Raw genomic sequence first — 52,420 nt, forward strand, 5'->3', positions numbered from 1 at the left:
ATTGATTGATTGTTTCCATATTAGCTTAGTTTCATTGTAAAGTTATGCGATGAATTGGTATGATATTTTGTTTATAGATTCGTTTATTTCGTTCAGATCCCACAGGGAAAAACGTTCCTCTTATGCTCCTAAACTAGGAGTGAGATACGATGGGGAATATAGAATTGAAAAATGTTGGTGCAAAATTGGAAAACAAGTATGTTTTTTCTTTTTAATAATCATTCGTTGCAATTTATTTAACTAAGTAGATTGAGTGAGACCTAACGGAATCTATTTTTATGATAGCGTTATAAGGTTTTGCAGGTATTTGTTTGTGAGGTGTGACAATGAGCCAGCTCCATGGACAAGGTTTTTCATTCAAGTTAATACATTGTTGTCTGTGTTCTTGTTTTTGCAGAGTTTGGTTGCAATATTTGTGGTAAGGACTTGTATCCTTAAAAGTCTTGTCTTTCTATACATAGGTCTTATTTTGATTACTTCTGTTTTTAACAGGTTAATAGAGAAATGATGGGTGTCATAGAATCACTCCAGCTACAGGCTGATTAGATGGAGGATAGTTTTGAAGAATCAAGTGCTAAAGGCAGTGAAAATACCAAGTTGGATGAGAAGACAAAAGTTTCGAAACCCTGCGATTCAAGTGAAGAAGTCTTGAAAGAAGTTAACGAGGTTGATTTGAATCCTCCACTGAAGCGGATGAAAGGTGATGGTGGCGAGGCTGTGGTGAACATGGACGAACATATTCGTAAGGCTGAACTGGAAAGCAAAGAAATGGCTTGCAATTAAGGGTTTGTGATTGCATTAAACATCACTATTAATAGTACTGTTAACATTGCTGATAGAAAGTGAATTTTATTCTATTACGTTCTTAAAGAGAACACATTTTATGTTCTTAAAGATATTTACTGGATATGGAATTGGTATTTATTTGGTATCACCTATCTCTCTCTCTTAAACATGAGAATTGAAAAGTAATGAATGCATTTTATATTTTCATATCTGTGAGAGCTGCATATGAATCCACGCGAATATTTGCATATATACAACCGATTATTTTCATCAGGATATAATGATTTTATAAAAAAGGGATATGATTGAAGTTTTTAAATTGCATCATTGTTATTGCGGGATGTTTGTGTAAAACGATGAAGAAGATAGATTGTCGAATATTGATAAAATTGACAATTCGTACGAAACAAGAAAGCTTCAATTATGAACAAAAATGAAGAAATTCATCAATTTGATGTAGAATCAAACGAGATCGTGATGAAAACACCATCAAAGCAAATGCAAGAAAATAGAAGAAAATCGATGGAAAAGAGAGAAAATCAGAACGAACACAGCGTAAAAGTTCCATCAGTAGTTAAGTCGGCGCTTAGAAGAGAGGAGTAATGTTCGACGTAATGATGCAAACACTGGTATAATTTGAAAGGAAGACAATTGACATGAAGTAAGCAAGAACGACAAGTGGGGATCAACAACCACGCCATGCAAGTAAACTCGACCAACTTTTCACGTATAGGCCAGGGGTGTGACGGCCTAGGGCCCATGTCGTTAGGGAGCCCTAAATTTTTTTATTGAGGGGGTGTATATAGAAATTTTGATTTATTGGGGGTTTATATAGTAAATTTCACGAAAGGCCCCAAATATTTACATGATGAAAGGCTTGGCTCAAGTATGTTAATGTTTTAGACCCTTTTGGTGTGATTTGCTATATATACCCTCGTATAAGACAGATTTCTATATACACCCTCCCTATAAATGTTTTTGGTTATTCTTAATAATGTGCCAAAAAAATTATTATGGGAGAAATTACAATATTTTTTGGGCCCTTTGTTCCTGATAATGTTCCTCACTAATATTAAAAATATTGGTGATATTTATTATCCAAAAAATTGGGATAATTTTCAAAACAAAAAAATATATATTTTAGTTGAAAATGAGCATCCGAAATTAATCTTAATCTTCTCTTTGTAAGGTTTCAAAAAAATAAATTATTTCAATATTGTAATGTCAACTTTCTTGAATTGATTGAAAGGTTGCAAAATTGAATACGATATTGCAAGATCGTGCAAGATGCATTCAAGATCATTAAAACCGATGTGAGACACATTCTTGATCATTTCGCATGTGCTATTTTTCTTTTCTACATTATTTTATTTTGTTTTGGTGTCTATAAATTATTTGATTTATTTTTAGATGTTGTCTAAAAAAAATTATATGGTAGTGAAAAGCGGAAAGAAAAAAAACAAAATAAAGAGATAATAAAATTCTAGGAACGGCCCTGGGCACTGTTATGTGTTTTTTGAGAGGTTGGCACTATTATGTTGTGGAACCAATGATGGAGGTGCAACCAATTTTTCTGGATGGTAAACCACCCCCTTCGAAAACCACTGAACCAAATTTCACTGACACGGTTGTTTACCCTGGATTTTGGTAAACTACTAAACTGGTTTCATGACGAGGGTGAGCGAGATCAGCCAGCAAATCTCAAGACCATTTGTACTTGATTGTTCAATTTCGTTTGGTGACTACTCTAGCGAAATATGAATATAACTGTCGAAATCCATAAACAGGGTGAGACCCGTTGAGATTATCTTCAATGGATCGATGCAAAGGCTTTAAAAATGGATTTAAATGATAAAGGAAAAAGAAAAGAGTCTAGACTAAAGAGTTAAACTAGAAATTGCATTAAAGTAAATGAATGTAAAAAAGGTTGGTACACAGATTCATACGTTATCGCTTGTTTACTCGTTTCGCCTGTGTGTGCGCGGGGATAGTTTGAGTGTGTAAGCTTTGTGACCCGTTTTCCATAGAGGAAAATGCTACTTATACTAAGTAACCGCCTACGGACATGTTTAGGACGTAACCGCTAATAATTACTACGGGCGTATTTGAATTCCAAATAACGCCACTTCGACGAGAAACAACCATTAAGCCCTAATTGTTTTTTCTACTGAAATTGGCATGTGGTAAACACCTGATGTCATAATTCATTCATTATCATATTGCTGGTATGTGTTAAGTTAGACGACATACAATTAGATGATATCAGTTGAAATTGCATAATAATGCACACCATTTTTTTAGCATGTGTTAAAGATATCACATGTTTAGTTACTAGAAGCAAGCGACTAGAATATGAATCTTGTTAAATCGTCAATTTTGATCGTTTATTTAATATTAGATCGAGTCTACATGCTTATAATCGGTTCATATGCAGAACGACGACATGGGCTGTTTGAACCAGATAGCATGCTAATTCCTAATCCGATCACTTAAGTCGGTCGATTTGGTCCAATATTAAGAACATTGAAGAAGGTCGTGGACAAATCTGAGTTTGTTATTCTTTAATGGCAGTACTATGATACATGGTCATGGACGTGTGTTCTGCACTAACGTTGTTGTCTGCAATTAAAATTGCAAAATATTTTTGAACTAAATCAGAGTCCATCTCCATCGCTACTTTGTTATTCCTTCTTGAAGAGGAAGTGTTAATCTATTTTATAAAAACTTAAGGGAGGTTATTGTAAGTTTTAAAAATAGAGGGGATGTCAATGTTATTTTGATAGACCTTGGGGGAGGTGACTGTAATTTGCCCATTTTTTTAAGCAGTGGATATAACAGAGAAGAAATACCAAAGAACAAGCAGAAACAGGTTATGAGCAAGCACCACACATTACATGATCTTCTAAATTATATGCAAAAGCACATTGATCTATATAGTAAAACAATTTTGATATTGGTCAAATAGGAAAAATCAAATACAAACAAGCAACCATTAGTGTGTCTTGGTCATCTCGTCTAAATTGATGGCTGGGATCAGTTAACTATGTTAAATTGACCGTGTACTTTGAATCGTCTAATCTTTAATCAATTGCTGAGATATCTTACAGTGTAAGACTGAGTTCTCTAGTGCAGTAAATCCCGGTCCCGGAAAATGGCTTCCGATGAGTGCAACAAATCTCGGTCCCGGAAAATGCTTCCGATGTTTAAAATAAATTATGATGTGACTAGAAATTTGTTGAAACTAGCTTGTAAATCCAGGTTGAGGATTTTGGAGAATAATTTAGAAATTGTAATATTAATTAACATGTATGTATAGGAATTAAAGTAGCTGAATACTTTTCATTGATAATCTGAGTACATTATATACATCAATTTGCTATCATTCTCTTTTTCTTTTTTTGAAGAGAAGAAGCTTAAAGCATTTCATTAATCAATATGTGTTCAATACAATCAGGTATTATAAATAATAACCGGAAACTAGCTGACAATGTAGCCGCCTTAGCTAAAGCATGAGCTGCTTCATTTGCTTGTCTCCGTACAAACTCTACCTTAGAGCTTTCATAATAATTCCTAAAAAGAGATTGACAATTTTGAATGATATTTCCGAACTCAGTTGCATCATGATTTGTCGATAAGAAATTATCAACAACCTTTTTCGCATCCATCTCAAAATCCATAGGACCAAGATTAAGCTCGTGAACCCATTCTAGAGCAGATAATAAACCAAGAGCTTCTCCTATATGAACTTCACATATCGGACTAAACCATTCAGTTTTAGCTAAGACAAACGTACCTGTGTCATCTCTTATACATATTCCTATACCAACCTTGTTTAAGTGCTTAGAGAAAGAGGCATCGATATTGCATTTATATCGACCTACAGCTGGTTTCTTCCACTTTGAAGTATCAACAGTATTTTGTATCCTTGAAGAATGTTGCTGATAAGATTTAGCTGCTCTCCAGTCTTGTAAAAGTACTTTTGCACGTTCCATAACAGCAACCTGCGCTTCAATCACATCATTCCAGACCTTGTTGTTTCGTTGCTTTCCAAATACTCCAAAGAATGCAGTAGAACAGTGCTGCCTCATCACCATTTAACACCTGCAACAATTGGAAAATAACACTTGCACTATCCTGGCCTTGATTTATCACATTAGTCGCAGCACTAAAGAAATCACACATGCTCCAAATATTGCAGCTAGCAGGGCAACGAAAGAAAAGGTGAAAACTGTCTTCCTCCATCAGATTGCATAAAGCACAAGTCGGATCACAATTAAACCCTTTGTCTTTAAGGCGTAAACGTGTTGGTAAAGTGTTGCGACAAACACGCCATATGAAGTTCTTCGCTTTGGGAGGAATTTTAAGTTTCCATATCAGATCCCAGTGGCCTTGTGCCTTAAAATGATTGACATCAAGTAATTCTTGCATACACATTTTATATGCACTTCTAACAGAATACTCACCATTATTTTCCTTCGTCCAAACAAGTCTATCATCATGAACTGAGGGATACAAAGGCGTATTCATCACCTGATTCACTATATGTTGATCAAAAATAGAAAGTAAGAAAGGAACATTTCAAGCTTTAGCTTCCGGAATAATACAATCTGAAACTTTGAGATTATCAAAAGGTGTTGAACCGTGATTTTGAAGTGTAAGGTATCCATTACCAACAAGCCAGTTATTATTCCAAATTGGAATTGAGGACCCATCACCTATCTTCCATCTGCTTCCCGCTCTAAGGATAAATTTAGCATTACAAATACTTCACACAAAACTTGGTTTATGCCCCAAGGTTGCTTCAAAAAAATTACTATGCGGAAAATATCTTGCTTTGTACATTCTAGCTATAAGTGTTTGAGGATTGGTCATAATTCTCCACCCCTGCTTACCAAGCATAGCAAGATTAAAGTCCCTAAACTCTTGAATCCCATGCCTCCATCTTTTTTGTGCATAGATAACCTGTCCCATGAAATCCAATGGATACCTTTATTTTGAGCTCCTGAATGACCCCAGCAGAATGAATTCATCATCTTTTCAATCTCATCACAAAGAGACGACGGTAAAGTGAATAGACTCATAATCCAATTTATCCATCTATCAGAAAAACCCATTTTTATCATAACCCTTTTCAAATAACTCCAATCAATTATGTCATACGTTTTACTTATATCAAGCTTAAGAGCAACATCTCCCAATATACCTTTGACTTTCGACTCCATATAATGAATGATCTCTATGGCTTCCATAGCATTATCTAGGATAGATCGACCCGGAACAAATGCAGATTGACTATCAGAAATGCACTTATTTAAAACAACTTTGAGTCGATTTGCTAACACTTTCGCTACCACCTTATAAATCACATTGTATAAGGCTATAGGTCTCCAGTCTTTCATAGAAGTTTGAGACTCACCTTTCGGAATAAGAGCTATGGTGGTCGCATTGAGAGTTGGAGGGAAGCTACCTGTATCTAACCATTGACAACACTGGTGGAATAATTCTTCGCCACAAGATGCCCAAAATTTTTGGAAAAAAACCCGGATTGAATCCGTCTAGCCCCGGACACTTATCTACCTTCATGGAAAAAAGAGCTTCTTTAAATTCAGAAATCACAAAAGGTGCTAACAGGTTATTGTTATCTTCAATGGAGATTGAAGATTCAATAGCCTCAATGACCGGCTCGATGTCACTAATATGTTCTTGAAACAAGTCAACAAAATAATTTCGAGCAACATCACACAATTGATTTTCATCAGTAATCCGGTTGTTATCTGGATCCAACAACGAATGAATTTTGTTAATTTTTCGTCTTGAAGAAGCCGCGGCATGGAAGAACTTAGTATTAAGGTCTCCATCCCGTAACCAGTGAGTCTTCGCTCTTTGACGCCAAAAAGCATCCTCTTGAATTAACAGCTGAGTCATACGACTCCTCAACTCATTAAACTGATGAATATTATCACTATCAACCTGACTCCTCATTCTATCAATTTTCTGGCGACAAGTATTGATTTCACACTTTAAATTATGAAAATTGTTTCTGCTCCAATCTGTGAGATCAGAAGCGCAATATTCCAACTTATCAACAATCGGGCAAACTCCATAGGAACTCCACTTATCAGTGACAAAACTGCTAAAGCCGGGATCAGCTAACCAGGCGTTCTCAAATTTGAACCGAGGCAACACTCTTCTGTTATTGGATATCGGCTCACATGAGAGCATAATAGCGTAGTGATCTGAAGAAGGTGCTGGAAGATTCTCTAGAACTGCATCAGGGTACTGAATCTGCCAACTCTCAGTAGCAAAAGCACGGTTAAGACGTTCCTCAACAGCTCTGGTGGTGCCAAGACTTTTAAACCATGTATAAAGGTAACCTTCTGATATGTACATCAGCCAGCTCAGAATCACAAACAGCATTTCTAAAACCATTGATAAGCCAATTCGCCCTTTCATTATTACCCTTCTTTTCATGAGGAGAAAGAATATCATTGAAGTCCCCTATTATACACAGTGTAAATTCGAAACACTTGAAAGTTGTTTCAAAAAATTCCATGCCTCCCGTCTTCTGCCATTATTAGGGAAACCATAATATCCAGTAAGACGCCACTTACCCGTATTAATATCTGTTATCTCAGCATCAATGTGATTATTAGAGTAATTAGAAATTGAGCAGTTAACCGACGAATTCCAGTACAAAACAAGACCACCACTCTAACCTTGTTTATTCACAGTAAAACAGAACTCAAACCCCAAAACATACTTTAATTCCTCAATTTTATTACTTGTAGAGATAGTTTCACAAAGATAGAGGATATCCGGTTTATATACACGGATAAGGTATTTTAAACTAGGAATTGTACGGGGACTACCTAACTCCCTACAATTCCAACTAATTATTTTCATGGCTGCTGGCGGGGCTGATTTTCAGCCTCCGCCATTACAATTGTTTCAGTAAATAAAGGGTTGTTTTGCAGAATTACAGAGTTCACTTCAGCAACACTACTTTCATTCACATAGTCCAGAACCATATCACTTGCTTCCTGTTCAAGTACAGCCACCATGTTTACATTATCTGCCTGAGTTGTACTTGGCCGAATTCTCTTTTTCACAACAGGGCCAGATACTTCTTTTGCTTTACCTTTACCTTCACATTGTATGTTTTGTGTCTGCACAGCCTGTAAATCACGTGGGCCATCCCTTATCACCAATGCTCCAGCAGCAATATGTCTTGTCATTACCGGCTTCTTCTTACTTGCGCACACCAACCACCCTGGTTCAGAAGTTTGTCCAGCATCACCTTCATTCAGCAAAGCCCCATCAGATATGGAGAATTCAGAACTAGTCACTTGGTTGCAGCTAGTCAATCTCAGCTTCCCATCATTTCCTGTTGAATTATTACCTGTATTCCCAGTTAGCATGAGAGTTGTTTGCTGATGTGTTGGGTTAGCATTAGTATTCAGAGAACTTGCAGAAGCACCTCTAGCATTAGCAGCAGCCATACCATTAACTAGCCTTCTGATAGTGACTTGGTTTTGAATGTTTGTATTGTTCAGAATAAAAGGAACCCACTGACCTTCACCTCCCCCATTAGGACCAATAACATTTGTGACTAACCTGTGAAAAGTAAAGCCCCTACCACGTATGATTTTAACTCTTCCAAACAGGGCATGCTCGCTGGAAGGGCCCATCACCACCACATTGAAAGGACTTGCATTAACATCAGCAACTCCATTACTATTACCAGTACCTCTTCCTCCATCAGTACGACCACCACGACCAGCCATCCTACCACCACGCAACCATTTATTCACAGTTACGCCTCCGCCAACGGAATGATTACTCGGATTCAAGAACTTGCCCTAAAGTTGCACACCATCCACAAAATCAGGTTCTAGTCTCTTAGGACAATATTGATCAGTATGTCCCAAGATACCACAGCAATAACAAAATACAACAAGTTTCTCATATTTAAATGACAGATTGACAACATTACCGTCTTCTTTCTCAAACACCATACATGTCTTCAACGGCTCATTGACATTCAGAGCCACACGAATGCGCATGTACATCCGCCAGGGTCCAAAATAATTATTGATATGATATGAGACATAGCACCCCATATGACATCCAACCAGATACGCCAGGTCCTCATGCATAAAACCAAATGGGATATTAAATACCTGAGCCCATATTTCAACCTCATCTAGGACTATGTCAGCAATAGCTTCGCCAATGTTGACCTTCCTAAGCACCAGCAGAAAGCCATCAAACGTCCATGGCCCTTCTTATAGGATTTTTTCCATATCCCATTGGAATATAAATTTGTTCTCTTCAACTTGTTCAATGGTAACACCTTGGCCAGGACGCCAAAGTTTTGAGAGCCTCTCCTGCATGAATTGGAACCGCACCGGCTTGTCCGTCAACAGCTTCCCAACAAAGCACAGCTCAAGCAAAGCCTCTTGTGACAAATCAGAGGATCCAGCTGAGGATGCATTTGGTGAATCATTAATATCAACATTGAAATTTTCCATGGTATATGTGAAACAACACACACAAACAGCAATGAACAGAAGTGCTATGAACTTTGTTTGCATAAGTTGAAAGTGATTCTCTCAACCGTAAAGACCATTCCTTATAAAGCAGCTGATAGTTGACTCCATATAACTGAGCAATCCTAACAAATCTTCTTATGTTCAAGTCAAAGAAATGAAAAATCCCACCAAATCTTCTAGACTTCAGAACATGTGATAGTATTAGAGGAAAGTAATGCTCAGACACTAATGATCTAATCCCCTTTAAATTGGGATACCAATTTTCAAAATCATGTATATTATGATGAAACATGTACCATTGATTTTTTGAATTTTGTGTAAAGCATAATTTCCAATCTTGAAAGCTTTGTTTGACTTTAGCACTGATCCTATCTTCCATAATCTTATTATTAAGAGAATTGAAAAGTATGATTATAAAGCCCAACATATGTCGCCTCCATATGAACCACTCTTCAACTGGATAATATCTTCTCATTTAAGATGTTGTTGACCCATAAACACCAAGGTAGCAGACAGCTAGATCTGATGAATTGAAGGATAGAATCATCAAAAAATTCAACGCACAAGAGACTAAAACCCCTTCATAATTAGATCCAACCAAAATGAAATCGTAAGAGGAAATCAGTGATCTCACAACCGAACACAAAAGGAAAGGAACAGAACACAATCAAAAGAAAAGGAACTAAAAGAACAAAGGACACAAAAAACGATCAGATTGATTCAACAATCAACCGCATCGAGGAACAAGCACTCACAAGGTCAACGTTTAGTCAAAGGACAATCAGACGGAAACCCAGGAGAGATTAGGAAGATAATTTATTTGTTGCTATCATTCTCTTAATGACTAATGAATACAATATGAATCACTAATTAATACAAATGAATACCTATTACTATTCTTTAAATAATACAGATTCTATGACTAAGTAACACATATTCTATCACTCCCCGGCAAATGATGCAGGTGGTTGTCGGACGCTGAGATTGTCCCTAAAATCTTGAAATAAAACCAATGGTAGACCCTTGGTGAAGATATCTGCAATTTGATAGCGTGATGGAACATGTAGGACGCGGATGTCTCTATGAGCTATTTTTTCACGAAAAAAATGAATGTCCATTAGATATGTTTTGTGCGCTAGTGCTGGACGGGTTTTCCGGATAGATATATGGCACTAAAATTATCATAATAAACCAAGGTAGCATTGTGAATGGGGATATGTAATTCCAAAAGCAGGTTTCGTAGGCAACAAGATTCATAAACCACATTGGCAACTCCTCGATATCCGGCTTCAGCACTTGAACGAGTTAAAGTATATGCTGCTGTTTGGAGGACCATGTGAGTAAGTTATCACCGAGAAATACACAGTAACCAGAGGTGGATTTTCTGGTATATGGGCAACCTCCCCAATCTGCATCTCTGTAAGCAATAAATGATGATGTAGAAGAAGAGTAAGTTGCAGGCCATACTTACGTGTGCCCTGAATAAATTTCAGGATGCGTCAAAGGGCATGCATGTGATCATCCATCGGATTGTGCGTAAATAAACATATATGTTGCACTACATAAGAAATGTCAGGCCTTGCGAAGGTGAGGTAATGTAGGGTGCCAGCAAGGCCGCGATATAGAGAAGGGCCTTCAAATTGGGTGCTACTTTTGGCGCTCATCTTTGGTTTAGTATCAACAAGAGTATGACATGGTTTACAAGAAGCCATTCCAGCACGTTTAATAATTTCTTCTGCATTCTTTTTCTAAGACAAAAATAAGCCACCAGAATGACATGTGACAATAATACCCAAAAAATAATTCAATAATCCCAAATCATTCATAGAAAACTCGGAGCTAAGGAGTGATATGAGACTTTCAAAAGTCATCAGAAGAAACAGTAAGAATGATATCATCTACATGCAATAGGAGGTAGGCCAAATGAATACCTTTTTGATAGATGAAGAGAGAGTTGCCAAACTTACTTTGAGAGAATCCAATAGAAGAAACATATTCGGAAAATCGTTTGTACCATGCTCAAGTTGGAGATAGATATATATCACCCTCCGACTTGTGGGGGGCTATTACACACTAAGCATACAAATGAGATGAATGAGCTTAAGGAAAATAACTTGCAGTGCAAGTAATCTCTGTACTTTACATTAGAAGATTCTTTTCTCATTTCTGTTATTTGATAATACATTGATCTATTAATATCTGTAAGCCTATCCCATAACGTTTTCTATCACATACAACATTTATTTTTCCCTTTTCTTTTTTACCTTCAAAACGTATAGTAACCTAAATATAAATACCTTTTCAAGTGGAGACTCGAACTTTGGTTTGTCATATTATGATATTTTAATTTATTCTGTTTGACATATCCATGTTGATCCTTTCGTTTTAGGTTTAAAAAAAAAAGATGTTTATCACCTACAGAAAATTTTCTATTTCATTTTTTGTCTCAAATAGCATGTTTATATTCACATTTATGTCAAATCTATTTTCTTTAATGTTTAAGATATGTTCAAATTATGTCTATCTTTTTTTAGGACAGATTGTATCAATTTTTTTTTTAACAACAAATTATGTCGATCTATTATGTTAAAGTTATGTCCATCAACGACATGTTAAAGTTATGTCCATCGTGGATAAAAAATGAAAAAAAAAGTTATATAGGATGAAAATATATTTTTTTGTTAACATAAAATCACTCTTACTTTCACTTTTCATCACTTCTCAATTTTTTTTCTGATGGACAGCAAGTTGATCAGAACCCTAAAATCACTCTTATGTTCACTTTTCATCTGCTTCTCCCCACCGCCGCTGCCCGATCTCCCGTTCGAACTGGTGGCAGAGATTCTGTGCAGGCTTCCCGTGAAGCTCCTCATACAACTTCGATGTCAAAGTAAGTCCCTCAATACCCTAATTTCCGATCCCAAATTCGCAAAGAAACACCTTCGCCTATCAACAAAGAGCCACCACCACCAACTCATCTTACCCTGCCTAGATGATAAGTATGTGGCAATGGTAAACTCTTACCCACTAAATTCCGTAATGGGTAAATTCACCCAACAAGACTTTCCTTATGGTGGAAAACACAGTATCGGCCAACCATACCATAGTATAGCTGGCTCTTGCAATGGAATCATTTGTTTGGCTCTGCCTATGCCACGAGGTAATGTTATAAAACGCAGCGAACTTGTTTTATGGAACCCTACCATTAGAAAATTCAAAAGATTTCTGTATTTTGAAACTCCAAGAGACGCTTACGGTTGTACATTGTTTGGCTTTGGATATGATCATATTATTGATGGTTACAAAATTATTGCTCTTTCTTTCTATCGATGTGGTACAAACATTTTCAAAACTCAAGCAAGGGTTAATACCGTGGGTACTGATTCTTGGAGAATGATTAATGGGCAGTTACCTTTATCAAATGGTCGTTTTGAATTGTTGAAATTCGTGAGCGGTGCACTTAATTGGATTTCATATAGGGATGACGGTAATAATAGTGTTATTTCTTTTGATTTGGTGAATGAGTCGTCTAGAGAACTTTTGCAGCCTGATTATGGAGGGGAGTCTATGCCTGACGTGATCTTGAGTGTCTTGAGGGATTGTTTGTGTATCTTTGCACTCACTCGCCAATTTTCTAGTGTTTGGTTGATGAAGGAATATGGAAATGAAGAGTCTTGGACTAAATTGTTTCATGTTCCTTACATGGAAGAAGATCCGTTCCATCCTTTTCATGGCAAGCCACTATGGATTTTTGAGGATGACAAAGTGCTAATGGAATGTATGTCATTGCAGAACCGGAAAATGAATATGGCCATTTATGATTTCAAAAGTGGTACTTTGTGTCCAAATATTTCAAAAGCCGGTGTTTGGAATGACCCTGAAGTTTGCACCGAGAGTTTGATATCACCTAAGAGTTTGATATCACCTGATTTTTAATGTGAGGATGTCAAAGTGGTGCTAACTGGCTTGAGCTAGACTTAATGGCAGAACAATTGACTTTGCTAGACTTTACATTTCATCTTTTTTAACAACATTGTTGATCAAGTTGTATCAAATTTGGTTGCTTGTTTTGAGTGTTTTGAGTGTTTTTCTGATTTAATATTTCTGTCGTATTTGTATCAAACTCTTCATTGTGTTGATGTTGTAATTTTTGTTGTATTTTGGCTTGTTATTGTTGCTTGATCCTCATAAATGTAAGACAGTTCTAACATTGCAGCAAAGTTTTCTTGTCTCCGAACAAAACTAATCCTATTGCTTTCATTTGCAACATCTCATAATAGGACCAGTAATTGAATCAAGATCTCCAATAACACCATCCGCTTCATGTATTTCCAGAATTCCCCTAATAGGGCTTTTATGAATTCTCCTATCGTTTCTGATACATATTTCATATCAAACAGCCCATTTGCTTTGAAAATTGCCGCGTTGACACTACACTTATGCTCGCTTGCTGCCGGTTTAGTCCACTTTACATTTTTGCCTGCATTTGCTGCACTGTGTTTTATGTGTAGCTGCTGCCACTCGATTAGCACCACCTTCGCCATCTGAACTGCTGCCGCCACTGGTTTTTTGTGATTTTCCCATGTGTTCTCATTACAACGACGCCATATACACCAGAACATCATCGCGAAAACCTTCTGTTTCTGCACTTGCAGCCCCTGCAATATTGGAAGAAAAAAAATACCTCAATAAAACTTGCCAAATGCCTGCATTTACATCCGAAAAAACAGGTGCCACACATTTTCTTCGTAACTCATACATCAGCCAAGTAAACGGACACGAGACGTTCTTCCTCCGCAAGTAATCGTCAAAAAGAATTTATAAACCATCAAACTTTGATAAAAAAAAGTACTTTAATCATTTATGATTTAACATTTATATTAATTTATTTTTATCAAAGTAAATAATGTAGTTTTCATATATGATAATTGCATAAGATGTCTTCTACGAGGATAAACAATACCACAATTGGGTCTAAATTCTTATATAGATAGGTCAGAGATAATCGTTCTTTTTAGCAGTTGAGGATCAATAAAACCGTGTTTCTTCAATTGTGCAATACCAAAAGCGTTTAAATAAATTGCTTATTCAAATAGACCGTAGTTCAAGCTCTGGGGTTCGATCCCCGACCACCACAAAAAAAAAAAAAAACTTATCACTTTATAGAGGATTTATATCTAAATAATTTAATAGATATATTTGCACTCCTATACTATTACATATCATTTACTCAAATGACTACATTTTCGACTAATTTTCTATGTTTTTATTTTCTATTTTTCGAAAGTGTTTTTTTATTTAGCATAAATATCTCAACAAAGTATATATATCACGTGTCTAATAGTATTTCGGATCATGCATTGTGTAATCACGTGTTAGGATCATCAAAAGGCATATTCTATTTATGTTATGGTACTGATGTATTTTGGATTCTATAATCTAAACATCATGTTTTATTTAATTCAGATTTTATTATCATAGCACCCCTAGAAGTGTATTTATCCAGTTTAGATTATAAAATTTGAGTGTGGTTTTTACACATTTAGACTATATAATCTAAAATAGAAAATTATTAGAGTCACATTACTATGAAAATGTATGAAGTCCATTGATGATAAAATTATACTTGGAATTCAAGATTATGCGGGAAAGGAGGTGTTTTGGAGAGAAAGAAGAGAAGTTTGGTGAGAAACTTAGTCTGTTAATAGGAAACACTCATGCATATCCTTATTTATTAATTTTGTTAGATCTGCAGCAATTTAATCTAATATTTTCATATAATAAAATGCATCGCACCAATTCCATTCTTATCCTCTTGTTTTTTTTTTTTTTTTTTTTTTACAATATTTTGTACACTTATTTAATACTAGAAAAATTCATCGCACCGATTTCAAGCCTTTTTTTTTTTACAATATTATGTACACTTTTTATTTTTGAACCAATTTCATGCCTTTTTTTTTTGACAATATTTTGTACACTTTTTTTTCTATGTAATGAATCTTATTGCAATATATTAACTTCTCCATTGTCTATGACCCGGACGGTAGCACGGGTAAAAGTTCTAGTATAAAACTATTTTTGATTATGTAATATGAAAACTAAAAAGGTTTAAATGCATTTTTGACTTTCTAACTTTTAAAAACTTGTAACTTTTTCTCCTTAAAAATAAGGGGCAAAATTTATTGAGAAAAAGTCACATGTCCCATAATAGGGGTTAAAAATGATGTTTTTTTGTAAAGATAAAGGGAAACATTACAACATTTTGTAAAGTTAAGGTACAAAACTTAAGGAGGTAAAATCGAAACTTTTGAAATGTTAAGGGGTTAAAAGTGCATATAAACAACTTAAAAAAACACTCCGGTTACATAATTCGAAATGGGAAATTACGAGTAAACCACCAAATTGGTCTCTCTGTCTTTGTAAGCCACTCTCAAACTAGTCGCTAACTCTATTAATATTTTAAACTAGTTTCTATCTTTGTCAAAAGCTTCTAAATTAGGTCCCTCATCATCGGACAAAAACATAACAACAATAATCTAATTGAGAAACTTCTAACAAAGACATAAACTAGTTTGAAATATTAATAGAGTCATAGACTAATTTGAAAGTGACTTACAAAGATGGTGACTAATTTGATGGTTTACTCAAGAAATAATGTAAACATATTAGGTGAATTGACGAAGGTGGTTGTCAAAGGGTAGAAAAATGCTTACGGATTCTATAATCTTAATCTAAACAACAAAAATACATTTAAGATCTATGAAGCACAGACACTCATTGGATTAGGTGTGTCCTAATGTCAGACATGACGCCTATCATTTCATTGATTTATGTGATTTTATCAAATTATTATCGATGTCTCCATATTAGTGTTAGGCCTGATGTCCGTGTCCGTATTGAAGGTGAGAAAAACACAAGAAGGAATAGTTGAATTGAGTTGGCTTTTGCACTTTCTTTTTCTCTGTGTTAAATTTGGTCATAATATGAGGTATTCAGATTCTGACTTAGAGTGTGAATGCAGCGAATTAAATACAGTTCACAAAGATAAAGAGACACAGAGAGAGAAAGCAGACACAAAGCACTTTTATACTAGTTCCTCCCACAACATAGATTCTTTTGTGTTTGTCCATACGAACTTAGGCTAATCTATGATCTAATGCTTAATAGTTTGTAAGTGGCCTACGTTCATGCTCATATGAATGGTTGAGATTGATTTGTATGTTTTCAAACTTGGATAAGTTATTTTGTTTTGAAAAATGTCAATGTTGGATGTTTTTGCAACTTGATATGGACTTTGTCGAAAATGGTCTTAAAAGTCGATTGCCTTGCCAATCTTTTGTGAATAGCTTTATATGATTACTTAAAGATGTATGAATGATTTCTGCTTCAGATACACAAAAGGAATAGACCCAACCTTACAGTTCAACATCATTGTTGCTTCAGCTAACCAAGAAGGGGAGACATTGACACCAACCAAGAGACTTTTTGAAAAATTCACTTTCAAAACAGTGCTTTAAAGAGAAATATATATGTATTAAAAAATATATATATATATATTAAAAATCAAAGTATATGTAAGAGAAATAATAGAAACAAATGGCAACCTCAACGCCAAACAGAACCGTCGAGTCTCCGTCTTCCACGGAAACACCGCCGAAACCCAAAACCTCTAGCGACGGCAACTTGATCCTTGTCCCTAGCCACTCAAGATGGTTCTCATGGGATTCCATTCACGAATGTGAAATCCGTAACATTCCCGAATCTTCTAAGAACCCTAGGGTTTACAAATACTACAGAAACTCTATCGTCAAGTTTTTCAGATTCAACCCTAACAGAAAAATCACCTTCACCGATGTTCGCAAAACCCTAGTCGGTGATGTTGGTTCCATTCGAAGAGTCTTTGATTTTCTTGAAGATTGGGGTTTAATCAATTATCATCCTTCTTCTTCTCTCAGTAAATCCGAAGCAGCGTCAAATTCTACGGAATCTCCTTCTCTGGTGCCTGCCAATGAAGCTAAGAGAATCTGAAGTGGCTGCATGGCTAGCTCTGCATGTGATAAGAATAATATGACGTTGTGTGTGAGGTGTTTTATTTGTGGAAACTATCGAATTGGTATGAGTAATACAGAATTCAAGAGAGTGGAGATAAGCGAGGAGACAAAAAAAGAATGGACTGAGGAGGAAACACTGAATCTTCTTGAAGCTATTACAAATTTCGGGGATGATTGGAAGAGGGTTTCTCATCAAGTTGTTGGTAGGACCGACAAGGAATGTGTTGCTCGTTTTCTAGAGCTTCCTTTTGGCGATCAGTTAAAGCCTCCCGTTGATGCTGAATGTGAATCCGAAACTGATTGGAAGAGGGTTGCTCAGCAAGCTATTACTATAGCGAATTAATTACCGATCATTTCTAAGGAATACATTGCAGCAAGATGCTTCAGTTACATCCGATGGTGGTAATGCTTCAGATTCTATCCAAGGATCTCTATTGGATGCAAATTTACAGCTTGAGAAGGAAGAATCAGATGTGGAAAAAGCTATTTCTGAGGTTATAGAAGTTCAGATGAAAAATATCCAGGACAAGCTTATCAATTTTGAGGATTTAGACGTGCTGATGGAAAAAGAACGCCAGCAGTTGGAGCAAACGAAGAGTTTGTTTTTCCTTGATCAGCTCAATCTTTTATTTCGTAAAACATCTGCACCAACGACTGAAGAAGGCAATCATGTAAAAAGTAATTGATGACTGACGAGTCTTAGTTAGTTATTGATCCTAGGTTTAGCTGAGTGTATTCAATTTTCCTTTTTAATAGTGTGCACTCTGTTGGCTTTTCTTGCGAAATCACTATAGAAACGATATGAAAGTTTCAACTTGTTTAAGCCCTAATTGTTTTTTCTACTGAAATTGGTCAACACCGGATGTCATAATTCATTCATTATCATATTGCTGGTATGTGTTAAGTTAGACGACATACAATTAGATGATATAAGTTGAAATTGCATAATAATGCACGCCATTTTTTTAGCATGTGTTAAAGATATCACATGTTTAGTTACTAGAAGCAAGCGACTAGAATATGAATCTTGTTAAATCGTCAATTTTGATCGTTTATTTAATATTAGATCGAGTCTACATGCTTATAATCGGTTCATATGCAGAACGACGACATGGGCTGTTTGAATCAGATAGCATGCTAATTCCTAATCCGATCACTTAAGTCAGTCGATTTGGTCCAATATTAAGAACATTGAAGAAGGTCGTGGACAAATCTGAGTTTCTTGATCTTTAATGGCAGTACTATGATACATGGTCATGGATGTGTGTTCTGCACTAACGTTGTTGTCTGCAATAAAAATTGCAAAATATTTTTGAACTAAATCAGAGTCCATCTCCATCGCTACTTTGTTATTCCTTCTTGAAGAACCAACGGTTCATGTGATTTCTTCCAACAACACGACGATTACAAACAGTACAATAATCACTAGGCTGAAAGTTTATTTTTATGTCTTTTCAGGATTAATTCGATATTCTAAAGCCTCTGAATTTGTTTGATAACTCTCATGACAATGATAGAGTATCCAAAACTATAATGAAAGATCTTCCAGTAAATCAATACTTATGATCCTTGTTTGGCATTAATAACAATGCAGAGATCAATTTAGCAGTGGCAAGACAAAAAAGGGAAATTCCGATATTGCGATGTAAATTGAATTGAATCGAATCATTTCATTTTTGTCTCTAATAGCATGTTTATATTCATATTTATGTCAATGCTATTTTCTTTTATGTTTAAAATATGTTCAAATTATGTCTATCTTTTTTTAAAAGGACAAATTATGTCGATTTTTTTTTTTTCAACAATAAATTTTGTCGATTTATTATGTCCAAATTATGTTAAAGTTATGTCCATTGTGGATAAAAAAATGAAACAAAAAAGTTATATAGGATAAAAAATATCTTTTTTTTAATATAGATTGGTCTAAGCCTAAAATCACTCTTACATTTACTTTTCATCGCTTATCATTTTCTTGTCTGATGGAGAGCAAATTGATCAGAACCCTAAAATCACTCATATGTTCATTTTTCATCTGCTTCTCCCCGCCGCAGCTGCCCGATCTCCCATTCGAACTGGTCGCAGAGATTCTGTGCAGGCTTCCCGTGAAGCTCCTCGTACAACTTCGATGTCAGAGTAAGTCCCTCAATACCCTAATTTCTGATCCCATCTTCGTGAAGAAACACCTTCGCCTATCAACGAAGAGCCACCACCACCAACTCATCATACCCTACCTAGATAATAAGTTTGTGTCGAGGGTAAACTCTTACCCAATAAACTCCATAATGAGTAAATTCACCAAACAAGACTTTCCTTATGATGGAAAACACTTTAAGGGCGAATCATACCATAATATAGTTGGCTCTTGCAATGGAATCATTTGTTTGGCTCTGGCTCTACCACGACGAAGCGAACTTGTTTTGTGGAACCCTACCATTAGAAAATTCAAAAGATTGTTGTATTTTGAAACTCCAAGCGACGCTTACGATTCTACTTTGTTTGGCTTTGGATATGATCATATTATTGATGTTTACAAGATCCTTGCTGTTTCTTTCTATCGATGCGGTAAAAACATTTTCAAAACTCAAGCAAGGGTTAATACCGTGGGTACTAATTCTTGGAGAATGATTCATGGCGAGTTACCTTTATCAATTGGTCGTTATGAATCGATGAAATTTGTGAGGGGTGCACTTAATTGGATTGCATATAGGTTTGAAGGTGATAATAGTGTTATTTCTTTTGATTTGGTGAATGAGTCGTGTAGAGAGCTTTTGCAGCCAGACTATGGAGGGGAGTCTGTGCCTGCCGTGATCTTGAGTGTCTTGAGGGATTGTTTGTGTATCTTTGCACTCACTCACCAATTTTCTAGTGTTTGGTTGATGAAGGAATATGGAAATGAAGAGTCTTGGACTAAATTGTTTCATGTTCCTTACATGGAAGAAGATCCTTTCCATCCTTTTCATGGCAAGCCACTATGGATTTTTGAGGATGACAAAGTGCTAATGGAATATACATCATTGCAGAACCGGAACACGAGTATTTCAAAAGTCTTGGCCATTTATGATTTCAAAAGTGGTATTATCAAGTGTCCAAATATTTCAAAAGCCGGTGTTTGGAATGACCCTGAAGTTTGCACCGAGAGTTTGATATCACCTGAGAGTTTGATATCACCTGATTTTTAATGTGAGGATGTCAAAGTGGTGCTAACTGGCTTGAGCGAGACTCAATGGCAGAACAATTGACTTTGCTAGACTTTACATTTCATCTTTTTTAACAACATTGTTGATCAAGTTGTATCAAATTTGGTTGCTTGTTTTGAGTGTTTTGAGTGTTTTTCTGATTTAATATTTCTGTTGTATTTGTATCAAACTCTTCATTGTGTTGATGTTGTAATTTTTGTTGTATTTTGGCTTGTTATTGTTGCTTGATCCTCATAAATGTAAGACAGTTCTAACATTGCAGCAAAGTTTTCTTGTCTCCGAACAAAACTAATCCTATTGCTTTCATTTGCAACATCTCATAATAGGACCAGTAATTGAATCAAGATCTCCAATAACACCATCCGCTTCATGTATTTCCAGAATTCCCCTAATAGGGCTTTTATGAATTCTCCTATCGTTTCTGATACATATTTCATATCAAACAGCCCATTTGCTTTGAAAATTGCCGCGTTGACACTACACTTATGCTCGCTTGCTGCCGGTTTAGTCCACTTTACATTTTTGCCTGCATTTGCTGCACTGTGTTTTATGTGTAGCTGCTGCCACTCGATTAGCACCACCTTCGCCATCTAAACTGCTGCCCCCACTGGTTTTTTGCAATTTTCCCATGTGTTCTCATTACAACGAAGCCATATACACCAGAACATCATCGCGAAAACCTTCTGTTTCTGCACTTGCAGCCCCTGCAATATTGGAAAAAAAAAATACCTCGATAAAACTTGCCAAATGCCTGCACTTACATCCGAAAAACAGGTGCCACACATTTTCCTCCGCAAGTAATCGTCAAAAAGAATTTATAAACCGTCAAACTTTGATAAAAAAAAAAAATGCTTTAATCATTTATGATGTAACATTTATATTAATTTAATTTTATCAAAGTAAATAATGTAGTTTTCATATATGATAATTGCATAAGACGTCTTCTACGAGGATAAACAATACCACAGTTTATTCTTAATTCTTATATAGATAGTCGATATGTCAGAGATATGGATGATGAATATTTCATTTATTTTTGAAAATCTTGATTTAGAGTACAATACTGATATACTTGATACTATAGTCGTGATCAATATCACATGAGAGCAGTCATCTCACAGAAATGAGGGGAAAATGGAATGAGTCAGATATCTAGAACTATAAACTTTTACTATAGAGTTGATGTTTCTTATGACATAAGTTTTCATATGATAAGTTCTTGTACCAAAAGCGTTTAAATAAATTGTTTATCTAAATAGTTTAATAGAAATATTTAGTAGATGAAACATATAGTCTTACACATTGAATTCAAACTATATTTGCACTCCTATACTATTACACTCCAATGACTACTTTTTTTTTTCTTTCTAATTTTCAAAGTTTTTATTTTCTATTTTTCGAAAGAGTTTTTTTATTAAGCATAAATATCTCAACAAAGTACATCTATTATGTGTCTAATACTATGAAGCTCCAATACTTTAAAATGGTTGACGTATCGTATCCCCTGTGTATCCTGCACCAATACCCGCCCGATACTTTCCGATACGTATCAGAAGAGTATCCGAAGATTAAATTTTATTTTTTTTAAAAATAATTATCCGATACTTCCCGATACGTATCAGGAAAGTATCCGATAATTATCCTTCACCTATGTCTGCCCCGATAATTCCCAATTAACGTTAAATAAAATAACTTAACTCTTGAGTATAGTGCTTCTTTTTTGGATCGATATAGTATAGCACTAACAATGTTTCTTTTGGATATAGTATAACACTTATGGTGCTTTTTTTTTGGATATATTGTGTATGTAATTGACTAATCGTCACTCTCTTAATCGTCAACATTATTTATATTTATGTTGATGTGTTACGAGCCTATGACCGATTTCTTTTGTTTGTTAATATGTTTGCATATTAAAAAAATGGTTATAATTATATTGTACATTTAATTATATAATTTTTTTTATTAATGTATCTTAGCCGTATCTTATCTTGATTTTTGAAATTTTCACGTATCAACGTATCAGTGTAGTATCGTATCCGTATCGTATCTCGTATCCGGCTTCACAGGTCTAATAGTATTTTGGATTCTATAATCTAAACGTGTTTCATTTAGTTCGGATTTTATCATCATAGCACCCCTAGGAGGTGTATTTATCCGGTTCGGATTATAAAATTTGAGTGTGGTTTTTACACATTTGAATTATATGATCCAAAATAGAAAACAAATTAGAAAATTGTTGAAATTTGTTGTTCACAGACTTGATAAGGCTGAAACACACTAGTAAATGACCAAAATACTCCTCGACAGTTAATTGCCGCCAGTTTCACTATTCCTCGGCAGTTAAGTGCCGCTGGCAGTTAACTGTCGAGGAAATCAATTATGCAGACAGTCGCTTCTGAATAATGGATTCAAACCATTTTCGACCTATTTTTACCTGTAATTAAACCACAACATTTCCAGATGCAATAAAACTCACACACCATTTATACTCAGTCATAAACAAGAATGCATTATCTTTTACAGTTGTCCATAATTAAATCAATCTGACATTTCGTTGAAATTACACGAATGTTTGAAATTCATCAAAACATTAAATAGTGTTTGAAATTAAACAACACACTATATATCATTACATAAAATATAGGCTACAATATGGCTTTGGTCCCTGCAAATATGCCTCGTTTTGGTTTTAGTCCCTGGCCCCACTTTTTGCAGGGACCAAAACCAAAACGAGACATATTTGCAGGGACCAAAAACAAAAAAATAAAATTACAGGGACTAAAACCAAAACGTGACATATTTGCAGGGACCAAAATCATATTTTAGCCTAAAATATATATCAACATTCTACACATGTGCAGATGGAACAGAACACACATATATAATATATTATATTCAATCATATGCCTAAACATAAATGAAACGTCGCAATCGTCACGAATAAGCCAAGACTCATGAATCGCCGTTTTCCATGTCTTCATCTTTATCTGCTCCTAGGTGTAACACCCCGTTTTTCCAACATAAAAATTTCATTTAATAATCAAAGTTATTCACATAAACGGAATGCTACACTTCTTTTCATAAAATCATAAACTGAATAAATAACTATTTATCCTTTAAAATTCAATAACAAAATCTTTAATACTTCGCAGCGGAATTTATTCAATAACTAAAACCAGTCTTTGGCACTAAGGCCTCTTTACAATTATGTCATAAAAATCCATTCTAAAAACATAGTCATAATTCTTCAAAAACAATACGTAAGGAATAGAAAGCAATAACAAAGTTCACATCCCGTTACGTATCAGAGCACCTAGAGACACTTGAGCCACCACTCCTACTAATCATTAATACCTGCAAGTTACTCATACGAAGAGCAACATTTTCAAGCAGAAGGGGTGAGATTTCACAAAACAATAATATCAAGCATATAGTTCAATAATTATATTTAACAACATAAATAACTTCATCTATTAGTAATAATAATTCTTCATGTAATAATTCTTAATAGTTCAACCAACTTCTAATTATCATTTACTATATTCATCACATTATAAACATCATCATATAACCCATAATAACCAAATCATAACAACATAGATCATCACATCATAGTCATAGTTCATATATAGCATAACAACATCTTAATCCTAATTCATATACAACATAACAACATCATTAATTCATAATAATAATTATTCATCAAACATCTCATTATCAATTCATGAATAAAAGACAACTTATCAACTTAACATGAACATCATCAAGTACACCTAACAACTCATAAATATCTTCATATAATCATCATCACTAATAACTTAAACTACATAATATAATCATCACTTAATAATAATAATAATTATATACATCATAACATAAACATCTTCTTATAGTAATATAACAACAACAGCATAGTCATCATTTTATAATAATATAACAACAACATAACATAATATTCACTTAACAATAATAATAATTATATATACATCATCTCGTCATAATTTAATAATATAACAACATATTCATCTTCATATAATAATATAAAAGCAACAACATATTCATCACTTAATAATAACACTTATATACATCACAACATATAGCATCATAATAACATCATATAATCAACATCGTAAACAACATCATAACATTATAATCAGTATCATATACAACATCATAACAACATAACAATATCATAATCAATATCTTAAACAACATAGCAACATCTTAGTCAACATCATATAATTCACATCATAAACATCGTATAATCTTCATAGGTACTTCTTTAACAACACATGGGTAGAAGACAACTCGACAACTCATAGATGATAATTCATCGACAACTTAACAACTCATGGATGACAATTCATCAACAACGACCTTGACTCGACAAATGCGACAATGCAACTTAGACACTTATATGCATGTGGTACCAATCGTCATCATAAGTATTAATATACTTTAATCGTGCGGAGGACAAAGCTCCTAATCGTGGTGAGGACAAAGCTCAATGAATGCTAATGCATGGACTCTATCAACAAGACACTTTAATCAACTTATCACTTATACATCCAATAATTTGGAGTTCATCATCAAGTTATTCATACTAATAATCGTGCGGAGGACAAAGCTCCTAATATAATTCAATAATATTTCGAGTAATGCATTTAATCATTTAATCACATTACAAACAACTTAGCAGTTCATAACAGCAACAGAAACAACACAAGCAATTCACAACATAACAATATTAATATAAAGTATCAACAACTTAAACATCATGCATCTTCCACATAAGTCATATAAATATTTCACATAACCAACAACAGCAATATAGACAACACTTAAACATCTCAAGATATAACAATATCAAATGATAATCAACAACAACTCATGCAACTTAGTTTAACAACAATTGCAGCATAATCAATTCATATAAAGCTTAATAACAATTCATTTCAACATCTTGATCATTCAATAATATTTCAAGTAATACATTTAATCATTAATTCACAGTATATAATATTCTCTCATTAATTATATCATCAAAGTAAATCATATTCATCACAACAACAAAATAGCATCAATCAATAATGATAATCATCATATATAACAATTACAAATGCACGTCATCAACATCTCAATCATTAAACATAATTCATGCAATATATATCTAATTATATAACATTATAAATATCATCAAATCATCTTAATCATTATCTAAGGTCTAAGGACAGTTTCTACATTTTTTTAACAAATTTCCACCGTTTATTCATTAATTCTACAATTTTAACCTACTTTTCAATTCCTCAAAAACTCATCCTACATCATGTTAAACCTAACCATTGATTCACATACTTAATAGAATTGCAAGGTTAGTCTCACCCTTACCTTTGGATTGATCGACGAAGTACTCTACTGCTTTCTCTTATCTAAAAGGATATTAAACCGAAAAGGGATTATAGTCTTAAAAACACTTTTAATTCCGAAGGGACAGAAAGGAGTAGAAAAAGAAGAAAGACTCGTCAACACAAGTCAAAAGAGAGAGAAGAGAAGAAAAGCACAGGAAGTATCAACTGTGAATTTCGGTGTGTAGAATGCACTGTGTGAGTTCTCTATTTATAGAGATAATTTACAACTAATAAGTGAGAAACTTTGGAAACAAGTAATGCACCTATTAGATCTAGTAATTAAATATATCAATTGAGTACCAAAATATATTATATTAAGTACAAAAATATATTATTCAGTACAAAAATATATTAGATTGCCTACCAAAATCTCAATATTCTATTCTAATATATATATATATATATATATATATATATATATATATATATAAAATATTTATACAACAAATAACAATTATATCTCTATAACAAATATATTTCCATAACATATATATATATATATATATATATATATATATATATATATATATATATATATTTCTACACCAAATAAGAAATATATTTCTACACCAGATAACATATATTTCTACACAAAATAACATATATCTCTATACAAATTAACATATATTTCCACAACAAATCATGTGTATTTCTACAACAAATAACATTTATTTCTATAACAAATCACATATATATATTTCTAAATCAAATAACATATATATTTCTAAATCAAATAACATATATATATTTCTAAACCAAATAATATATATATATATATATATATTTCTAAATCAAATAACATTTATATTTTTAAATCAAATAACATTTATATTTCTAAACCAAATAACATATATATATTTCTAAATCAAATGACATTTATATTTCTAAATCAAATAACATTTATATTTCTAAACCAAATAACATATATGTTATACTAATAAATACCAACATATATCATAACAAAATATCACTCATCAAAATAAATCATATAAATCATACAAATCATATAAGTGTATTCTAAACTCATTAAAAATATTCAAATAATTAGAGAGGGCGTTACACTAGGTCCATGCAAGGCATCTGAGCAAATAAGTGACGTGTATACTGATTTTCACCAAGATACTCAAAATATGTGTTAAGTTGTACCTTCAAATCATCAAGAGTGTCAGTCGGCGTTATCATAACCTCAATTGTCTTTTTTAAAAGCGGAGTACCGAACACGACCTTCAATTTTTGCAACCTCATACATGTTTGACTTGACAATAGCTTTATGAAAGAAAAAAAATCATACAATAGAATGAAATTAAATGAAACGTAATAACCAATAAAAAAGTATATCAAATGTGTAAACATTAATAACGAATAAAAAAGTATTGCACTAGTTCCACCACATAAAAGTTATATATTGGCCACACAAAAATGGCGTTACAATATCGACCCCAAAAAATATGTCGGTGTAATTTCTACCAAAAAAAGGATTAACACTGACAAAAAATCACTCATATCGCATCAAGTCAAATTGAATCTTCTTCATCTTCCCCAATAACTTCAAATTCTTGCTTTGCTTTTTCTAGAGTGTCACATAAAATAGGTTTTGCTTCGTTTGGCTCCTTTTTTGGTTGGGGTGGTTTAACACGGACTTAATATATTTTTGCACACGTAGACAGAAGAAGGCAAAAGAACTGCTTTATCAAATACTATGATAGGAACGGTTCACAAGATAAGACAAAGCCTACGTGGATTATGGGCCCCTTAGGATATTCTCAAATCTGAGGGTCATCCAGGTATGCTAGTCAGCTTTTGAGTCTGATAACCTTCACAAAATTTGTTGAGTTAACTCTCCGGCTTCTGTGAGGCATCCTTCTTCTAAGGACGTTGACTTCTGGTCGACCTTCCTTTAGATATTCTACCATGGTCTTATAAGCTTCTCTTGGTCCTTCTGATGCTCTTCATATGTTCATTCTTCAATAATAGATTCATTCTTTAATCTGCACACTTGAACACATGTTAGTATTCCAATTGTTCTTCAATACTTTGATATCATCAAAATCCTAGAGGAATTGTATGAATCATTCTTGTTCTGACACATATTCGTGTTTCATAGCTTGAGATCTTATAATCTAAACTAGGAAAAATTCAAAGATGTAATAGTCTTTTTGGTCTCTAAATGTGTAACGAGAAACGGCACTAGTCCCTCAATGTATCAAAATTCCAAAATACTCCCTAATTGTGCACCTCGTTAGTCAAATAGTCTCTAATGTTAAAATAGTCCCACAATGTTGACATTTACTCTTTTCATGAAGGGTCTGATATGACAGTAAGTAACTACTTATATGTACTGATACAACAATAAATAAATATATTGATGGACTAATATAACAATATTAACGAAATATTTTAACGTAAAAGACGATTTTGACTGACATAGTGTACAATAGGGGTGTTTAAAACCGAACCAATCCAATAGAAAAACCACAAATCGAACCAACCTAAACCGAAACTGCATTTGGTTTGGATGTACTAGGATTACTTTTTTTCTCAACCGTATGGTTTGGTTTGGTTTGCAGTTTTCATTTTACCAACCGAACCAAACCAAACCGCAACATAAGAAAAACACTAATTAAATCTATGTCACCTAGATAAATACTCATAGAAACTTAATGGAAACTTTTATAAATGACATATTTTTTCTCTTGTTAAGTTTCTTCTTTGTTTTTTTATTTCAAAAATGTATTTATGTGCTACTTGAACTTTTAGAGAATAATAAAATCTTAGTCTTTTACATTTCTTACATAATACCATTACTTTTTGTCTATGTTTTTTATTTGGTTTATGTTATTTGGTGGAAATGAAATTGTAATGTGGAATGAATTAAAAACATTGTTGAAAACATTGCTGGAAATATGCCGTGTTTTACCTTTTTAACTCGATTTTAATGTTGAAAACAAAAAATTGTATTGTCTAAAAAAAACCACATCAACCGATCCAATCCAAATCGCATTAGTTTGATTTGGTTTGGTTCATATTTTATTTTAAAAGTCAACCGAACCAAACCAAACCGCATATTTTTTTTACCTTTCGGTTCAGATGACTTTTTGCCTCAAAACCGAACCAAACCACACCGCGAACACCATTAGTGTACAATCAATGGCTATTTTAAAATTTATATCGATTGTAATACTATTGTGACTACTCGTTACACAATTCAACAATCAAAATGACTATTACCCTAAATTCGAAACACTGATGAAGTGAGAGAAAGTTAGGGGTGCAAATAACGAAATTCTCCATTTATTTGACCAATGGGTCAAAACTCAAAACATAAGCCAGCCCAAAACACCATAGAACCTGCATAACAAACAACAACACTCCATTTCCACACCAAGAGAGAAAGAGAGAGAAGCATCATCACTCCGAACAAAGAACAACACGATGTTTCTCCGAGCGATGGCACGACCCTTAATGGCAAGAATAAAGACGACAACATGAATCGTAGGACTAGACGTAGTCCCAAACGCAAGAGAAGTGTTGATCCATCTATACAATAAGACACTAACAGAAATAAAGAAAACCGAACGTTTTTTAATTAAAACTAATGGAAAGGACCAACATGTGTAACGGAGAGAAGTTAAGAGACCAAAATAAATCGAATTTTAATTAAGAGATCAAAACGATACTACCTAAATACTTAATGGACCAAAAATGCAATTTAGCCTAACATTTTGGTCTTTGAAACAATTTTACTTTTTGCTACTAACGCAGCACAGTTTGCAACATCATTCATAAGTAAAATCACATTTCCCTAATCCCCGTGAGCATAGCTCGGTTGGCAGGGACATGCATTATTATATGCATGGGTTGACGTTCGAACCTCATACACCACACTTATTCACCTTTAAAGAGGTGAATAGGCTTCTTGAAGAAAAGAAAAAATTCATAAGTAAATAGATTTCTATCTCACTTTCAAAATTTTATTTATATGATGAGTTTGTTCAACCAAAATATATATACATCCAACAACCCACAAACATTCACAATGTGGGACTGTGAAATGATGTTGAGATCCCTTTCCTTATGACAGTAAAATTACCTCCGAATCCAAAACATGGTATCACATTGTCGGGTCTTTACTTGTATGTCCATGCATTCATTGTCATGTCGAGTCTTTGGTGGGAAACATAACCAGAGGGAGTTATGTAATACATAGGTGGAGGGGATTACATATGGAATTTTGGTATGATTACCTCAGAATCCAAAATTTGGTACCGCATGCATCCAGACGTCTCTAGAACACAGTTTGTGTCGAGTCTTTTGATTGTGTCGGGTCTTTTGATCCTTGAATCTATAATGATTATGCACAATAGTCTCTCACTGTGTCGAAATTCCAAAATAGTTAATGATTTTGCACTTCGTTAGTTAATATTAATTTTTTTCATATATTAACTAATACGACGGTAAGTAAGTACTTAATTTAGGGGGGGACCAAGATTGACTATTACCCCAAATTCAATATTGTGGCTATTCAGTACACATTTAGGGGGGATCAAGATGACTATTACCCTAAATTCGATTAAAGTAACGGGCCAAAACTTAAATCGTTATTCACAGCCCAAAACCATTGAACCTGCGTGACAACAACAATAATACGATTGAGATCTATGAAGGACAAACACTTCGTGAATTAGGCGTGTTCAAGTGTCAGACACATGTCGATGTACGACACCGACATTGACATGACACATGATTTCATTGAATTACGTGATTTTATCAAATTATTACATGTGCCTCTGTGTCAGTATCCATGTCATGTCCAGTATCCGTGTTCGTATCTGTGTTTCATAGCTTGAGATTATATGATCCGAACAAGACAAAATCTGAAACACTAAGGACACACGAGAAGGGTGTGGGTGCAAATAACAAAATTCTACATTTATTAAACCAATGGGTCAAAACTCAAACCATTATTCACAGCCCAAAACCATTGAACCTTCACAAAGAACACTCCATTTCTACACCAACAGAGAAAGAGAGAATCACGAAGAACTCAACACGATCGAAGATGTTTCTCCGAGCGATGGCGCGGCCATTGATGGCAAGGTTAAAGACAACAACAGGAATCGTAGGACTAGACGTAGTCCCAAATGCAAGAGAAGTGTTGATCAATCTGTACAGTAAGACCCTTAACGAGATCAAAAAGGTTCCAGAAGATGAAGGGTATCGTAAAGCTGTTGAAAGCTTTACAAGTCATAGACTTAAGGTTTGTCAAGAGGAAGAAGATTGGGAGAAGATTGAAAATCGTCTTGGTTGTGGTCAGGTTGAAGAGCTTATTGAAGAAGCTCAAGATGAACTCAAACTCATTGGCTATATGATTGGTATTTTTTTTTATTCTTTTTTGTTTCATTCATGAAAATTGTTAATTTTTTTGTGATCTGGTTTGTGTTTTTTTATATTTTTTTTTTCTAGAATGTTTGTGTGTTTGTTTAGATGTTTTTTTTACAATGTTTTTGTGTTTTTATTGAGGTTAGGAAGGAATAGAGATGAATTGTGGGTTTTTTCTTTCTTTTTTTTTGTTTACTTTTGTTTTTGCATTGATAAAAATTTTATTATTTGTGTTTTTTTTGTTATGATCTGATCTGTGTTTTTTAGGTTTTTTACAATGTTGTGTGTTTTTATTGAGATTAGGGATTAGGATGAATTAGGGTTTTTTTCCCTTCTTTTTGCATTGATGAAAAATTGAAATTTTACAATGGTTGTGTCTTGGTTTTTATGACCTGTTTGATGTTTTTTTAGATTTTTTTATACAACTTTTACAATGTTTGTGCTTTGTGTTATTTTACAATGTTTGTGTTTTGTAAATGATCTGTTTTTTTTTTACAATGTTATTGTCTGTATTGAGGTTATGAATCAGAAAGAACTTATTGAGGTTGTGAATAGTTGATTAGAGTGATTCATTTTAGAGTGTAAAGTGAGTAGGATCAGTCGTCTCCGTAGCCCCAACACCTTTGATAGAAGGTGTTTTCGGTGTCAAATGTCCTCGTCCGACATCAACACACGTGATCACATTCAATTAATTCATCTGTGTTTTTCTTATGATCTGTTGTGTTTTTTCTGATGTTGTGTTTTATCGAGGTTAGGAATTATGAAGAATTTATTTAAAAAACAATGATAATAATTGATTATGGATCCGTTCTTTTAAAGTGAACAATTTACTACCATAATTCATTTAGTGCCTGTTTGGTATAGAGTTTACAACACAAACGCACGGCTAGCGTGATTTCAAAGCAAAACTGCCGTGATTTTATTAAGCTAGCATTTGAAGCTTTTGTGCCAATGTGATAAGTTGCAGTGGTTTTCCTTAAAACGTGGATTGACAAATGCAAAAGAGAACAGGCTGTTAGAGTGTAATGTGAGTAGGATCAATAGTCTCGGTACCACAGTTCAATACTATTATCAAAAGGCAAATCAATGTCCAGATGCTTTAGGTAATCTTGGTTGCTCCTTAGATTCAAATGTGATATTTTTTCAGACGTGTCCGAACCAGTTTAGTTATTTGTTAGTAGCTGATGTTTTGGGGATAGCTACCCCTCGCTTAGTTGTAATGTAGTCTATTTTTTCTCGGCCCTCTCCATAACAAAAAAAAGGTCTCAATACCACAAACACCTCTGACAGAAAGTGTGTCTCACATGTCACAGTTTTTGACACCAACATATGTGATTACATTCGATTAATTCATTCTCTCAAATTCTTACCAGTGTTGACGGGTTAGTGCTATGTCTGGTGTGCGTGTGTTTCAGTGCTTCGTAATCAATGGTTGATGAAAAAGTAAATGATCCTAAGTGATTGAAATATCAACCCTTAATGGAGCTAAATTCATTGATTTTAGGTGATTTCATTTTGGTGGTAGTACTCGTGTTAGTTGTTGTTTTATTTTAAAGACATTGTTCTGTTGTGTGTTTTGGTTATTTTGTTTTTCTTGGGTTTTGGATTTTGTTTGTGTGCGCTTTTCAATGTGGGTGAGAATGAAAGTTAGATGAAAATGGTAGGCAATTATTTGGAGGGTGTTGCGAATGAATCTGTATGTTTGTTGCTTCGTTGTGTTTTTTTTACTATTTGTTGCAAATTGGGCGTTAGGACCTAATATGAGAGGGTGTTTTAAGTAATTAGTAGGTCATTAATTAGGTTTAGGTAGTAAGTGGCCCATCATGATTAAATAATAAGAGGCCCATTAGAGTTAAATACTAGAATGATCTCTTTATATGTAAAGGGAAATTCTTAGGAGTTTTAGAGTTGGACGGAATAACTTTTATGTTTAGGCTAGAGTAGGATTCCTCTCAGTTGTGTCGGAGCTTTGCTTTGGGAGTAGTTAGAGAAACTCTCTTCTACTTTTTTACTATTTCCATTCGTATCAATAAAGGCACCCTGTTTTATTTAATTACCATCTGTTTATTCTCTTGTTTGGTTGTGTTACTATTAATTCGATTGTAGGATCCGTTGGTTCCTATCATTGGGGGTGCTGAAAAAGTGGGGAATTTATTTGGGACGAATATGGATTTCTTGATGATACAGTATTCAATGCTCCGTGGTTTAGAATTTTCTCAATCTTATTATGATGTGCAGATTGTTTTTCTTTTGTATTATCGGCTTGGTGTCTAAGATTAAGAAGATATCTATTAGTTGTGCATAGTGCTCTAGTTTTTGCTACTCATCATATTTTACCTGGTACATCTCTATGTAGGCTGTTTGTTAATAGTGGGCAAGGATAACAAATGAAAAAAGAACAAATATTTGACCCACATAATTTCGCAATTGTAATAGAATGTACTTATCAAATCGCATAGTTAACTTAGATTTGATCGAATTTTTTTGCTTTGACCAAACTAATAATATCAATCCAATACATTTCATCAAAAAGATATGACCAATTAACCAACCAAGAAAACTACTTGTTAAGAATAACAATTTATTGTTGGATCGAAAGAGATAAATGTTCATTAATCTTAGTAAGATTGTACTTGGGAAAAGAATCATTGTCAACGTGCTGTATTGATTTATGTTGTTCATTCATGTGGTGTGATGAATTTGTGCGTATTTTATTTCATATTTGTGTGTTTTTACCTTTCTAGAATTGTGTGAATGAGTACTGAGGGAAACAGGCGAATATAGATGTGTTCTTTACTTGTTATACCGTATTTATTGTGTCCATTCTGTACAAAAAATGGTGCATATGTATACGTTGAGTGATTTGTCGCACTAAATTACACGGAAGATTTAGATTACAGATAAGTTCATGCACTGTCATTACAAAAGTTTCAAATATTTGTGAAAGTTTATGTAGCACTAACACTTATAGTTGAAAATATGTCCAAGTGTACGACATTGGTATGACATCAACATGTGGTTACATTCAATTATTGGTGTCTTCGTGTCCGAGTCTTCATTAGTGTTTCATAGTTAGTACTCATAAACTCAAACCCCTAGATACCCTCGAGTCCCCAACACAAATTGTGCTCACTTTTGAGGTAATTTCAACATGACCTTCATAAGTCACTGCCTTTTTTCAACGAGAAAACAAGCTATGAAGATTGTAAAACCCACATATTAATCAACATAGAAAGCAAATTAAAATCCAATTAACCACCATTCCAACACCATTTTTTCTTCGAACAACCTATTCCTACAGCCTAGAACCACAACTGTATCCAAATAGAACATTGTTCTGTTTTTCTCGAGTAACTCTTCTGTTTCTCTGTATGTGCTTCTGTTTTTCTTGTCTTGCTTCATCTTCCACTTTGTCAACATTTCTGTTCTTTACAGTCTCTTAATTTTGTTCAGTGGTTCTTATTTTTCTGGTTGGTCTCTCAGCAGCCTTGTGTTATGACGACTAGTGAGTTTAATTTTTCTCTTTATTCTCATTTGTTGTGTAAAATACAGATTTGTCGATGTTGATTTTGATAGTCCTAAATTTTAGATCCTAGTTAGGGGCAAGTGAAATGATGAGTTCCACTGATTTCCTTCCTAGTTAGGGACATCGATGTTAATTTCATAAAATACTAATAAAGAATGGTTATAACGTGTATTTTATGTTTGACTACATGAATAGGATTGTGTTTTAAGATTTTCAAAAATCATTGCTGATTCTTTTTTTTTTCACTTCATGAATTTGGTAGTTATTAAGGATGCATCTTACTACTAAAGCTGGTTTTTGTTATCTCTCTATAATCATTTGTATCTTAAATGTTTCTTACTGCTTCACTGTTCATTTGTTTATATCCAAATCTTAATAGTTTGATAATCACTCACTTTATATTATATGTGTTGTATTGCAGAATGGGATCCTTGGGGTATCCCTGATGATCACGAAATTGAGATGGTTGAAAACGACGCACCAATTCCAAAGCACGTTCCTCAACACCGTCCTCCTCGTCTCCCTAAGGAGTTTCAAGACACCTTAGATGCACTTATGGCTGACCCATCAAAGATGGAAAAGATAGAGGAACTTGTGGCTAAAACAAGAAAAGATGGTGCTGCTGCTGGAAACTCCAATGAAGAACCCAAAAAGCCATGAACTTCAGTTACATTAGAGCTTTGAATTCTCCTTTTGGATGTGATTTTCCTTTTATTGCATCAAACTAAATTGTTTGTGTTAAGTAGTTTCAGATTCAACTGTCTTTTCAGGGACCAATCCTTTGCTCCAAAACAACTTGAACTGGTTGAAATAACAAGAAATAACATTGTACTTTGTATGCATGAAATGACTTTGGTATTAAGAGTTTTTATATATATATATTTATATTTATTTATAATGCAAAGTACTATTTGTTGAATAAATTAACATTTTGGTCTTTGAAATAGTAAAGGTTGGACATACATTCTAAAAATAATTTTCATTTTAATTTTTCTTTGTATTTTGGTGGCTAGAATGACATTTTGAAGACATAATACATTATCTGTAAACCAACCTCACGAACATTGGCAACGTGGGACCGTGGTAAAACTTCAATATTCACCCTCGCGTCTGGCGTGCCTTTCTTACAATTGTCCCTTTTCTATCTTTAACATGATTAATGTTAAATGGATTTTGTTCTTACTTTCAAAAGCTAGCTCATCTTGTTCAACCTCAAATGGTTCGAGAACACCTTCACAATGTGAGATTCCTTCAACAACTAAATGTTTTACCCTCGTTCTACGCCTCCCTACGGCTAAAACTACCACTCTCCCTATATACAAACCCTAGAGAATAACAAGACTTACTTGTGATCAGAGGAAGGATTAATCCCTTTCTTAAATGCTGTCTTCTCTTTAGAATTTATAAAGAATATGTAAAAAGCAATTCCATGAGTTGGTGGAAAGTGGAACACAGAGATCCTTTTCTTTTATTCGAAACTGAACTCGAGATCATTTTCTATACATTGTTTGTATATGCTAAATAGACCAAGTTGAAATGGGCATGGTATGAAAGTACACTAGAGTTAATTAAGTTTTTTTTCGTCCCTATCAAATTTTAATTTTAGTTTCTAAAAGTAAAAATGGGATGCTTTTGTTTTCTTATAACTTTCCATTTCGTTTTTGCCTCTAATGTTCATAATTTTGACCTATCCTTGCCATTTCTTAAATATAATATGGACACATATGAGTTGAACATAATATATTGATATTAAACATTTTAAATACAAAAATGTTATAACTTTGACATTAATTAATAAATATAAACATAAAGTGGTTGTTAAGGGGTTGTTAAGTTGGGATGTCTTGCTTTCATATGATGATTTATACTCCATTTTTATGTTTAAAAAAAGTTGTTGTTTGTCTTTTTTTTTTTGTTTCTTCCTAGTCTTTTAGAAAGATATCAATACTTCACCCTTATCACTTTTGTGCTTGGGAGGGTGTCGACCATCAAGATGACTCAACCACTTTGTCCTTACAGATTTCGTGTTTAGGGGATGTGGACCTTCATATGAAATTTTGCTATACCAACACGTGGAAGGCACAAGGTGAGGTACTCACATGATCGGCACGTGGGCAAGTTAAGCGCAACAATGTACACCTCTACATGTTTGATATAACTCTAGTTTATATTTATTATAACTCTTCGGTGTATACAGAAGTGGATAAATGATAAACTATGAAATGATGTTGAGATCCCTTCCCTTGTGACGGTAAAATTGGCGCATGATACTTGTTTGAATAGAAGCATGTGTGTAGCCAAAAGAAAACTACACGAATCAATTGAAAATGGGTTTGCTTCAGGTTTGAATCGGATCATTGTTGATAGGATTTGTTGGCAAAGCCCTAAAGTAGGGGTATTGTTGTACGATGTCGATGCGACAATGGTGATTTGGTATAAAGATGTGTTGGAGGGACGACAAAGGTGGATTCATATCAACAAAGACTTCTTGGTATAGAGGGTTACTGTAACCTTGGGAAGTAGACAGGGACGGATCCAGAAATTTTGATCAGCAGGGTCAACGTAATTATCATCAACATTTATATATATATATATATATATATATAGGTTTTGCTAGAAGATACCTTTTATGAAGGTGTCTTTTAGCAAATATAACTAAAAAGTGGAAATCACACCTTGAGGTATGGATTTCTAAAAGAAACCTTCATGGATGGCTTCTAGAAAACCCTATATATAAAGCATAGGAGATAAAATGATAATATCATTATCATTAAGAAGAAGTTAGATATTGAAAATGTTTAATGATTTTATCATTCTCAACACTATCAAATATATCATTCTTGGTAAATGTTACTAGACAACCATTAAAAACTTCACCTCTAATACGGTTGTGCATTAGATTCTTCACATAATTCATAGCATAGAAACTTCTTTCAGTAGTTGGTGCAGCAACCGACAAAAACAACGACAACTTTATAAGTAAATACATCATTGGATGAACAATATATTTTCTTATTTCCACCATAATTTTTGAAAGATCATTAATCCCATCTAAGTTAGAAAATTGTTCACTAGAACGAACATCCATAATATAATTTTCAAATTAATTGTGAAGTCTCATAAGCTCCATTGAAGAAAATTCAGTGGGATAAAATCGAGTCAAACTAATTAACTTCTCCTTATAAATGCAAAAAATGAATCGCTTGGATTTAAACTTGCGTCACTGTGTACCTTTTCAGTTTTTCCACTTGAAAGAATTTACTTCTTCCCTTACCAAGACAAATGGCAATGAACGGTAGAAATGAGATATACAGATACAAACCCAAATAAACATATTTGTATACACGCACAAAATCATAAAAAAATTAAAGAGAATAAAATTAAATAATGTCAATTGATATAACTAAATACTTTTTCTTTAATTTTTTTCATTTCATTTGAGGGTGTTCTTAACAATATCGATTTGTAACTGTATCCATAAAAGTATTTCTCGCGTAGAAATATATTAGCTTTATATAGTGGATTAACTTTGTATCAAAAGTGTAACACGTCAACCGGTGTCACTTTTGTATCAATTTATTCTAGTATTTAAGTTCTATACTTTGTCATTAGTTGAATGAATAATTCATGTGGGGTCAATAGTATTATACCACTAGGGTTTATAACTATAAATATATGATTGTTGGTTTAAAAAACAAAAATTAAGTGGGGTTAATTGCCCCTTTTTACACTGGCGTGGATCCGTGCCTAGATGCATAAGGTTTAAAGGAAGCAATCAATGACTTGATAACATGAGTTTATCATAAGTGTCTATTGAACTTGATTGTAAGCATGTGGTTGACAATATATGGTATAAATTCAAATTTTGGTAAAGCTTCTCTTTGTCATACACAAAACTTTAAAATAAGTTTTATTCAAATACAATCAAACAATGTTGAACATATGTTAGCTAGAATGACATTGTCGTGCGCTTGTTTTCAAGTTCATAAGGATATGTCATCTTGTATCATGAGTTATGACCACAATGAAATGAATATGATTGTTTTTTTTTTTTTTTTTTTTTTTTTTTTTTAAAACCTTATATATATATATATATTGTTATTATCGTTCAGACGAGCACTCATTGTCCGTTTTTTATGCACTGACGCGTGTAAATTATAAACAATTTTTTTTATGAAATTTCGATTTTGAATAAAATAATATGCATAGATTGTTATTTTTTAAATAGTAACAAACTAGCAAATGCTGAAATTGCAAGGCCGGACGTCGTGACCCGTTTTGAACCCGGGACCTCACAATTGTGTGTGAATTTAATTTCAGTGGATTACCACTTCATCTAAGACAAAAAAAAAAATAGTAACAAACTATTTATCTTTTACCAATAATATAAGAAATATGATAAAAAAATTTCAATAATACCAATAATATAACCTTTTTAAAAGCAAATTTGTTCTGAGGTATAACTCAAATAACGAAAAATCCAGCCTAAAAAATCATGTATTCCCTTTAAATATTGTTATAGATATCTATCTATACTATATATAAAGAGCATACATGATTTTGGATTGACTTTTCATTTTCAATTATACCTTTAAATAATTTTTCCTCTAAAATTGCTATATTAATAGTGTTTTTGAAGAAAAAAATTATATTAGGATAACTTGTTCACTTCCAATGAAAAATTATAAGAATTTATATTTTGAGTAACTAGCGAAAACACGGGCACTTACGTGTCCGTCTTTCCGCTCTTTTTATTGAATTAATGTTTGAAAATTATGAACGAGTTTTTTTTTCTTTCTAAAATTTTGATTTTGATTAAAACTAAAAACATAAGTGTTTGTTGCTTTCAAGTTATAACAAACTAAACAGAGCATCATTATCTATTTCAATGACACCAACAATATAACAAAAAAAATAATCTAAATTCTTTTTTTAATGACATCAACGACAATCTTTATTATAGAAAAAGGTTGTTTAAGGGTATAATTGCGATAATGAAAAAAAGTATAAATATACACATCTTTGTTACATTTAAATTTATTCATATGGTTACATTTTTTTAATATTTAAATTTATTCTTATGTATTTATTACATGTGTTATTTGTATTGAAAATTAAGGACATTTTTGGAAGAAAAAAATCAGCCCAAAAAAAGTTGAAAAGGTTGTTTTTTTTATTATTTTTTTTATATATAATATAGATTTGTTCACTTTCAATTATACTCTTAAACAAACCTATCAACAGAATTTTTAAATTATTGATGTAATTGTAAAAAAAATTATATTATATTTGTTATATTGTTGTTTATAATGGATAAACATAATTTTTTTTATGTGGAAAAAAAAACATAGTTTGTTGTCATTTAAAAATTACAAATATCTATATTTTTAATTTTAATCAAAATCAAAATAATATTAATGAAAATCTTTTAGTTTAACCGTTAGGAGATAGTTATTATATAATAACAAAATTAAAACTTCCTCTCTCAAGAACACAAAATTAAAACAAATCTTTTGTTGTTAGTTTTCAAAACAAATATTTTTGTTTTATTTTTCCTTTTTGTTACAAAAAAAAAAAAAACAAATATTTTTGTTAAGATCTAAACGAGATTTCCTCGAAAAATAAAGATATTTGCTCAACAATTTCCTAAATTTTATTTATTTTAATTTTTTTATATATACTTTAGAAGACTTGTGTAAGTCTTCCCCTTCATTCCTTCATCTCCCTCTTTATAATATCCTTTCTCTCTCTCTCAATCATCAATCAACCCTTTCGTTTCCCTCTCTCACTCACTTTCTCTCTCTAGATTCTCTCTCTCTCTCTCTCTCTCTCTCTCTCTATACGATGGCTTCCGATCTTGAAGAGAAAGCCAAAGAAGCCTTTGTTGAAGATCACTTTGAGTTGGCTGTTGAACTTCTCTCTCAAGCCATTACTCTTGACCCTCTTAAACCTGAATTCTACGCTGATCGTGCTCAAGCCCATATCAAACTCAACAACTTCACTGGTAAAGTTTCTTTCTTTCTTACCCTTTTCTTCTGTAAAGTTTCTGTTTTTCTATGACCCTTTTGTTTCTTTTGTATCAATAACCGCAAAAACTTCTACTTTGTTCAATTGGGTATTATAATCTATTGTGTTTCTTGAAAGAGTTTGTGTTTTTCTATGACCCTTTTGCTTGTTATGTGATTTTCTCAAATTATTAGCTGTGTCCGTGTGTCAGTGTCCGTATCCGTGCTTCATAGACTATAATCCATTGTTTTTCTTGAAGAAGATTGTGTTTTATGAATACCCTTTTGTTTGTTTTGTATGAACAATCATGTATTTGACAAAAAAATTAAAGTTTGTTCAATTGGGTCATGTATTGATTCTTGAAAAAGTTTGTGTTTTCTGAATACCCTTTTGTTTGTTTTGTATCAATAACCAAGTTTTTGACCAAAACTTTAACTCTGTTCAATAGGGTATGTATTGTTTCTTTGTTTGTTTTGTATGAATAACAAAGTCTATCATTATGGTATGATAATTTAATCATGATCAATTGTTTTTGTCCTATGAAGCACGGATGCAGACACGACACAGACAGTGACACAAAGACACCGTTAATAATTTAAGAAAATCATATAGATCAGAGTAATTATATGTGTCGGTGTCGTGTCCGACAGTGTTCGTGCTTCATAGGTTTTGTCCAAAGTTTTTGCATTTTTCTTTAAAAAAAAAGTTGGTGTTAACCGTCCGATTTATAGGGAAGGGGCGTAGTAATCAAGAGTTTAGCCGGAGGTAAGGAAAGTCTGGCTAAGAATTGTTTCCCACAAGCGGAAACTAATAAGGGATTTTGATATACTTGCACTTTTATTGAACCCTTTTGGTGGAATTTCAAGTACAAGTCTTCCTTAAATATTGAGTTGTTTGTGTCTTGTGGTACCTATTTTGCGTATACAAAGTTCCCTTTAAAGTGAGACCTATTTTACCTTTATTGAAATTTACTCTAAATAGTGTGTACAAAATCTGTTAACTATAAATAGTCTTGTACATTTATAGTAAGAGTATTTTTAATACAGGATTATGTATAAGAAACAAAGCTATCATAAATAAGTTTAATATTAGTCTGTTTTGCTTATGTATGAATGCTGATGTGGTAAATCTGAGATTCTTTCCAATAATGGAAGGAATTGTTGATGTATATAAACTTCAATGATCAAACTTACAATTTAATGATGTGAGAAAGAAAAAAAGTAGTCTTGTTAATTGTAGATTGAAGAAAATAGCGGTTTGTTCAAACTCCGCTACACAACAGTGCTATATCGCTGCTATTTTGCTATATTCTGTATTAAATAGCATATACTGGAACAATAACTATTTGTTCAAATTCTGTTATGCAATAGCGCTATAACGTTACTATAGCCGCTATTAAACAACGCTGGAAAAAAAAGGAATACAAATTCTCTTGTTCAAAGTGTACTTGTAATTTGATAAACACGCCATTATTAGTATAAGGTTTGTAGGATTTTGAAAACTGATCACATGAGATAAACAACATTACAAAGTTAAAGTAGAGTTATGATAAAAGAACTATATATTTGTTGAATCCTGTTGTTTGCTATGCTTATTTATTATTCATTTGTGTGGGTTTGGACTGTGATTCCTCGTTCATTCACATTGTTTCTGTTATTGCAAATGTTTTGGAATGTTACTATCCTCTGTACTTTTGATTTTTATGTGATAATTTGAGGTGTATAGTCATCCATGGTTATGTGTAGACATGTTGTTGTAATGATTTACTAATTTTGGCAATTTCTTGACTTTTGTTCAGATGCTGTTGCTGATGCAAACAAAGCAATTGAGTTGAATCCTTCTCTATCAAAGGCATATTTGCGCAAAGGGTAAATACGTCACCACCTTGTCTTTCCCTTTCTTATTCCTACGTATTCTGTAATTGTTGCTGCACGCATTGAATTATTTTTAATAGAATATACTGAAATGTTGTTATCGAAAGCTTATCTGTTCCAGAATGTGGGTCTGTGGGGATGGTTCTGTCTAGTCAGTTCATGATTGTCAAAAACTAGTCTTTTTGAATTGTTAATTTTTCTAACTTGGGCTTAAATTTTGAATATGATTTCTGAGTTGTACATGACATTATTATGCATTTTCAATTTAAGTTCAGTAAATGCGTTCTGAGATGGCATATAACTTTTGCTTATTGCAAACTAATTTAAATTGATTTCAGCATGTTGTTATACTATCTGAAAATTACATGTTACAAGGTTATTTTAGTGATTTGCTTTGCAGTGCATCATGTCTTATAATTTGTATGATAGAACTGTTGATTTTCTTTCATCTTGTTTTCCCATTATGTAGTTACTAAATTTCTTAATTTGTTTTTCCATTTGTGATTATTTTATTTTTTTGCAGCAATGCATGCATGAAGCTTGAGGAATATCAGACTGCCAAGACTGCTTTAGAGACGGGTGCCTCATTGGCTGCAGACAAATCAAGATTTGTTAAGTTGATCGAAGAATGTGACGAACTCATTGCAGGTGAACTTTATTCTTTTTATTGAAAACACTTTCTATTCCACATAAATTGTATTGTTTATTTATTTACTTTTTTGGTGTACTCGTCGTGCTTTAGATTTTGATTGAGATATATGTCACTGATGATTGTATCTTGACCGTTGAAAGGGAAAATGTGGATAATTCACTTTTGGCTAGGAAACTAACTTGAGCTTGGTGGATATATTGTGTTAAACAGAAGAATCTGATACCATACCTACACAGGAAAAGTCCACAACACAGGATCCGACTTCAAAAGATGTTCAGCCAGAAGATCTTTCAGAGGAGCCGATAGTGGTGGTTGCTAAGCCTAAATATAGGTTAGTACAGATTTTTTATTGTTTGTTTGGACTGTGGAGGGTGCTAACGTTGAGGTACGGATTAGGGCTTCTTTAGGTATCGTTAAGTGTAAAAAATGAACTCTTCTGAAAGCATAAGGGTAAAGTTCATGAATAGTAGAAGTGGCAAAGATAAAACTCCAAACCACTTGGTCAATGATGTTGACGCTTGTGCCGCTGTCATGTACTAACTATTCCAAAAGTTCAAACCATTGTTCAAAATCTCATTAAAAGGTTTATGCGTTTTACAATTATACCTCAGCATTTTTACGCATATACGATTTGTTAATTTAGTATCTAATTGGGGAGAATTTTGGTTCATTGTTCCATATGATACTTTTGTACTATTTGTGCATTGACAAAATTCCTACTGAATGTTGATACTAATCTGTGAAAAAAAAAATGCAGGCATGAGTTTTACCAGAAACCTGAAGAAGTGGTTGTAACCATATTTGCAAAGGGGGTCTCAAAGGAAAGCATTACTGTTGACTTTGGTGAACAAATTGTATGTTTTACATTATAAATAATTTCTAGTCGTTTTATTCTTATTTTCTATTTACACTTTAACTTGGTTTAACAAGTTCGATATAACATTCTAAGCTTACTCCCTAAACTTTTTATTTTCTGTTGTAGCTAAGTGTCAACATTGATGTCCCTGGAGAAGATGCATACGTTTTTCAAAATCGCTTGTTTGGAAAGGTATGAATGGGAGCTTTCATATATGTGTAATTAGCTTGGATTACCTGGAAAAAAGTAGCTTACAACATGATAGACTTATACTAAAAAATTTGTGGTTATAATGCTGATACGACAGATAGTTCTTTTAATTTTGGTTATACTGATCTCTTGTATAATATGTTAACCTGTGGTTATATCTTCAATCAGATCGTACCTTCCAGATGCCGGTATGAAGTCTTGACCACCAAAATTGAAATTCGTCTTGCTAAAGCTGAATCTATTCCCTGGAAGACCCTAGAATTCAACAAAGAGACCACAATTGCACCCAAGGCAATTGCTTCAGGTAACTTCAGATTTATCTACAGTTTTCACTGCCGCTTTCTGAAAAACTGTTTCCTTCTTGAAAATCAGATACCAAATATAGCACATATAATGCAAATGATTTTTTAGCATATGTGATGGTACTGAGTACTAGCAAAACCATTTTAATACATGTGATGTTTTATAATAACAAAAACCACAATACATGTGATGGTACTGAGTATGCAGAGTTTTGTCACGAGTAATGGTTTTTTGGATTATTGGACCAAATTATTAGCATGTATATTGATTGAAATTATGGCCACCCCTTAATGTTTATCATTATTTACATTTTACATTCTATGATTAAAATTAACCCTTAACACGAATTTTGCAGTTACTGCCACTCAAAGACCCACTTACCCGTCCTCAAAACCAAAAAGAACAGATTGGGATAAGCTTGAAGCTCAAGTTAAGAAAGAGGTCTGTCTTCTGCCTGCAAAAAAATTTCAGTTCTTTGTATTTCAGTGCTCTTCTTTCTTCTAAACATTTGTCATTTCAGGAGAAAGATGAAAACCTTGATGGCGATGCTGCCCTGAACAAATTTTTCCGTGAAATTTATCAAGATGCTGATGAGGATACAAGAAGAGCCATGAAAAAGTCATTTGTAAGTTTTTTTTTTTTTTACTTTCTTATATTTGATCCTGGCTATATGGTATGATCCAATTTTTTTATCTGGTTTAAATATGGTTTTCATTTGTTTATCTCGTTTTGTTTTGGTCTCTATAATAGTTTTTTTAATTCTCTAGTCTCAGTAATTTTGTTTGTTGAGTCTCTATCAATGTGTAAACTACAGGGACTAAATGAAACATAATCTAAATATTTTAAGGACTAACATAAAAATGCGTATGGTATACGGACAAAATCATAAAAATTGAACAAAACAGAAATATTATAGAGACCACTTTGTAACAAAAACTTTCACTGTGGTCCGTGTGGAATTGGACTCGGATTCCTTAAGTCAGTTTTTTACGAGTAAGGTTTTCCGACAAATATCAGTCATTGACAACATCGGTGGATGCTTAGCATCAATGTCAGTTACCGAAAACCATGTCGTTTTATTTTTTTACCAGTCAAGTTTTCCGACAAATATTAGTCATTGGCTAAATTGGTTGATACCTAGCATCAATGTCACAGTTACCGAAAACCGTTTTAATTTTGTTTGCAGGTGGAGTCGAATGGAACAGTGCTGTCTACAAACTGGAAGGAAGTGGGAACAAAGAAGGTGGAAGGAAGTCCTCCAGATGGCATGGAGTTGAAGAAATGGGAATATTAATATCTTTTCTGAATCAATGTTATGTCTACATTGTGTTTTGGGATTATACTTTTGGTTACATAACTGGCCAACTATAGATATTATTCAACTTCTCTGTTTTTGTTGAATTTTCATATCATGTGTCTACATTGCTTGTTCAGTTTTATCTTTTTTGGTGAATACAATGCACATTCTGGTTTAATTCTATTTCAAGTTTCTATTTTTCAATTTAACTGAAGTGTTTGTCTTGTGTTATAACAATGAATAAATTAAATGAACCTTTCAACAACCAAGACTATTTCTAATTTCTTTCTCCAAAATGTGTGGTTTAACGTCACTTGGTTAAATATGTTTTTGGTCCCTATAAATATACTTACTTTTCGTTTTAGGCCCTTTAAAAAATTTCTGACTTTTAGCCCTTCAAATTTTTTAGAGGGACTAAAATGTAAAGTTGTATACTTACACGGAGTCACTGTTGGCAAAACAGGGAGACATTACCAGTATTGTCATTAGTTCATTGAGTTATAAAAACTAGTTGAACTCAATTGATTCAAATGTGTAATATTTAATTTTTAATTCTATTTAATATAATTAAAAATCAATCTTTATTTCAAAGAATCACAGTCAATTATACGTTTATGATCCATAAAATATCAAAATGCATTATAAATTACAAAATGCATTAACCTTAAAAATTTGGAAGGATAATAATATTATACAAAAGAATACAATTTTTTTTTTTCTTTTTTCTGAAGAGGCTAAAATGAAATATATTACCAAATCAAAATGTTTTCTTAGCACAAGATGTGCCTAGAAAACATGAAAAGTATAAACAATATTTACAAGGGCAAAAGAAAACAGCAAAAAACAATCAAAAGAAAATGCACCTAGCCATAGCCCAAAGTTGCGAGAGAATTCAGGCACCAACCATGGTAATTGAGAGATAAACATTTCATCTTCAACCACGAAAAGGAAAGTAACTTTATTTTGTCCACCAAACGCAAAGTCGAGCACTCTTTACCGTTGAAAATCCTGTTATTTCTTTCTTTCTAAATTTCCCACACCATAGCAAACCAAATTACAGTTAAAATTGATTGCCGCACCTGGGTTCCCCCACCACCAAAACTGAACTGAGTAAAATGATCTAATGCCAAGAAAGGGGCAGCCATTGAGAGACCTACCCAGCGAAGGATGAGATTCCAGACAGAATAAAAAACCGAACAATGTAAAAATAAATGATTGACAGTTTCTAGAGAGCCACATCCAGTAACACACAGACAAGAATCATTATTGATAACTCCACGCCGAAGTAAGTTGTCTTTTGTTGGTATCTATTCCGCAGCAGACGCCAAGCGAAAACCTTCCCCTTCAGCGGGATATCCTTTTGCCAGAGCCGCTTCACATCCACATGAACATCAACATTATTTTGAGTAGTTTGTAAATTGTAAGTGCTACGAACGGAGAATATATTTGATTTTTCCAAATTCCATTTCCAGATGTCTTCCTTGTTAACCTGTAAATTCACATTTTCAAGTAATAAACAAAGTTCTCCCACCTTATCCTCTTCCCAAGCAAACAACCTTCGCCTCCACTTCCACGCCTCTCCATTCTCCCCCCACCCCAACTGACACAAATCAAACACAGACACCCATTTGTCCACTGCCACCTCAAACAATCTTCTAAACCTATCCTTTAAAGACACCCCACCAAGCCACACATTCGACCAGAAATAAGTTTGTTTCCCATCTCCCACCACTCTACAGACATGATTACGAAACCACAACTCCCTCCGCAGGGCAGCAATAACACGCCACCAAGCTGAGACAGCCCTACCCCCCGTCCAATAACCTACCTCCCTCCTCTCCATATCTCGCCGACAACACCCTATACCACATACTCTTCTTTTTAGTCAACAATCTCCAGCACCACTTACCTAATTCAAGTTCCTTTCTTAGACAAACCGAATTCAAGTTCACCCATGTTATTTTCCTATGGTCGTCATCCCCCCCCCTGAAAAAAAAAAAGTTTAAAATAGATTCAATAGAGGAGACGATACCTGATGGAGCTTTGAAAAAAGAAAGAGCATAAACATGCATAGATGACAGGACAAACTTCAAAAGAACCAGGAAACCACCAATAGAAAAATGTTTGGCCTTCCACCTAGACAATCTAGATTTAATGCGAAGAATCATCGGTTTGCAAAAAGACAGAAGACGAGCATTACCTCCTATAGGCAGCCCCAAATACACTATAGGTAGACTTCCAATCCTACACCTCATAACTATTGCTGCCTCAGTTAACCAGGAGTCTTGAACATTAACACCAACCAACTGAATCTTAGTGAAATTCACCTTTAGCCCAGATATAGCTTCAAACAAAATAAGAACATCACACATCGCTCTAACATTGGCCCAAAATTTTTCCAGCTTTTATTAAAGTATCATCCGCAAATTGTAAATAAGAGACAACCGTAGTAATATCTGAACCCACCTTATAACCATGGAATAAGTGATTATCAACTAAGGACTTTATCAAATATTGAAACCTTCTGCAGCCAAAAGAAAGAGAAAAGGGGAAAGCGGATCACCTTGTCTCAGACCGGTCTCCAACTTGAACTCATTCGTAGGGGACCCATTAACCAAAACCGATGTTGTGGCCGTGCCTATGCACTCTTTGATCTACTTCCTCCACAAAACTGGAAAACCCATCTTGCATATCACCTCATCTAAATAACCCCAGTCTATAGAGTCATAAGCTTTCTCAAAATCCACTTTGAAAAGAAGCACTTCCTTGTTATATTTCCTTGCATCATCAACAACCTCATTCGCCACCAAAATACCATCTAGAATTTGGCAACCTTTTACAAAAGCAGATTGAGTATCTGATATAACAGACCGAATAACAGAATGAAGACGATTAGCAAAAACCTTCGCAAGAATCTTGTACAAACTTCCCACCAAACAGATTGGATGGAAATCATTCAGACGTTGCAGGCTCTCAACCTTAGGAATAAGAGCGATGAAAGTACTATTTATTCCTTTGGTCAACCTCCCATTCCTATGAAATTCGACAAGAAATCGCATGACATCATCCTGCACCACGTCCCAAAAGTCCTTAATGAAGCCGAAAGTAATATCATCAGGGCCCGGACATTTATAATTTTCACAGTCCCACACTGCTGTCTTTACCTCCTCAATAGAAAACGGTTTCACTAGCCCCGCACCCTCTCTATAAGTCAGCGATGGGAACTGAAGGGCTGCCATGCTAGGGCGCTCAACAATACACGATTGGAAATGAGTCGAAAAATATGAAAAAACTTCTCTTCGAACATTATCAACCCCCTCAATCAGAACACCGTCAACAAGGAAACAAGAGACAGCATTACCTCTTCGACGGCTGGACATGACGCTATGAAAAAATTTAGAGTTAGCATCCCTTTCCCGCAACTAGTGAGCCTGAGATTGTTGGCAACATATACTAGAATGAGTGCGAGACAAAGAGAACAAATCCTCTGTTAGACCATGATACTCCTCTAGCTCACTTTCCATAAGGTCGACTGTTTCACCTTTCAGATCATAAGTTGTTATTTTATCCTTCAATGACAATTGTTTTGCAGGTAAATTTTGTGAGTGCCTAAGGTGCCAATCCCTTGAAGCTAATTTAATCATCTTGAATTTCTCTTTAAAAACATATCCACCCCATCCCTCTAACTGAAAAGACTGCCATTGATCCTTAACAAAAATTTTGTAACCTGGAAAATTTTCCCAACATTTTAACAGACGTAACGGTCTAGGCTCCAAATTCTCCTCATCAACAGAGAGCACTATCGGACTGTGATCAGATAACCCTGTTGATGAGGGCAGCTGAAAACAATTAGGCTAAGTCACGCACCATCTATCAGATAAAAGAAAACGGTCGATGCGACTCATAGATTTACCATCTCCCTTGTACCACGTAAGACTACGACCCCGTAGAGGAAGATCGATCAACATATTACCATCAATAAATTGATTAAAACCTTCCATCCTTGAAAGACGCTGAATAGATCCCTCACTACGCCTTTCTAACACACCGCATTAAAGTCACCACAGACACAAACATTCGGCTTAGTAAAATTCACCAACCTGTTAGAGATATTCACCCAAAGAGCCTGCTAACTAGAAACATCACACGGGGCATAAACATGGATCACAACAAATTGCTCATTAGACTTGTAAAATATGCCTGTAATTATCAACACATGATCAAAAGAAGTAGTCGACCACACTTCCACCTCAAAATTATCCCAAAGAGTTACCAAACCACCTGAGGCACCCAAAGAAGGCTGAAAAGAATAACAAACATTTGGGTCGCCCCAAATGGTTTGACACATCATATCATCAAAATTAACACATTTGGATTCCTGAATACAAAGAATAAAAGGACACTTCTACCTCACCAATTGTCTCACCTCCCTCCTCTTTTCAAAACTCCCCAGACCCCTTACATTCCATGAAATAAGCTTCATTAAAACAACTGAAACCCACTCCACCACCTACCACTCCTTTCTCGACACCCTCACCACCCAACTCACTTCCCTTTCCCAACACCCTCTTTATTTTTTGGTCTCACACTAGATAACACATCAAACATAATATTTTTGTCTCCATTAAATTTGAGACCAAGTTCCTTCCCTAACTCCTTAACGTCCTCATTAGCCACTTTATCAATACCATGAAGCACCAACCAGTTTTGCCAATCATTATTAACCGATGGCTGAGAGTTACTCGACTTAACCACATCAGCTTTTGAGAGTACATGTGCCTGAGAGTCACCAACTAGCCCCTTCCGCTTCTTAACATTTCTTTTCAGAGCACGGAGAACATCTTCACGATCTTTTGCCGGAAGTCTAGCAATACGCCTCATGCTTTGCGCCGTATGTCTTAGATAACTAGCACCCTTTTTTTTATTAGCACACGGACCACTTGTAGAGGAAGAATTAATTGTTACCTTTTTATTAGAAATAAGAGTACCTCCCTCTCCCACACCATTATGGCTCTTAAGCCATTCCAAACTCCATGGTCCTGAATTTACAGAGCGACCTCTAATCGGAGGACAAGAAGTGGTACGTTTGATAATTCTCGGACCACGAATCAGCTGTTCACGCCTTCTACTCCCTTCCCCATCATTCACTGTATCAACGTTATTATCTACTAAATCAACAACAACATCTGCGCTGCCTCCAACACCTGAACCACCATCAGAACATTCAGATTGAGTCCCTTCATCATTTCGAGTCAAAACAACACGTTGCAGAGGTGAGCATGCACCAGGAACAATAGTAGCCGAAGCCTCATTGGAAATGTTTGCGTGTACTGTTGGCACTAGACCCTTATTTTAGAGAACAAAATCACAAGAACCAGACACTTGAGAAGCATTGTTTTTATGTAAATATGAATGCGCCACACCTTCACGCTCCTCGTTTTGCCAATCATCAGATAATTGCTTCAAAAATACATCAACCTCGCCTCGGTCATCATAAGCATCATGAGAATCACCCATGTCAAAACGATGTTCCTCGGCTTCAACTTCATAATCATATATGCATGCGTCATACCTTAATCGTAACCCTATTCCTCAATAAGTTTAAACTCTAAAAGTATACCATCCACAACCACCTTAGCATAATCATTTATCACCTCAAGAGACGGCGTTGAAACTAAAACATATGCGTAATCCAGTCGTTCCTTTTCAATTGTAACATCATCTACTCTCATCAACCTTCCACAATCAAATACACAAAGTTTAAAGAAATTAAAATTCCGAGCATGTAGTGGCACACCATAAATTCACACCCACACTCCTCTTTCTCGAACCACACAATCTTTAGTCCACCTTTTAAATGTCGAGAAAAAATTACCAAAGAAATATGTTGTTGTGGAAATAATACTACTCGCCTCCCGTTCATCGGAAGATTTCAAAAGAACCTTGTCTGCACCCATCCGAACAAGATCAAGTGAAGTAAAACCAGCATCATAAATACGGCGTTGTAGAACAAGTATAGCCTCTCAATTTAACGCCATAACCATTAAACCATTTGTAGCCCACGTCACATCCTGAATGTTATACCGATAAATAAGAACATACTGCTGTTTAGAAATCACCGCCACATTACTATTCTTCTTCGGAACATAACCTAATAGCTCATCCTCACCCACCTCAACGTCAACCACTTCATCCCTCACAACCAAAGCATTTTGGTCGCCCTCATAATTTTTTACTCCCTCAAGCTTACTTTTTTCTCCCTCGTGAATTTTCTCTCCCTCATCTCGCTTCCCACCCTCCGCCTGGTTCTTCCCAAAACG

The 52,420-nt window shown here is 34.0% G+C and overlaps 5 protein-coding genes and 1 pseudogene across 5 annotated transcripts; 5 read left to right on the plus strand and 1 right to left on the minus strand.

Moving 5' to 3' along the window:
• Positions 1-4,199: 4,199 nt before the first annotated feature.
• On the minus strand, positions 4,200-4,880 carry LOC120576021 (uncharacterized). Its single transcript, XM_039826981.1, has one exon. It carries the CDS (start codon positions 4,878-4,880, stop codon positions 4,200-4,202), a length of 681 nt encoding a protein of 226 aa, XP_039682915.1.
• A 7,497-nt stretch (positions 4,881-12,377) lies between these two features.
• LOC25496512 (F-box/kelch-repeat protein At3g23880) lies at positions 12,378-13,274 on the plus strand. Its single transcript, XM_013596890.3, has one exon. The coding sequence runs from the start codon at positions 12,378-12,380 to the stop codon at positions 13,272-13,274; it is 897 nt and encodes a 298-aa protein (XP_013452344.3).
• A 3,660-nt stretch (positions 13,275-16,934) lies between these two features.
• Positions 16,935-18,046, plus strand: LOC25496513 (SWI/SNF complex subunit SWI3B-like; annotated as a pseudogene).
• A 1,625-nt stretch (positions 18,047-19,671) lies between these two features.
• LOC112422797 (F-box/kelch-repeat protein At3g23880) lies at positions 19,672-20,568 on the plus strand. The gene has a single exon (XM_024786469.1). The coding sequence runs from the start codon at positions 19,672-19,674 to the stop codon at positions 20,566-20,568; it is 897 nt and encodes a 298-aa protein (XP_024642237.1).
• A 10,395-nt stretch (positions 20,569-30,963) lies between these two features.
• On the plus strand, positions 30,964-35,781 carry LOC25496515 (probable NADH dehydrogenase [ubiquinone] 1 alpha subcomplex subunit 5, mitochondrial). The gene is made up of 2 exons (XM_013596893.3): positions 30,964-31,369; positions 35,324-35,781. Exons 1-2 carry the CDS (start codon positions 31,057-31,059, stop codon positions 35,560-35,562), a joined length of 552 nt encoding a protein of 183 aa, XP_013452347.2. The 5' UTR covers positions 30,964-31,056; the 3' UTR covers positions 35,563-35,781.
• A 4,842-nt stretch (positions 35,782-40,623) lies between these two features.
• LOC25496516 (protein SGT1 homolog A) lies at positions 40,624-46,309 on the plus strand. The gene is made up of 10 exons (XM_013596894.3): positions 40,624-40,906; positions 42,707-42,776; positions 43,306-43,430; positions 43,645-43,765; positions 44,192-44,288; positions 44,417-44,482; positions 44,669-44,804; positions 45,159-45,244; positions 45,324-45,428; positions 45,990-46,309. Exons 1-10 carry the CDS (start codon positions 40,747-40,749, stop codon positions 46,095-46,097), a joined length of 1,074 nt encoding a protein of 357 aa, XP_013452348.1. The 5' UTR covers positions 40,624-40,746; the 3' UTR covers positions 46,098-46,309.
• Positions 46,310-52,420: the final 6,111 nt, after the last annotated feature.

The sequence above is a fragment of the Medicago truncatula genome, chromosome 6 (genome assembly GCF_003473485.1).
Source record: "Medicago truncatula cultivar Jemalong A17 chromosome 6, MtrunA17r5.0-ANR, whole genome shotgun sequence".
Classification (NCBI taxonomy): domain Eukaryota; kingdom Viridiplantae; phylum Streptophyta; class Magnoliopsida; order Fabales; family Fabaceae; genus Medicago; species Medicago truncatula.

Coding starts and splice junctions, on each gene's coding strand:
- LOC120576021 (XM_039826981.1), bottom strand. CDS start 4,880: ATGGTGATGAGGCAGCACTGTTCTACTGCATTCTTTGGAGTATTTGGA.
- LOC25496512 (XM_013596890.3), top strand. CDS start 12,378: ATGGGTAAATTCACCCAACAAGACTTTCCTTATGGTGGAAAACACAGT.
- LOC112422797 (XM_024786469.1), top strand. CDS start 19,672: ATGAGTAAATTCACCAAACAAGACTTTCCTTATGATGGAAAACACTTT.
- LOC25496515 (XM_013596893.3), top strand. CDS start 31,057: ATGTTTCTCCGAGCGATGGCGCGGCCATTGATGGCAAGGTTAAAGACA. Junction 31,370..35,323: donor ACTCATTGGCTATATGATTG/GTATTTTTTTTT, acceptor GTTGTATTGCAG/AATGGGATCCTTGGGGTATC.
- LOC25496516 (XM_013596894.3), top strand. CDS start 40,747: ATGGCTTCCGATCTTGAAGAGAAAGCCAAAGAAGCCTTTGTTGAAGAT. Junction 43,431..43,644: donor ATGTGACGAACTCATTGCAG/GTGAACTTTATT, acceptor TGTGTTAAACAG/AAGAATCTGATACCATACCT. Junction 43,766..44,191: donor GTTGCTAAGCCTAAATATAG/GTTAGTACAGAT, acceptor AAAAAAATGCAG/GCATGAGTTTTACCAGAAAC.